This window comes from Anomaloglossus baeobatrachus, chromosome 11 (genome assembly GCF_048569485.1).
Source record: "Anomaloglossus baeobatrachus isolate aAnoBae1 chromosome 11, aAnoBae1.hap1, whole genome shotgun sequence".
Classification (NCBI taxonomy): Eukaryota; Metazoa; Chordata; class Amphibia; order Anura; family Aromobatidae; genus Anomaloglossus; species Anomaloglossus baeobatrachus.
Genome location: NC_134363.1, coordinates 18,258,121 through 18,330,209, shown reverse-complemented (window position 1 = coordinate 18,330,209; position 72,089 = coordinate 18,258,121). Strand labels below are relative to the sequence as shown.

General features: G+C 45.5%; 3 protein-coding genes across 3 annotated transcripts in view; all 3 read left to right on the top strand.

Moving 5' to 3' along the window:
* The window catches only part of LOC142255712 (uncharacterized), an 8,485-nt gene extending 7,702 nt beyond the window's left edge, over positions 1–783 (top strand). Inside the window, exon 5 of the mRNA XM_075327167.1 lies at positions 587–783. Within this exon, the coding sequence (XP_075183282.1) occupies positions 587–783 (197 nt within the window). The remainder of the gene's footprint in view (positions 1–586) is intronic.
* Positions 784–991: 208 nt separating this feature from the next.
* LOC142255711 (uncharacterized) lies at positions 992–7,907 on the top strand. The gene is made up of 5 exons (XM_075327166.1): positions 992–1,046; positions 2,411–2,527; positions 3,447–3,596; positions 5,327–5,470; positions 7,711–7,907. The coding sequence occupies exons 1-5, from the start codon at positions 992–994 to the stop codon at positions 7,905–7,907; spliced, it is 663 nt and encodes a 220-aa protein (XP_075183281.1).
* An 18,329-nt stretch (positions 7,908–26,236) lies between these two features.
* On the top strand, positions 26,237–59,787 carry LOC142255709 (uncharacterized). The gene is made up of 14 exons (XM_075327165.1): positions 26,237–26,377; positions 28,272–28,391; positions 28,963–29,109; positions 33,235–33,375; positions 37,047–37,157; positions 37,273–37,362; positions 39,536–39,679; positions 42,012–42,149; positions 44,789–44,982; positions 51,743–51,815; positions 51,961–52,080; positions 54,344–54,490; positions 55,100–55,240; positions 59,363–59,787. The coding sequence occupies exons 1-14, from the start codon at positions 26,317–26,319 to the stop codon at positions 59,554–59,556; spliced, it is 1,821 nt and encodes a 606-aa protein (XP_075183280.1). The 5' UTR covers positions 26,237–26,316; the 3' UTR covers positions 59,557–59,787.
* Positions 59,788–72,089: the final 12,302 nt, after the last annotated feature.

Sequence of the window (72,089 nt, the reverse complement as noted above, 5' to 3'; positions counted from 1 at the left end):
AAGTAACACTTTGTAGTTTTGAGCCAATTGGTGTTGGATGGGCATCATTTGTGAGCGCCTTCTACCACCCAAGCAGGAGGAATTGTGCATTATGATGAGCTACTGGGTTGCAAAGTGCCCAGGGGCCCAAGGGCATCTTCTATGTCCGCCCGTGATGGGCACTATGTATTTTTTTAACCCTTTGTCTGTTCGATGAGCACCATGTATTTGTTTAACCCTTGTTCATTTGGGTGTGAAGCACATATTTTTAACCCTTTCTCTGCTCATATGCACCATGTTTACGTTCAGTAGAATATGCAATACTACACAAAAAAACCCCACTTCTATATCTATACTAAAATTCAGTATATTGGATGTGGTACATGCTTAGTTTCCTTGTGTCTCTCTGACTATGCAGTTATTCAGAGGTGGATGTCGGTTCACATTATATTACATAGACTCTGGTGTCATTGATTAAGTATACATACATATACAAGAACCTGCTTTTATGATGGTCCAGGAGGGCATTGGAAGGGTTAACAATGCATTTTTGCATCTCTGGTGGTCTAGGTCCCGAAAAGTAAGATGGTTACTGTTTACTTTCTAGCTCATTCCGAAATCCCTCAATGCTTAAGAGTCAACGCTATCTCTCCTTGCGTGAACAGAAAATGGCCAATTCAAGCTAGAGGGTCAACCATACCGCCAACCTCAATTGTCAATCTTCAGGAGAACACTTCCCCCAGTTTGCAGGAAGCCAGGCGGCAGAGGAATGGTAGTGACAGCCGCCAGCTTCCAACTCCCTGAAATACCCCAATGCTAAAGAGTCAACACTATCTGTCCTTGTGTGAAAAGAAAGTGGGCAATTGAAGCCCGCGGCTCAGCCATACCACCATCAGAACTCTCAATCTACAGCAGAACACTTCCACCCAGCCTGCAGGAAGCCAGGAGACAGGAGAGTGGTAGTGATAGCCCTTTTAAAAGCCACCAGCTCCCAACTCTCTAAAATACCCCAATGCTGAAGAGTCAACGCTATCTCAACTTGTGGGAACAGAAAGTGGGCAGTTCAAGTTCGCAGCTCAGCCATACCGTCAACAACAACTCTCAATCTTTAGAAGAACACTTCCCCCAGCCTGCAGCAAGCCAGGCAGCAGGAAAGCGGTAGTGACAACCCTTTTAAAAGCCACCAGATCCCATCCCCCTGAAATCCCCCAATGCTAAAGAGTCAACGTTATCTCTCCTTGTGTGAACAGGAAATGGGCAGTTCAAGCTAGCGGGTCAACCATATCACCAACCACAATTCTCAATGTTCAGTAGCACACTTCCCTCAGTTTGCAGGAAGCCAGGCGGCAGGGGAGTGGTAGTGACAGCCGCCAGCTTCCAACCCCCTGAAATACCTCAATGCTAAAGAGTCAACACTATTTCTCATTGTGGGAACAGAAAGTGGGCAATTGAAGCCCGCAGCTCAGCCATACCGCCAACCACAACTCTCAATCTTCAAGAGCACACTTCCCACTGGAACGCAAAAAGCCAGGTGGCAGGGGAGTGGTAGTGACAGCCCTTTAAAGGCTGCCGGCTCCCAACCCTCCGAAAAGCCCAATGTTAAATAGTCAACGCTATTTCTACTTGCAGGAACAGAAAGAGAGCTGTTCAAGCCCCCAACTCAGCCATACTGCCAACCACAACTCTCAATCTTCAGGAGCACACTTCCCCCCAGCCTGCAGGAAGCCAGTAGGCAGGGGAGCAATAGTGTCAGCCCCTTTAAAAGCCGCCAGCTCCCAACCCCCTGAAATCCCCCTATGCTAAAGAGTCAACTATCTCTCCTTGCAGGCACAGAAATTGGGCAGTTCAAGCCCGCGGCTCAGCCATACTACCAACCACAACTCTCAATCTTCAGGAGCACACTTCCCCCCAGCCTGCAGGAAGCCAGGAGGCAGGGGAGCAATAGTGTCATGTCAGCCCCTTTAAAAGCCGCCAGCTCCCAACCCCCTGAAATCCCCCAATGCTAAAGAGTCAACGTTATCTTTCCTTGTGTGAACAGGAAATGGGCAGTTCAAGCTAGCGGGTCAACCATATCACCAACTACAATTCTCAATCTTCAGTAGCACACTTCCCTCAGTTTGCAGGAAGCCAGGTAGCAGGGGAGTGGTAGTGACAGCCGCCAGCTTCCAACCCCCTGAAATACCTCAATGCTAAAGAGTCAACTATCTCTCCTTGCGGACACAGAAATTGGGCAGTTCAAGCCCGCGGCTCAGCCATTCTACCAACCGCAACTCTCAATCCTCAGGAGCACACTTCCCCCCAGCCTGCAGGAAGCCAAGAGGCAGGGGAGGGGTAGTGACTGCCCCTTTAAAATAAAGCTTAGCTGCCCCTTTTCTGGTAGGTATAATAACAGAAAGTGCTCATTTTACATATTTACTCTTTTTCTTCTTAGGTTACTCCATGTCATGTATATCCTGTTTTAATGGGAATGTAACAAACTGCTCCGGAGGCAGCATTTCTTGTCCTGACAGTAACGAATGCTTATCTATGTTCCTTAAAATTACAATAAGTAAGTATGATTATAGTTGTTTAGTTCTTAATATTTATCAAACAATGCAATAAATTCTACTAATTTCTGAAAAAAAAAAAGAAAAACATGGTTAATTCTAATTTTATAATTGGTGATGATGAAATATTTCACTTTGTCCACTAGATGGCAGGAGAAGCAGTGCCAGGTAAACCGCGAGCGTCGCACGTTTCATCCACACACCACAGTCACTGGAGACCGTTCAGATCATACATTAATAACAGTATTACCTCAATAATTAAAAGGTCATAAAGATTCAAAATCCAATAAAAATTCAATAAATTGGATACAAAATAAAAAATCAGATAAAAATTTAAAAATAAGATACAAATTCAAAAAATTCCATCAAAATTCATAAAGGTAAAAGACCTAGATTATGGGGCACCAACAGCAGGAGATTTATATAAAAATCAATTGGATACATTTGTTCCTAAAATTCAAGTGTAACAACAAACAGCAACAATATACATAGAATGTTTCACCTGAAGAAGAGGCGAAACGCGTCATAGCGTTAGGGATAAGAAAGTCTTTGTGGGATTTAATTTTCCTGTGTGTATAGTGGCCGTGGGAGCATTTCTATGCATCTTGTTGCTACTTCTTGTTATGGCCCTTCCACTTGGTTATTAGTATCCATTCTTTTTCATATTAATAGTCTGCTGTTGGTGTCCCAAATTTTGTGTCAATAAAACATTGTTATTAATTTGAGGTCCCAACAGTTCTCAGTAGGATATACAGTAGTTCTGTAATTTGGATGTTACTGCATAGACTATACGTTGATGGTGTTGGCCATCTCACCTTTTCCAGATGACTGTAAGGTCCCGTAACCAAAAGGTAGAGGGTTTTGGATTTTTTCTGGAAATGTATTTTGGTAACTAATACATTTGAGCTTGCTGTATTTCAGATGGATCAACTTCAGGAAACTTCTTCAGGTCATGTGCACCCAAAAATCAGTGCAATATAACTGGAAGTAGTAGTTTTTCAGGAGGTACAATGGAGATGGCTGCCACCTGTTGCTCTGAAACGGATATGTGTACTCCTGCTGACCCACAATGTAAGTATGGATAAACAGATAGATAGATAGATAGATAGAGGGATAGATAGATCGATAGATAGAGGAATAGATACAAGTGCTGGCCAAAAGTATTGGCACCCCTGCAATTCTGTCAGATAATACTCAGTTTCTTCCTGAAAATGATTGCAATCACACATTCTTTGGTATTATCTTCATTTATTTTGCTTGCAATGAAAAAACACAAAAGAGAATGAAACAAAAATGAAATCATTGATCATTCCACGCAAAACTCCAAAAATGGGCCAGACAAAAGTATTGGCACCCTTAGCCTAATGCTTGGTTGCACAACCTTTAGCCAAAATAACTGCGCACAACCGCTTCCGGTAACCATCAATGCGTTTCTTACAATGCTCTGCAGGAATTTTAGACCATTCTTCTTTGGCAAACTGCTCCAGGTCCCTGAGATTTGAAAGGGGCCTTCTCCAAACTGCCATTGTGAGATCTCTCCACAGGTGTTCTATGGGGTTCAGGTCTGGACGCATTGCTGGCCACTTTAGTAGTCTCCAGTGCTTTCTCTCAAACCATTTTCTAGTGCTTTTTGAAGTGTGTTTTGGGTCATTGTCCTGCTGGAAGACCCATGACCTCTGAGGGAGACCCAGCTTTCTCACACTGGGCCCTACATTATGCTGCAAAATATGTTGGTAGTCTTCAGACTTCATAATGCCATGCACATGGTCAAGCAGCAAAGTAACCCCAAAACATCAGGGAACCTCCGCCATGTTTGACTGTAGGGACCGTGTTCTTTTCTTTGAAGGCCTCTTTTTTTTTTCCTGTAAACTCTATGTGGATGGCTTTTCCCAAAAAGCTCTACTTTTGTCTCATCAGACCAGAGAACATTCTTCCAAAACGTTTTAGGCTTTCTCAGGTAAGTTTTGGCAAACTCCAGCCTGGCTTTTTTATGTCTCGGGGTAAGAAGTGGGGTCTTCCTGGGTATCCTACCATACAGTCCCTTTCCATTCAGATGCCGACGGATAGTACGGGTTGACACTGTTGTACCCTCGGACTGCAGGGCAGCTTGAACTTGTTTGGATGTTAGTCGAGGTTCTTTATCCACCATCCGCACAATCTTGCGTTGAAATCTCTTGGCAATTTTTCTTTTCCTTCCACATCTAGGGAGGTTAGCCACAGTGCCATGGGCTTTACACTTCTTGATGACACTGCGCGCCGTAGACACAGGAACTTTCAGGTCTTTGGAGATGGACTTGTAGCCTTGAGATTGCTCATGCTTCCTCACAATGTGGATTCTCAAGTCCTCAGACAGTTCTTTGGTCTTCTTTCTTTTCTCCATGCTCAATGTGGTGCACACAAGGACACAGGACAGAGGCTGAGTCAACTTTAATCCATGTCACCTGCTGCAAGTGTGATTTAGTTATTGCCAACACCTGTTAGGTGCCACAGGTAAGTTACAGGGGCTATTATTACACAAATTAGAGAAGCATCACATGATTTTTCAAACAGTGCCAAAACTTTTGTCCACCCCCTTTTTTATGTTTGGTGTGGAATTATATCCAATTTGGCTTTATGACAATTTTTTATTTTTTTTCATTGAAGACAAATTAAGTGAAGATAATAATACCAAATAATTTGTGATTGCAATCATTTTCATTAAGAAACTGAGTATTATCTGACAGAACTGCAGGGGTGCCAATACTTTTGGCCAGCACTGTAGAATTAATGAAATGAAAATGTTTTCTTGCCTTTGTTTGTAGTGCCGTCCACAAATAGTACTCAGCCAAATGGAAGAGTGTGTACAATGTGCCAGTCTATAAACAGTGACGGATGTGACACAAAGAACACCATGTCGTGTGATGGAAATGAAAGCATGTGCATCCATTTCACTACAACTACCACGGGTAAGACGTATTGAGATTTCTTTAAGTTTCATATTGAGAGAAAATCCACTAACCAATAAAAGCAGTGCAAAAGTGAAGTCTGTAATGCTGCGTCCCTGCCTCTCTCCTCCCGCAGGGACGCGCTCTGACTCACCGCTGCGGCCGGCTCCCTCGCTGTTAGGTGTCTTTGCTTGCTCCTTCACATGCGTTTCTTTTCCTTCCCCCTCCTGGAGTTTGTGCACACATCACAGGAGCTCCGGGAGCACTGCTAGGGAGAGGCACTGGATATTAAAGGCAATTTCCCTCTAGGGAAGTTGCCTGTTCAACACCATAGATCCTGTTAGTCAGTTGGTTCTGTCTAGTCAGTTGTCAGGTCACCTGTCCCGTCTGGTACCATTCCATCCTGTTCCTGCCTGTTCTGTCTAGTTCAATTCTGTCCTGTATCTAATCCTGTCCTGCCTGTACCTGACTACCAGCCTTTTGGCAGCACCTAGTTTCAGTCCTGTTCTACCTGTACCTGGCTACCAGCCTGTCCTGCCTGTTGACACCTGGTTTCAGTCCTGTCCTGCCCGTACCTGGCTACCAGCTCATCCTGCCTGTTGGCACCTGGTCCCAGTCCCATTCCTGCTTGTACTTGGCTACCAACCCATCCTGCCTGTTGGCACCTGATTCCAGTCCTGTTCCTGCCCATATCTGGCTACCAGCCTGTCCTGCCTGTTGGCACCTGGTCGCAGTCCCATTCCTGCTTGTAGCTGGCTATCAGCCTGTCCCTCCTGTTGGTACCTGGTTTCAGTCCTGTTCTTGGCAATACCTTGCTACCAGTCTGTCCTGCCTGTTGACACCTGGTTCCAGTCCTGTCCTACCAGCCTGTCCTGCCTGTCTGCACCTGATTCCAGTCCTGTTCCTGCCCGTACCTGGCTACCCACCAAGTCTCGCATCACATCACCCCAGCACGGCCCCACACTCTCATGACAGGAGCGGATTGGCTGCATGTATTTTTTATGCAGCTGAGACACTCCTGTCCGAAGAGAATCAGGCCGTGCCGGGTGATGTGATGCAAGACTCGTGTGAGTCACATGAGAGACACTCACAAGTGTGACTCCGACCTAACCTCCAGATTACACCTGAAGGTGGAGATGCTAGAGTACCATGCCTTACTTTTCTCCTGACCAAAACTAATCTGTTCCCACCTCCTCCAGAGAAGTAAGAGCCAGGAATGAGATGGTAACACAGATAAAGACAGAAAGGGAAAAAATAAAACTCAGACACACTTCAAACTCACAAGAACAAACAGTAAGAGACTAAGAAGAAAAGCAAGAGCAGCAACAAAGGACAACAAGGGTTGACATCACAACCACTCAAAGCAATAAAGTACAACAATCACTAGTAAGTCTGGGTCACAACACCTCACCAGTCCAGTATAGATAAGCTTTAGCATGTATTAAAGGAAGGGTCCAGCCAGCATATATAGGAGAGGAGCAAATATGACTGGCTCCCCTACAACATGTGATCAAAGGAGACTAACAAGCTGACCAGCAGAGATTAACTTTTAACCTATGGTTCAGTGCCAGTGATATTTCTGCCTTGCAGTATGTATACTGGCTCCGGTGAGTGTCCTGCCTCCCTGCTACTGTATCCTGACTTGAACCCTCCCCTGTTCATCTCTCTGTCCCGGTCCCTGACTTCCCGCCCCTGTCTGTTGTTTGTATTTCCCTCTGCATGCCTCAACTCCCTGCTTCCGACTTGGTTCTATTTTCTGACTTGATTTTGATCCTCCCTTTTACAGTGACTTGACTTTCCCGGCTTGACCCTGATTGTTTGACTACTCTATTGCCCCCTTGTGGTTCCCCTGTTAACTGCCTGCTGAAGTTACTCTGCTGTACTTCAGCTGCCTTTTTGTTACAGTATGACTTTGTCTCTCCTTTACTACTCTGCTGCCATCTAGTGGGGAATACGTTGTACTACGTCTTACTAGCCCTTTGTACAGCTTGACACCCACATGTTCCATCAGTCATTTCCTCTTTCCTCTGTTTCGTACTAAGCATAAGTTAGGTAGTGGTTTTTAGTAGTTTGTTTGTTTGTTAGTAGTTTGGAATGAAGAGAAGCATAACTCTGCATGAGAGCTGTGTACAAAAAATTACAGAAAATGTAATCAAAGCTTTTTTTCAAAGTTGACATTATTTATAACCAAATAGTTATATCCTCAAGAGATGACCAAAGTGCATAAAATGAACTTTTCTATGATAATTATCTTTTCTTAGTATTTCAAACATCCGAGTTGGCGTTTCGAGGTTGTTCCACCAGAAGCATCTGTGACATCAACCAGCAGTTGTTCAAGACCAACCAGCTGATGACGGTGTATAACTACGTCTGTTCCGAGGCATCTTCCAACCTCCGTTTTGGCTCCATCATCCTTTTCGTTTTTTCATTTCTTTTTAACTACATTTTTTATTTTTGAAAACGGATCCCAAATTTTTGTTAACTTTTTGAAAAATGTTCATACTTTTTGACATAGTATTTTATATCATTCACATAAATCATTCCTTCAGTTCAAACTGATTTAATTGCGCACCATTTGTTAACTCTCTGCTTGCTGTCTTTAAATTGAAACGTTAAAAGGGTTTGTCTTTTCTTGTTAAATGCTATAAATTCCATAGTAAATGTTTGAAAAGAAAAAAATTAGCAATTTACTTTTTATTAATAATCCTCTCAGGTTTAAAGAATGGAGGAATTTATTATTCTATAGGGAATAGCTTGTTATTTGCAACCTCAGGGGTGGTCAGTTTTCTAAGCAGGGAGATGTGCTTACAGGCTATTTTCTAAAGAGCTTGCAAGTGCTGCTCTGAGAGCTCCAGATGGTTAGATCCGAATAGTCTGGTGCCCCCTACTCTCCTCAGATGCCAGTGAGGCAAAGCATCCACTGCTGGCAGCGCACACTTCATACCAGCGGTTCACTCTGTCATGTGCCAAAACTGTCAGTCCTTAGGAGCGCACCACCCACTAGTAAAGAAGAAAACAGGAGGCATGAATCATAAAAAATGTCAATATATGGGACTTATTAAAAAAAATAGAACTTTGATATATTGTAATGAAATACTCGATCAAGGCAGATTTTAAGCAGAAAGTTTTACTTTATTAACTTTTCATTTACTGGCTGCATCCAGAGATCTTAAAAGTGTGGGGGTTTTTTTACATTTTTTGTAATATGGACTCTTAATGTAATGGTGATAAAAAATATTTATATAGTATTTTCTGAAATGGCACATTGTGTTGTTACCTTATTTTTTTCCATTTTGTTATTTATTGTATCATAACAATAAAGAATTTTTGTTTGTAAATATAACACTTTTCAGATCGGTTCCTGAGCCCCCTCTGAACATGAAGACCCCTTCCCAGGACATGAATACAATACCCTTTTGCAGGAAAAGGTTAAAGTATTGTACATTGTAGCGCTAAAATAAACCCCCGAGTTTTCCACTTTACTGGTTCCTCAGGAGTTCAGCAATGTTATTATTATTATTGTTATTTATTATTATTATTATTATTATTATTATTATTATTATTATTATTATTATTTATTTATAAAGCACCATTGATTCCATGGGAAGGGTTTACAAACAGAATACATATATAAGTTGCAATAGACATATTGGGGAGGAGACAGTAGGTGGGGTGGTGGTGAGGCGGTAGCTCTGGTGGTGGTGAGGTGGCAGCTTCGACGATGGTGATGCGGTGGGGTCATTGGAGATTAATAGACAGTAGACAGACTGGTACAGAGGGAAGAGGACCCTGCCCTTGCGGGCTTACATTCTATAGGAGAAAAAACAAAAAGCCAGCACCAAATGTGCACTACAGCACTAAACATTCCAAACTGTACTTATTATAAAAAATGTTTTGAGATTTTTGGCAAAAAATTGCAATTTCTTGAGCTGCTTCGCCACGTCACGGCAAATCTCATTTGAAGCAGTCCTACACTAAAATATTTTTATAAAATGTGCCATACGGCCTCACATATGAATAGTAGAACTACTCTTAGCAGCACTCACCTGGTCTATTTCAATCCCGTACCCATGACTGAGTCATGGCTGTGGGCGGGACAGGTCCAAGCAAATGCTGCATGAAGTAAATAGCCTGTGGACAAAGCCTGATGACTTAATGTGAACAGTCACCAACCGCCAAAATCCAGACAGATGGAATACATCCAAAATTGGGGTGCATAGCAAGGTGGAGGTCAACCACCGACCAATTCAATGAAGAAAAAACAAAAAGCCAGCACCAAATGTGCACTACAGCACTAAACATTCCAAACTGTACTTATTATAAAAAATGTTTTGAGATACGGGATTGAAATAGACCAGGTGAGTGCTGCTAAGAGCAGTTCTACTATTCATATGTGAGGCCGTATGGCACATTTTATAAAAATATTTTAGTGTAGGACTGCTTCAAATGAGATTTGCCGTGACGTGGCGAAGCAGCTCAAGAAATTGCAATTTTTTGCCAAAAATCTCAAAATTTTTAAAATAAGTACAGTTTGGAATGTTTAGTGCCGCAGTGCACATTTGGTGCTGGCTTTTTGGTTTTTTTTTTTTACATTCTATAGGATAATGTGGAGGAGACAGTAGATGGAGTGGTGGTGAGGTGGTGATGAGGCGGCAGCTCCAGTGGTGGTGAGGTGAAAGCTCCGACGGTGGTGAGGCGGTTGGGTCTTTGAAGATTATAGATATTTCTGATCAGATTAGTATTCAAGTTCTGTTTGAAGCTTGCAAGTGTAGCAGATAGTCTGACATGTTGACGCAGAGAATTCCAGAAGACATGTGATGCTCAGGAGACGTTTTGAAGGCGGTTGAAAGAAAAGTGAATGAGTGAGGAGGAGAGAAGGAGATCTTGGGAGGACCAAAGGGGGCTGTTTTTTGGGAAATTCCCAGAGCTTCAGAAAACAATTAAATTCCAGGTTTCACAATATCTTTGCTTGTGGGACTCACACGTGAGGGATATTAGTAGCATATTTTCTATCCTGATTTTACCTTCACATAGATATGAAACACAACATATCTGACATGATTTTATTGGCCAATATTGATTTGTTGGGATACCAGCAATTGCCCAACAAAGGAAAATGGTGCTTTGTGTTTGCCACTTCACCAGGATTCTCTCTGATATTAACATGGCACTTGAAACCTTGGTTCATAGCTTTTTTACCTAGAAGAACAAAGAGGTGTCTTTCTTTGAACATTCTCCCTGAATACATCCCCCAGTTGTATACCCTAGCTTTGTTTTGGATATAAGAGACTATAACATTTTTCATGACACTTTATATCTCCAGATTAAAAAAAAAATGAATAAAAATAAATGAATACTTAACACAACCAAGATCAATTGATGAGTGTGAAACTCTGTCCTGGGGCCAATGTGGAACCAACAACAGACTGTGCAAAGTTACAACTCAACTTTATAAGAACAAACATATTTTGTAGACTTATGACAGATGCTGTAACCATCAAGCTTGTTGCCTCCATGAGATGACATTTGTTGAACCATCTCCTGTGTACGCTGCATTCCTTCCACCATCCTTTAGTGGGGAACCACCAAGAACAACAACTTTTATAAAAGGCTTCTACCAGATGAAGGAAACGTAAGGCTGCTTTACACCATACGTTATCACATACGATATCGTATGCGATCGTACCCGCCCCTATCGTATGTGCGGCATGTTCAATTTGTTGAACGTGTCGCACAAACGATTATTTCCCGTCCACACGGTACTTACCCTTCCATACGACCTCGATGTGGGCGGCAAACGTCCACTTCTTGGAGAGGGAGGGACGTTCGGCGTCACAGCGACGTCACGCGGCAGCCGGCCAACAGAAGTGGAGGGGCGGAGAAGAGCGGGACGTAAACATCCCGCCCACCTCCTTCCTTCCGCATTGCCGGCGGGAGCCGCGGGACACAGGTAAGATGTGTGCTACTCCGGGTACGATGAACAACCTGACGTTCAATTCGTCAGGAATGAACAACGTGCGTGCGATGAACGGTTTTTCATTCAATCGCAATTGCACGTCGCTGTCACATGCTACAACATACCTTACGATGCCGGATGTGCGTCACTCACGACGTGTGTTCATCGTTCCTGGGGTGTCACACACTGTGATGTGTGCTGCCTCGGGAACATTGAACAACCTTGACGTTCAATTTTTAGTAATTGAACGACGTGCGTGCAATCAACGTTTTGACGTTCAATCGCAATCGCACGGAGGTTTTACTTGCTACAATCTTACTTACGATGCTGGATGTGCGTCACTTACGACGTGACCCCGCCGAAGCATCATAAGATTTATTGTAGCGAGTAAAGCCCGCTTAAGCTTTTTACATTCTGTGACCTTTTTTGAGTCCATCATAGTATAAGATCATGACCTCAGCTCAGTGATACTTTACCTGGAAAAATCTTCCAAAAATTTCATGGACATGGAAATTAAGTGAAAAATTCTTGGAAAAAATTGCCCATTAGCTGAAATTGAAATTAACATTATTTTTTTTAATTATACATTTCATTACTGATAAATCTATCAAAGACTATATAAAATAATATAAATATAAAGGCAAAACTGAAAGGAAAACAAAAGAACAGAACATTTAATGTATAACTCCTCGTAAATAACGATAGAAGCAATAAAGTCTTTTACAGAAAAGATAGCAAAAGATAACAAAGGAATCCTCTCTACGATCGAGGGTGTAGATGGCAGAGGACAAGGCCATGACAGTTAAGGTACCGTCACACATAACGAGATCGCTAGCAAGATCGCAGCTGAGTCACAGTTTCTGTGACGCAGTAGCGATCCCGTTAGCGATCTCGTTATGTGTGACACCTACCAGCGATCAGGCCCCTGCTGTGAGATCTCTAGTCGTTGCTGAATGGTCCAGGTCATTTTCTTCAAAGGTGACGTCCTGCTGGGCAGGACGCATCGCTGTGTGTGACACTGTGTGACAGGGTCACAGTGACTGCTGAGATCGTTGTACAGGTTGCTACTGCGACCTGTATTGCTCCTGCATCGCTGGTAAGATCTGACTGTGTGACATCTCACCAGCGACCTCCCAGCGACTTACCTGCGATCCCTATCAGGTCGCATCGTTTTCGGGATCGCTGGTAAGTCGTTGTGTGTGACTGGGCCTTAAAGGCCCAGTCATACTAAACAACTTACCAGCGATCCCAACAACGATACAACCTTATAGGGATCACGGGAGGTTGCTAGGAGGTCGCTGGTGAGATGTCACACTAAGGGGTGCTTCACACATAGCGAGATCGCTACCGAAATCGCTGCTACGGCACGGTTTTGGTGACGCAACAGTGACCTCATTAGCGATCTCGCTGTGTGTGACACTGAGCAGCGATCTGGCCCCTGCTGCGAGATCGCTGCTCGTTACACACAGCCCTGGTTTGTTTTCTTCAAAGGCGCTCTCCCGCTGTGACACACAGATCGCTGTGTGTGACAGCGAGAGAGCGACGAAATGAAGCGAGCAGGGAGCAGGAGCCGGCATCTGGCAGCTGAGGTAAGCTGTAACCAGGGTAAGCATCGGGTAACCAAGGTGGTTACCCGATATTTACCTTAGTTACCAGCCTCCGCAGCTCTCACGCTGCCTGTGCTGCCGGCTCCGGCTCTCTGCACATGTAGCTGCAGTACACATCGGGTTAATTAACCCGATGTGTACTGTAGCTAGGAGATCAAGGAGCCAGCGCTAACCAGTGTGCGCGGCTCCCTGCTCTCTGCACATGTAGCTGCAGTACACATCGGGTTAATTAACCCGATGTGCACTGTAGCTAGGAGAGCAAGGAGCCAGCGCTAAGCATTGTGCGCGGCTCCCTGCTCTCGTGGTTATGATCGCTGCTTCGGCTGCTGTGTTTGACAGCTAAGCAGCGATCATAACAGCGACTTACAAGGTCGCTGCTACATCACAGAAAATGGTGACGTAACAGCGACCTCGTTGTCGCTGTCGCTTAGTGTGAACCAGCCCTAAGCGACGCTCCAGCGATCCCACCAGCAACCTGACCTGGCAGGGATCGCTGGAGCGTCGCTACACGTGGAAGCATGCTGCACTTGGTAACTAAGGTAAATATCGGGTAACCAACCTGATATTTACCTTCTTTACCAGCGTCCGCCGCTCTCACACTGCCAGTGCCGGCTCCCTGTTCCCTGCACACAGCCACAGTACACATCAGGTTAATTACTCAATTAATTAGTCAATTTATTGAATTCAAACAGGAAAACTTTTATAAATGCATATCTTCTTCGATAAGGAAACAATGTGTATTTTTCCTCCATATATATATATATATATATATATATATATATATATATATATATATATATATATATATATATATACATATATATATATATATATATATAAAAAAAATAATTTCTCTCGATCCTCGATGAAATAGGAATTTCCGCTTAATCTGAGAAGTATATAATTATATTATTTCTTCAGTCATTACGCATATATATGCCTGCTTTTTGGATGATGAATGTTTGCAAATTCATTTGTTGTTTTGCTGTTTCACCCTTTATTCACCTGTATGTCAGCTCAATTAGAACTTCTGCTGCCTCCTCCTTTCTCCCTTTCCCCTCCGCCCCCTCCCCTCCCCTTCCCCTCCCCCTCCACCTCCCCTTCCCCTCCCTCCTCTGGTGTTCATTCAGTCTATTTGAAGAGCTATGTAGCATAACTTGGGTTCACTTATGATTAAGGACTCCGCATGTTTTTAAAAATGAAGTCCAAAACGCGTTAAGCCCCCCCTTTTTTGTTATCATTATCTAGGTCTTCACATTGTTACTATTTTTAACCTTTTCAAATAAAGCCTTGATGTTTTTACCTAAATAAGAAAAATCCTGGATCCTCAATTTCCTTTTTCCTTGGCGTCTCTTCCTCTTATACCCGCCAGAGCGCCGTGTGTCAGAGGAGTGCAGCTTTTCTGCAGATCCGAGTAATGCAGCTGTGATCTTCAGAAATGAACAAACAATCAGACAGCTGATCCCTATAGTCCCCTAGGGAGACTAGTAAAATAAAAAAAATGTTAAAAAAAAGTGTTAAAAAAAATAAAAAAAATAAAAAACCTAAAAGTTCAAATCACCCCTATTCGCCCCATTGAAAATTAAAGGGTTAAAAAAATTAAAAAATATACACATATTTGGTATCACCGCATTCAGAAATGCCCGATCTATCAAACTATAAAATCAGTTAACCTGATCGGTAAATGGCGTAGTGGCAAAAAAATTCCAAATACTAAAATTAAATTTTTTTGGTCACCACAAATTGTGAGCAAAATACAATAACAGGCGATCAAAATATAGCATCTGCGCAAAAATGCTACCATTAAAAATGTCAGCTCAAGACGCAGAAAATAAGCCATCACTGAGCCATAGATCACGAAAAATGAGAACGCTACAGTTTTTGGAAATGGAGCAAAAAGGTGCCACTTTTTTGGACAAGCGTCTGAATTTTTTTTAACCCCTTAGATAACAGGAAACCTATACATGTCTGGTGTCTAGAAACTTGTACCGACCTGAAGCATCATATGGACACATCAGTTTTAACATATAATGAACAGGGTGAATAAAATACCCCAAAAACAATGGTACAATCATACTTTTTTTGCAATTTTTCCACACTTGGACTTTTTTCCCCATTTTCCAGTACATTATATGGTAAAATTTATGGTTTAATTTAAAAGTACAACTTGTCTCACAAAAACATAAGCCATTATATGGCAAGATTGAATGAAAAATAAAAAAGTTACGGCTCTCGGAATAAGGGGAGGAAAAACCAAAAACGGAAAATGGAAAATCGCCCGGGGGTGAAGGGCTAAGAATTTTTTTTACAAGTGTAATTCTAATTAAAATGCCAGTTACATAATATCACTGATTAACCACACTGAGTAAGGCATTGCTGCTGGCACCTGTCGAATCTTTATCTCTATAGCCGGCGTCACACGGGGCGATATGTCGGGCGGTCGCATGAGCGATCGCACCCGCCCCTATCGTTTGTGCGTCATGGGCAATTAATTGCCCGTGGCGCACAAAGTCATTTACCCCAGTCACACGCACTTACCTCCCGGACGACCTCACTGTGGGCGGCGAACATTCACTTCCTGAAGGGGGAGGGATGTTCGGATGACGTCACACAGGGGCCAGCCAATAGAAGCAGAGGGGCGGAGATGAGCGGGACGTAACATCCCACCCACCTCCTTCCTTCCTCATTGCGGGAGGACGCAGGTAAGCTGTGTTCTTCGCTCCCGGCGTGTCACACGTAGTGATGTGTGCTGCCTCAGGAATGACGAACAACCGTCGCGCAGAACCGTGCACGGGTGGATCACCCTCTAAATTCACCTCCTGCAGCCAGCAGTGATTCTTGCACATGTCAGATGATTTGAACATCAGACGTGTGCCTCGCAGGCATGAGTGGATTCATGATCCACCCGCGGGCCTAGTGGCGGGGTCACGGCAGCTGGGACGGGTGGCAAGGGAGGCAGTAGGGCGAGGGGGTTCAGACCGGGTCCCGCAGCCACGATGACCGACCCACTAGGGGTACCGGGGCGTGGGTCACTCACCCTCCCTTCCACAACTTCCTCCTCGCGTCTCCGCACGGTCGCTATGACCTCCGCCATGTCGGTCTCCCACTCCTCCAAGAGGAGCTGCATCTTGACCTGCAGCCGTTGTTGGAGCTGCGCGGTCCGGATCTCCACCCACGCCGCGGTGCCAGGCGCGGGGGCTACGGTGCTTCGGGACGGCATGTACCTCTCGCTGGCGGCCTCTCCCAGGAACAAGATAGCCGCAGAGTCCTGGCGTCCCTGCTTTTATAGCCGCGCTCACATGAAACCAGTTGCCATTTCGTCCCCCCTTAGTTTCTTTCCGGCCCCTCCTCTATCGGGGCGGGGTTTTGGCCTTCGCGCCTCCACTACTCGAGGAGACGCTGGAGCGGGAACTCTTCGCGCCCAAGATGGCGGCTTTTCAAAATTTCCGGCCGGACACCTCCGGCGGTCACACAAGGCGCACTTCCACCAGTCGGTAGAACGCTAGGATCCTGTTCGTGATGCCAAGTTGTCGCGGGCGGAGGAGGGGACGCTGCGCTCTCCCACTGCTCGGGTCTGGCTGCTGCTGCCGTTGCTCGGTGGCTCGAGCGATGGGCCAGATCCTGGGGACTCGAGCGGCGCTCCTCGCCCGTGAGTGAAAAGGGGTGGTTTGGTTTTGGGGATATTGTCCGTGATGCCACCCACGGTTGTGGTGATTTTTGGTGACACCAGCGCTGCTCTGGATGGGGATCCTGGGGACGGTGACAGGGAGCAGCTTTGATAGTTTATTCTCCCCTCCGTGGGTAGGGGGGTTGGCTGTCCCGGGGCCCGGTGATGGGGTAGGGATGGATGGCAGGCGGGTTGCGTGGCCTGATGAGGTGCCTGGTCGCAGGGGCAGCACTGTGCCGCACGGCACGGAGGTACTCACTCAGCCCAATGATGATGACACAGTTCACGGTAAAACAAGCGGCTGGATGGACGGGTCCCTCGGACGGCTGCGGTGTTGTTGTTCCCTGCAGGTTAGCGGTGACTGTCTTTTCCCGGCACCTACTCTGTCTGTACGGTTTCGATGGGTTCCCACCGGTAACCCGCTCCCCGACTTGGATATGGGCCGGAGGAGCCCCTTTTGCCCGCAGGCGCTGGCCCTGAGAAACGGTTGCCTTGGCGGTAGCGGTGTCTCTCTCACTGGGTTGGACTGTTGCCTTCTGTCGGGACTTGACTGTTTAGGAACCCGGAGGTCCCCTTCACTAACGGATTCGGCAACTTCACGGCGACTCCTAGCCTTGCCGGGGTCCGAAAAGGCCCCTGCCACTGGTGCTGGCTTCTCTTTGTGTACCGGTCCAGTACCGCCGGGCCACCACCCGTCCACGGTCCTTACGGTAGACTCCAATCGGCCACTCCTGCAGACGATCACCACCGTCTGCCAACCTTGCTGTCTCGCCCGGGCCACACACCCGGACGCTCTTCAGACTGTTTGTTTGCTCTCGTACCACTTCACTTCCTCACTCCTCCAACTCCTGAACTAATCTCACTCTTTTCCCTCCTCCAGGACTGTGAACTCCTCGGTGGGTGGAGACCAACCGCCTGGCTCCACCCCCTGGTGTGGACATCAGCCCCTGGAGGAAGGCAACAAGGGTTTTGTGTCTGACCTTGATGTGCCTGCAGGTAATGTGGGGTGTGTTGGTGTTGTTCTCTGTGGCTCCTGGCTTGTCCAGGGCGACACACTCCTCCAGCTGTTTCTCTTGTCTATCGTGTGTGCAGTGTTTGCTTCTCAATGCTGCAGGCACACGGTAGATCAGGACATTGGGGAGAAGACAGTGTGTACTCACCACTTGCGTCCTCTCCTGCAGGTGCACAGCACTGGCCGGTAATATGCAAAGATAGAAGCATTGACAATGCTTCTATCAGCTACCGACCAAATGATCTCCTGCCTTGCAGAGCTGCTGCATCTTAGGCTAAGTTCACACCACCGGTTTTGCAGAGCCGGCCAATCTGGCTCTAAAAACCTATGCAACGGATGCGGCGACAAAACCGCATCCTTTGCATACGTTTTTTACATGCGGCCCATCCGGTTTTTGCCGCTTGCGGCAAGCTACTGAGCATGCGCAGTGGAAAAAACCGCATGCGGCGTCCATAGGCATGCATTGCAAATCGCGCCGCATCGGCACAAAAAAAACATGCCAGGCTCCGTTCCATCCGGCCGCCGCATCGGCTAAATCTGCCACATGCGGCAAAAACCGGACCGAACGCAAGCCCATGCGGCACAATACGACACTAATGTAAGTCACATAGTGTCACATTTACACTATCTGAATACAAAAGGTACCACTTTATAACCTCTTTATTTTGGTCTCACATGGGGCACAATAATAACAGGGACCTTTCTAGAATGCAGCCCAGGAGCTGCAGAAGGGGAAGCTTTTAGCTTTTGGGTGAAATTTCTGCTGACAGGTTCCCTTTAACAAGAACTGTACCTGTGTTCTTCCATTTCCTTACTATGGTCCTCACAGTGGAAACTGACAGTTTAAATCTCTGAGACATCTTTTTGTACCTTCCCCTGAACAACTATGCTGAATAATCTTTGTTTTCAGATCATTTGAGAGTTGTTTTGAGGAGCCCATGATGCCACTCTTCATAGGAGATTCAAATAGGAGAACAACTTGCAAGTGGCCACCTTAAATACCTTTTCTCATGATTGGATACACCTGCCTATGAAGTGCAAAGCTCAATGAGGTTACAAAACCAATTTAGTGCTTTAGTAAGTCAGTAAAAAGTAGTTAGGAGTGTTCAAATCAAGAAATTGATAAGGGTGCCCATACTTTTGCACCGGTCAAATTTTGTTTAAATGCGGATTGCACATTTTCTGTTAGTACAATAAACCTCATTTCAATCCAGAAATATTACTTAGTCCATCAGTTATTAGATATATGAAACTGAAAATAGCAAAAACCCAAATTGTTATAAAGAAAAAAGGTTCACATTAATAGGGGTGCACAAACTTTTTCATATGACTGTAATTGCCCTTACACTGTACACATTGACTACTAATATCAATAAATTCTTACCCTTACTCATTACCACACTGCTATGTGTATTGTGAACCTTTCCCATAAATTGGAGGACTTTTAACCCAGAGAGAGACATTAGAGTAGGCAGGGGCCCAACAATAAGAGGTTGCTGCCTTTGATGTTGGCTGTTGGACTCACAAAAAACTGTTTTTCATAGCAGTATTGCGCATATATATTATATATATATTATATATATATATATATATATACACAGTACAGACCAAAAGTTTGGACACACCTCAGTTTTCTTCATTTTCAGGAGTCTTGTAGATTCAGATTGAAGGCATCAAAGCTATTGTGACGCCCTGGGCAAGCCAGGGGTCACAGGTCATCACACCACCACACCCTACATCCCAGTCAGGAACACCAAAGCTAACCAAAAATCCTTGTTGCCTTCCTCCAGAGGCTGATGTTCACACCAGGGGGTGGGCCAGGCGGTGGGCTCCGCCCACCGAGGAGTTCAAAGCTCTGGAGGTGGGAGAAACCAGGCAGAGAAAGCTCAGGGAAGAGCTTGAGTAAAGAGCTAGAGTAGCCCAGGCAGGGCTCAAGAGTAGTCAAGTCAGGGAGTTAAGGAAGTGAAAGTAGAAGGAAGTAAAGTGGTAAAGGAGGAAAGCAAGAGTGGTGACAGGAAAGAAAGAGAGTGGAAAGCCTGAAGTGTCCAGCTGTGTGCAGGATGGGTCAGCAAGGTCAGCAACGACAGTGACTGTCCAGAGGGGTGACTGTTCGGGAGTTCCTGGAAGGACCGCGGACGGGTAGTGACCCAGCGCTCTGGAGCAGCGTGCAAAGGACAGTCAGCACCAGGGCAGGGGCCTCTCGGACCCCGGCAAGGCTAGGAGTCGCCATAAGTTGCCGAATCCGTCAGTGAAGGGGACATCGATCCCCCAACAACCAAGTCCCGATTGAAGGCAACAGTCCAACCATTAAGGAGGAACACCGCCACCGCCAAGGCACCAGTTCCTCAGGGCCAGCGTCTGCGGGCAAAGTAGAGCTCCTCCGGTCCAGCTTGAAGCCGGGGAGCGGGTTACCGGTGGGAACCCATCGCTACCAACTTAGAAACATCAGGTGCAGGTCAGAGGGACATCACCGTTACCTACTGGGAGAGCAAGTGCAGCCGTCCGTGGGAACCGTCTTTCCAGCCGTGTGGTTTACCGTAAAACTGTGTCAACGTCTCAGGCTGAGTGAGTACCACAGTGCCGCAAGGCACAGCGCTGCCCCCGCGTCCCTGCGCCCACCAGGCCCTGCATCTCCCTCACCATCACCGGGTCCCAGGATCACCAACCCCTACCCACGGAGGGGCAACGCAACATCTCGCTGCTACACACCATCATCCCCGGGCCTATAGAGCAGCGGTGGTGAAATCACCACAACCGTGGGTGGCGTCATGGACAATAAGCAATTCCCACACCCAACAACCCCCCTTTCACTCACGGGCGAGGAGTGCCGCTCGAGAACCCCCGGGATCCGGCCCACAGCTCGAGCCACCACTGAGCAGCAGCCGCCGGACCCGAACAGAAGGGGTGAGCGTAGTGTGCTGACACCCTCCTCCCCGCCCGCGACAACTTGGCGTCACGAACAGGATCTTACCGCTCTGCCATTTGGTAGAGGTGCGCCTTGTTACCGCCGGAGGTATCCGGCTGAAAAATTTCAGAAGTCGCCATCTTTGGCGCGAAAAGTTCCCGCTCGAGCGTCTTCTCGAGTAGCAGTGGCGCGAAGGCCAAAACCCCGCCCCGAGAGAGGAGGGGCCGGAAAGAGCTAAGGGGGACGCGATGGCGGCTGGCCGCATGTGAGCGCGGCTGTGGAAGCAGGGACGCCAGGACCCTGCGGCCATTTATTGGTTCCTGGAAGAGGCCGCTGCTAAAGATGCTGAGTCCGACCAACAACACCGTGGTCCCCGCGCCCGTCATGGCGGCGTGGGTGGAATTCCGGACCGCCCAGCTAAGCAGCCGTCTGCAGGTCCGCATGCAGCTCCTCCTGGAGGAGTGGGAGGCCGACATGGTGGAAGTTGAGGCTGCTACGCGGAGATGTGAGGTGGAGGAAGATTTGGAGGAACGGGCAAGAGACCCACGTCCCTGTATTCCCGAGGGATTGGCCGCTGCGGCTGAGGGGCCCGGCCTACACCCGTTCACCCTGCTGCCTCTCCCGCTACCCGCGTTAGCTGCTGCTGTCCCGCCACTAGGCCCGCTACCACCACCACCGGTAGCGGTACCCTGCCAATCCGCCCCGGCGGACCGACCTGCAGCAGAAGCTCATGACCACACTGAACTGCTTCTATGGAAGAAGCCAAAGGCTGAGCCCGTCAGCAAAGATGCACCGGAGGCACGGCGGGGATGCAGCTGCCAGGAGGCAGAGGAGGCCATGTCACAGCGGGGTCCCTCATTACTGAAGGTGCCGGTCGTAGCCGACACGGAGGGACTCTGGCTGGGTCCGTCCCCCGCACACGCTGAAACAGAGCAAACAGAAAGTACTCCCGGCTGGGAGCGGCGGCAACAGCAGCTGCGCAGGGAGATCGATACCCGAGAGGGGTGTAGAGCGGATGTGCATGCCCGCATGAAAATGGAAGAAGATCGCCTGCAGCGAGCTACCATTGGGGTCCAGAGCGGTGCACCATGTGAAGGTGGCACTAGAGCCCCACGAGTGAGAATGGACTGTTGAGCTGAAAAAGGCAGCGGAGTGCCGCTGCACAGTCCCCGTTGGGACCACCACTGAGTTGTTTGTTTGTTTGAAAGTTTTGAAAAATGATGAAAATGATTACCGTGTACTTCATCTGATTGTCTGCTTGATTTGCAACCGGCCAGAGCCGGCACCGTTGTCCCCGTGGGGACCGTTTAAAAAGTTGCATGGAGGACTTTCCATGGACAAGCCCGTGAACTTGCAGGGCAACCACAAACATTAAGTGGCTTGTAAATAAGTTGTTTACCGTTACCGTTTTCCGCAATGCCGCCTCCGGAGAGGCAGGTTGGAGGGAGGGCCCTCAGCAGAGCAGGCTGGGGCCCAGCCACCACAGGAATCGGTGGCTACCCTCTGGAGGGAAAGGACAGATCCCGCTCGGGTAACTTGTGCTGGACTGTGGGTCAAGGGGTGCTGCCTGGGCTTTAGGGGCAGCATCAGGGCCAGGTTGCTTGGGTGGGAGAGAGCAGAAACCGTAACCGTAAACCGTTTGAAACGTTTAAGAAATGTGCCTCCCGTTATGGGAAGATTCATTGAAAATGTTTACATGTTATTGTTTTACCATGTTATATTTTGCAGAAAAATAAAACCGGTATTGGACGGGCAGCCCGCGGACGGTCTGCATTTTGCTAAGGGGGAATGTGACGCCCTGGGCAAGCCAGGGGTCACAGGTCATCACACCACCACACCCTACATCCCAGTCAGGAACACCAAAGCTAACCAAAAATCCTTGTTGCCTTCCTCCAGAGGCTGATGTTCACACCAGGGGGTGGGCCAGGCGGTGGGCTCCGCCCACCGAGGAGTTCACAGCTCTGGAGGTGGGAGAAACCAGGCAGAGAAAGCTCAGGGAAGAGCTTGAGTAAAGAGCTAGAGTAGCCCAGGCAGGGCTCAAGAGTAGTCAAGTCAGGGAGTTAAGGAAGTGAAAGTAGAAGGAAGTAAAGTGGTAAAGGAGGAAAGCAAGAGTGGTGACAGGAAAGAAAGAGAGTGGAAAGCCTGAAGTGTCCAGCTGTGTGCAGGACGGGTCAGCAAGGTCAGCAACGACGGTGACTGTCCAGAGGGGTGACTGTTCGGGAGTTCCTGGAAGGACCGCGGACGGGTAGTGACCCGGCGCTCTGGAGCAGCGTGCAAAGGACAGTCAGCACCAGGGCAGGGGCCTCTCGGACCCCGGCAAGGCTAGGAGTCGCTATAAGTTGCCGAATCCATCAGTGAAGGGGACGTCGATCCCCCAACAACCAAGTCCCGATTGAAGGCAACAGTCCAACCATTAAGGAGGAACACCGCCACCGCCAAGGCACCAGTTCCTCAGGGCCAGCGTCTGCGGGCAAAGTAGAGCTCCTCCGGTCCAGCTTGAAGCCGGGGAGCGGGTTACCGGTGGGAACCCATCGCTACCAACTTAGAAACATCAGGTGCAGGTCAGAGGGACATCACCGTTACCTACTGGGAGAGCAAGTGCAGCCGTCCGTGGGAACCGTCTTTCCAGCCGTGTGGTTTACCGTAAAACTGTGTCAACATCTCAGGCTGAGTGAGTACCACAGTGCCGCAAGGCACAGCGCTGCCACCGCGTCCCTGCGCCCACCAGGCCCTGCATCTCCCTCACCATCACCGGGTCCCAGGATCACCAACCCCTACCCACGGAGGGGCAACGCAACATCTCGCTGCTACACACCATCATCCCCGGGCCTATAGAGCAGCGGTGGTGAAATCACCACAACCGTGGGTGGCGTCACGGACAATAAGCAATTCCCACACCCAACAACCCCCCTTTCACTCATGGGCGTGGAGTGCCGCTCGAGAACCCCCTGAATCCGGCCCACAGCTTGAGCCACCACTGAGCAGCAGCCGCCGGACCCGAGCAGAAGGGGTGAGCGCAGTGTGCTGACACCCTCCTCCCCGCCCGCGACACTATGAAGTAACACATGTGGAATGAAATACTCAAAAAAGTGTGAAACAACTGAAAATATGTCTTATATTCTAGGTTCTTCAAAGTATCCACCTTTTGCTTTGATTACTACTTTGCACACTCTTGGCATTCTCTTGATGAACTTCAAGAGGTAGTCACCGAAAATGGTTTTCCAACAGTCTTGAAGGAGTTCCCAGAGATGCTTAGCACTTGTTGGCCCTTTTGCCTTCACTCTGCGGTCCAGCTCAATCCAAACCATCTCGATTGGGTTCAGGTCTGGTGACTGTGGAGGCCAGGTCATCTGGCGTAGCACCCCATCACTCTCCTTCTTAGTCAAATAGCCCTTACACAGCCTGGAGGTGTGTTTGGGGTCATTGTCCTGTTGAAAAATAAATGATGGTCCAACTAAACGCAAACCGGATGGAATAGCACGCCTCTGCAAGATGCTGTGGTAGCCATGCTGGTTCTGTATGCCTTCAATTTTTAATAAATCCCCAACAGTGTCACCAGCAAAGCCCCCCCACACCATCACACCTCCTCCTCCATGCTTCACGGTGGGAACCAGCCATGTAGAGTCCATCCGTTCACCTTTTCTACAAAGACACGCTGGTTGGATCCAAAGATCTCAAATTTGGCCTCATCAGACCAAAGCACAGATTTCCACCGGTCTAATGTCCATTCCTTGTGTTCTTTAGCCAAAACAAGTCTCTTCTTCTTGTTGCCTGTCCTTAGCAGTGGTTTCCTAGCAGATATTTTACCATGAAGGCTGCTGCACAAAGTCTCCGCTTAACAGTTGTTCTAGAGATGAGAAGATGTGTCCAAACTTTTGGTCTGTACTGTATATATATATATATTTTTAATAAGATTCCACCCAGTTCACACACTGTATAATTGGCTGTTTAACTCACTTTGCTGCGATACGAGCTATACTCAGGAATGCTGTCTCTTTTAGAAGTCCAGCAGTTTATTAAAACATATTGCATAAACTGCTCCTCAAACAAAACATGAGCCTCTTGCAGCTTTACATTCAAAATAAACAATCACGGAGAGCCGATGGTTGCTATGGTAGCACAGGGTCATGTGATGACTCCCGTAGCTTACATGACTCACTTGCTGTAACAGCCGTCAGAGCAGCTGTGATCAACAGAAATAGTTGAATAGTAGAATAAAAAAATAAAAAAAATAAAAAAAAGTTTTAAAAAATTAAAAAAATAAAAAACCTAAAAGTTCAAATCGCCCCATTGAAAATTAAAGGGTTAAAAAATATGCACAGATTTGGTATCGCCGCATTCATAAACTCCTGATCTATCAAAATATAAAATAATTTAGTCTAATTGGTAAATGGCGTAGCGGTAAAAAACTCCAAAAGCCAAAATTAAATTTTTTTTTTTGTCACCGCAAATTTTGCGCAAAATGCAATAACAGGCGATCAAAAGGTAGCATCTGCGCATAAATGGTGCCATTAAAAAACTCAGCTCAAGACGCAAAAAATAAGCCATCACTGAGCTATAGATTCTTAAAAATGAGAACGATACGGGTCGCAGAAAATGGCACAAAAATGGCGCCACTTTTTTTTGACAAACTTCTGAATTGTTTTTAACCCCTTATAAAATATAAAAATAAACCTATACATGTTTGGTGTCACTGAACTAATACCAACCTGAGGCATCGCACCCACTTCAGTTTTACCAAATAGTGACCACATGGAATAAAATATCCCCAAAACAATCGTGCAATGGCACTTTTTTTTTTTTGCAATTTTTCCGCATTTGTTTTTTTTTTGTTGTTTTCCAGTACACTATATGGTGAAACTTATAGTTCCATTTAAAAGTACAGCTCGTCCCACAAAAAACAAGCCCTCATATGGCAAGATTAATGGAAAAATTTAAAAGTTACGGCTCTCGGAAGAAGGGGAGCAAAAAAAAATGGAAAACAGAAAATCGCCCAAGGGTGAAGGGGAAGGGAATCTTTCAACAGGTTTTCGCCATAATGCAGAGGCAGATAACCTGATTCCAGTAGTATGTCACTTACTGGGCAGTTTTTTTAATAAAATCACAGTTCTCTGAATGCTGAGCTCTGTATAATCCCAAATACACCACTGATTGGCAGCTTTCTGTGTGCACTGTGCATAGGCAGAAAACCGCCAATGATGCCTGATAACAGGCTTACTGGTCCTCTAATGAAAATATTGTAAGTTTATCAAAACTACAGCAAGAAGCCCAGTAAGTGACACATCCCAGGAATAGGGGTCTCAATTTATGCTGTTCTCAGATTAGGTGGTCAATCTGATGACATATTCCTTTAAATGCCCTGGAGGTGTTTATATCTTCTCAGACCAATCCTTTACCGTAGAGCCGAATGACGGAGTGACCTAATAATAATACCGCTCTTTAGACCTGCAAACATATTGTCCTGATGACACAGCTGATGATGTGAGCTGAACTTTTTGACTCCCAAATACCATATTTCTGTGTAACATGTCCTGACACCTGAGAAATCGAGCACTCCTTCTACTGCGAAGGTATGCGAGAAAAGGATTGGCCTCGGTGTCCCACCTTCATCTACAAACAGCCTCTGGGGTGGATCTCCATCCAGTGTTCATGACTCGTAGAGAAAGTCTTCTGAAAAGACGACCGGGGAGTAATCCAAAGACAGAGGAACGTTTTGACGAATGCTAAAAGTGATGCTCCTAGTTGTGGTCCTATGTCTGATCTCCACTCTTCCACCCACCGGTACGTATGGCTCTTCTCTGGAGGATCTAGTCCTTCTCTTCTGAGTATTGGGATTAGATTAATGTAACATGATAAGGTTTATTATGAGCTGGAAAGATACAGATACTTTGTAAATACTCAAAGAACTTCACCGGGCAAAGCAAGAACAACAGGTAGGAACCTGCTCATGAGGGTCTTCAAGCTGCAAGGTAAGGGCAAAGTAGGTAGAAACTGCTCATTTGTTAGAGTGGTGGGCAAATGGTTATTGTTGCAGGCTTTTATTAAGAAGATGGATTTATATTTTGGGTGATTTGATGATTTCGAGCAAGAGGGAGCATTTCACTTCAGAGGGAACATTTATGTCTTCTTTTTGGCAAAGGGGTGGTACGTCAATGTGTGATACCTCACTTCTCCCTCTCACTTATCATTATTGTTTAATGACCTGCAGGTTGAAGTCGAGCCATTGCGATTTTAATGGATGAACCCCCTGTAGGAACATTGATCTTTTACAGCCTAGACAGGTCCACTAGGGTCTTCTCCAACAAGCTAGGTACACCAGGTTCTACTCTGCCTAGATAGGTCCACCAGGGTTTTCTCTGCCTAGATAGGTTCACCAGGGTCTGCTTTGCCTTGATAAGTTCACCAGGATCTCCCCACCTAGATAGTTCCACCAGGTTCTTCTCTGCCTAGATAGATCCACCAAGGTCTTCTTCGCCTAGATAGGTCCACCAGGGTCATCTCCATCAAGGTTGGTCAACCAGGGTCTTCTTTGCCTAGATAGGTGCACCATGGTCTTCTCTGCCTTGATATGTCCACCAGGGTCTTGTCCACCTAGATAGGTTCATTAGGGTATTCTCCACCAAGCTAGGTCCACCAGGGTCTTCTTTGCCTTGATAGGTTCACCAGGGTCTTCTCCACCTAGATAGGTCCACCATGTTCTTCTCTGCCTAGATATGTTCACCAGGGTCTTCTCCACCTAGATATGTCCACCAGGTTCTTTTTTGTCTAGATACGTCCACCAAGATCCTTTCGCCTAGATAGGTCCACCAGAGTCTTCTCCACCAAGCTAAGTCCACCAGGCTCTTCTCTGTCTAGATAACTGCACCAGGGTCTTCTCTGCCTTCATAGGTCCACTAGGGTCTTCTCCGCCTAGAAAAGTCCATTAGAGTCTTCTCCACCAAGCTAGGTCCACCAGAGAGTCTTCTCTGCCTAAATGGGTCCACCAGGGTCTTCTTTACCTTGATAGGTCCACCAGAGTCTTTTTTGCCTTGATAGCTCCACCAGGTTCTTCTCCACCTAGATAGGTCCATTAAGATCCTCACCTTGATAGGTCAACCATGATTTTCTCCACCAAGCTAAGTCCACCAGGCTCTTCTCTGCCTAGATAGGTGCACAAGGTTCTTCTCTGTCGTGATAGGTCAACCAGGGTCTTCTCCGCCTAGATAGGTCCATCAGAGACTTCTCCACCAAACTAGGTCCACCAGAGTCTTCTCTGCCTAGATAGGTCCACCAGGGTCTTCTCTGTCTAGATAGGCCCACCAGGGTCTTCTTCACCTAGTTCAACATTTGGCATCAATGGTTTGTCAAATATTCGAAGCTGGTGTCAAGTTAACTTTTGTTAGATCTTTAAATCACTTTTCTCCAGCTGAGTCCCCTCTTCTGCCCTATTCTTCATACTGGTAGTTGATATTCATATTTTTCAGTAGGGAGCAGGGAGACGGATGGTCTTGGTGGACAGTTCCTTGGTTTTAAAGATAAACTCCCAACGGGTGTCCATATGAGATGACAAGTCCCATTACTGTCACAACTAAATACTATCCGAAAAAGCGTTATATGGTCCAGTGACACCATGGGAACTGTTTTATGGTGCATGGAGACCATCTGATCATTGAATATGACTTTTTTCGTTTTACAGCCTATTCCCTGAACTGTACAGAATGCAGAACAACAAATTCCACCTCGTGCACCGGGGACAGTGTGTTGTGCAGTAACACATTTGTCTGCGCTTCCTCCTACACGGAGACTCTGAATAACGGTAAGCATTGGAGACAGCTTGTAGCATGAATTAAAGGGAATCTGTCAGCAGGTTGTAATCTGAGAGCAGCAGGATGTGTGTGTCACGTATAGACTGTGCTGTTGTTTCAATAAAATCAATGTTTTATCAACAGGAGATTATCACCGCAGGACTAGGTGTCTCGTGCCTGCTAGTCGAACTCCGCCCATAACACTGATTAATAGCTGGTAAAGAGTGATGTGGGTGGGGTTATACAGGGCTCAACATTCTGAGCACTACTAGATCTACAGATGAGAAAACTACAGCAAGTAGCCTAGTAAGTGACACATTGTTGAAATCAAGGTATCAGGCCCTATATGATACTGCTCTTAGATTACATAGTAAAAACCTGCTGACAGACAAAGTGAATAGTAAAAATATCAAATTCACAAGAATTTAATAATAATAATAATAATAATAATAATAATAATAATTAATTAATAATAATTTTGGCTGAAAATTGAGATTAAATTAATTTGCCTCAAACTGACTTGTTCATCATCTGTAAGTATAGTGACTCTTCATTTATTGATCTCCTGTATACTGTCCACAGATGGAACCAGATCTTCAGAGCTCATCCGGTCCTGCGCGCCGAGCAGTCAGTGCAATGTAACCGGGAGCGTGACTCTACCATCTGGACGGATGTGGATGTTCACATCATGCTGCGATTCTGACAACTGCACGTCCCCCATTGTCACAGGTGAGTTCCCGTCCTTTTTTTTTATTTTCTCTCTTTACTTTCTATGATGCCATACTCATCACATGGGGACAGAGATTCCCTTTTAACCCCTTCACAACCTTGGATGTACTGGTATGTCTTAGGTTTTTTCCCTGCCTTTGATGCAGGCTCACATGCCAAGCCCACATCTTTCCTGGCAGATGATGGCTGATATAATCAGCCCTCATGTCCCTCCTACAGCCGCGGGTGGATTGGAGATCTGCCCGAAGCAGCTCATCACATGGAGACAGAACATCCCTTTTAACCCCTTCACAACCTTGGATGTACTGGTATGTCTTAGGTTTTTTTCCCTGCCTTTGATGCAGGCTCACATGCCAAGCCCACATCTTTCCCGGCAGATGATGGCTGATTTAATCAGCCCTCATGTCCCTCTTAGAGCCGCGGGTGGATTGGAGATCTGCCCAAAGCAGTTAGCCAGTTAAATCCAGTTGTTAATCTCTGACAGCGGGATATAACAAGCCAGCCGGGAGCGCATTATTCCCCGCTCCCATTGGAGCTTCTGTGACGTCATCAAGGAGCACCAATACGTTTTTATGACAGCCAGGGGTCAGCTGATGACCCCTGTGTCTATCATTACGATCTGCCTGTGAATGCTGCGAGCCACCATCATAGTGGATCGTGATTTCTGATGTACAGAGCGGTTCTGATACAGACACTAATGCCAACACCGATGCTGATGCCGATGCTGAGGCTGATACTGATACCCACACTGAGGATGATGCCGATTCTAATGCTGAGGTTGATGCTGACTTTGATGATGTCAACGCCAATACTGACACTGATGCCAGCACTGATGATGAAACTGATTCTGACGCTGACACGGAGAACTATGTTGAGGCTGATGTTGACGCTTATGCTGAGGCTGACGCTAACACTGATGTACTGCTCTGTAAAGCACAAGCGATTGGACGATGGTAGCTTACTGATACTGATGCTAATGCTGAGGCTGATGCCGACGCTGATGCTAACACTGAGGCTGATGCCAATGCTGACGCTAATCCTAATGCTGAGGTTGAATCTGATTCTGATAATGATATCAACACTGACCCTGATGCCAATGCTGACACTGATACTGATGCCAATGCTGACACTGATACTGATGCCAATGCTGACACTGATACTGATGCTGATGCTGACACTGATGAAGATGTTGATGTTGAAGCTGATGCCGATGCTGATGTACTGCTCTGTAAAGCATGAGCAATTGGACTATGACAGCTTACTGAGGCTGATCCTAACGCTGAGGTTGATGCTGACTCTGATGATGATGTCAATGCTTACACTGATGCCAATGCTGATGATGAGGGTGATGCTGACACTGATGTTGATGCTGACTCTGATACTGATGTTGATGCTGACTCTGATACTGATGTTGATGCTGACTCTAATACACTGATGTTGATGCTGACTGATACTCTGATGTTGATGCTGACTCTGATACTGATGTTGATGCTGACACTGATACTGATGTTGATGCTGATTCTGATGTTGATGCTGACTCTAATACACTGATGTTGATGCTGACTGATACTCTGATGTTGATGCTGACTCTGATACTGATGTTGATGCTGACACTGATACTGATGTTGATGCTGATTCTGATGTTGATGCTGACTCTAATACACTGATGTTGATGCTGACTGATACTCTGATGTTGATGCTGACTCTGATACTGATGTTGATGCTGATTCTGATGTTGATGCAGACTCTGATACTGATGTTGATGCTGACTCTTATACTGATGTTGATGCTGATACTGATGTTGATGCTGACTCTGATACTGATGTTGATGCTGATTCTGATACTGATGTTGATGCTGACACTGATACTGATATTGATGCTGATTCTGATGTTGATGCTGACTCTGATACTGATGTTGATGCTGATTCTGATACTGATGTTGATGCTGACACTGATACTGATATTGATGCTGATTCTGATGTTGATGCTGACTCTGATACTGATGTTGATGCTGATTCTGATGTTGATGCAGACTCTGATACTGATGTTGATGCTGATACTGATGTTGATGCTGACTCTGATACTGATGTTGATGCTGATTCTGATACTGATGTTGATGCTGACACTGATACTGATATTGATGCTGATTCTGATGTTGATGCTGACTCTGATACTGATGTTGATGCTGATTCTGATGTTGATGCTGACTCTGATACTGATGTTGATGCTGACTCTGATACTGATGTTGATGCTGACACTGATACTGATGTTGATGCTGATTCTGATGTTGATGCTGACTCTTATACTGATGTTCATGCTGATACTGATGTTGATGCTGACTCTGATACTGATGTTGATGCTGACACTGATACTGATGTTGATGCTGATTCTGATGTTGATGCTGACTCTGATACTGATGTTGACGCTGATACTGATGTTGATGCTGACTCTGATACTGATGTTGACGCTGATACTGATACTGATGTTGATGCTGACTCTGATACTGATGTTCATGCTGACTCTGATACTGATGTTGATGCTGACTCTGATACTGATGTTGATGCTGACACTGATACTGATGTTGATGCTGATTCTGATGTTGATGCTGATTCTGATACTGATGTTGATGCTGACACTGATACTGATATTGATGCTGATTCTGATGTTGATGCTGACTCTGATACTGATGTTGACGCTGATACTGATGTTGATGCTGACTCTGATACTGATGTTGACGCTGATACTGATGTTGATGCTGATACTGATGTTGACTCTGATACTGATGTTGATGCTGACTCTGATACTGATGTTGACTCTGATACCGATGTTGACGCAGATACTGATGTTGACTCTGATACCGATGCTGACTCTGATACTGATGTTGATGCTGACTCTGATACTGATGTTGATGTTGATGCTGACTCTGATACTGATGCTGATGTTGACGCTGATACTGATGTTGATGCTGACTCTGATACTGATGTTGACTCTGATACTGATGTTGACTCTGATACTGATGTTGACTCTGATACTGATGTTGATGCTAACTCTGATGCTGATGTTGATGCTGACTCTGATACTCTGATGTTGATGCTGACACTAATACCGATGTTGATGGTGACTCTGATACTGATGTTGATGCTGACTCTGATACTGATGTTGATGTTGATGCTGACGCTGATGCTGATGTTGATGCTGACGCTGATGCTGATACACTGCTCTGTAAAGCACAAGTGACTGGACGATAGCAGCATACTGCTAAATATGATAAAATAAAAAGTTAAAAAAAATATAAATAAGAAAAACACTAAAAAAATCCTCACACAGTCCCAGATCCTAAAAAAATTTAAAAAATGTTGCAGTTGTTGGAAAAAGGTGCCAAAAGAAAAACTTTTATTTTTTTTTTTTAACAAACTCCAGATTTTTTTTAAATAAAAAGTCTATACTTGTTTTGTATTTATGTAGTGACCAAGGGAATCATACTGCTGGGACACGGTAAATTAAAAAAATCATTTATGGAATTTCACTTTTTTTTTGAAATTTCGCTACACTTGGAATTTTTTTTCCTCATTTTTCCAGTACAATATATGGTAAAAGATATGGTGTCATTCAAAAGTACAACTCATCCCACAAAAAACAAGCTCTCATATGGCTATGTTGTTAGAAATGTAAAATAAAATGTATGGCTCTTGAAAGAAGAGGAGGAAAAAACAATAATGAAAAAGCGGAAAATATCCGGGTAGTGAAGGGGTTAAAGCTTCAAATTAGAAAAAAAAATCATATTCTTTATTTATTACTTGTCATCAGATTATTATTGTTATTATTATTATTAGTTTTGGCAGAAACTTTACAAATGCGAGTTGTCAAAGTTTAATTTACTTCATGTATAAATTTATAACTTTCTGTAATCAAATATTAAAAAAAGTGATATAAAAATAAAAGAAAAAATTCCTCCAAACTTGTCTATAGAAAAATTATCCCACCACTGGAGGGAGCTGTGGAGCTGACTGCAGACAGTGTGCTGTGTATATCTCAAAAACACCCTGGTGGTGGCTGCATTGTCTATGCAATGGGTTTGGAACTAGGTATCAGCTACTGATCCTTTTATTTTCTCCCCCTTCCTAGCGCCATCATTCAGTTTAAACCCCAATGGGGTGATCTGTCCGAGCTGCCAGGCGTCAGACTCGGACTGGTGTTACAGTGGCAGTACCATCCCCTGCTCAGCGAACGAGAGCGTCTGTGTCCTGCACACCACAACAACAGACGGTAAATACATTTCAATTTATATAAATGTAAAATTTTGTAAAGAAAATGTTACAAATCTGCAGTAAAATAGTAAAATGATACATTAGCCCAGATTAAATAAGTTATATATAATTATATACGGGAGATGCACAGGTTATACCGACTGTACATATATAATTATATACAGGAGATGCACAGGTTATACCGGCTGTACATATATAATTATATACAGGAGATGCCCAGGTTATACCAGCTGTACATATATAATTATATACAGGAGATGCCCAGGTTATACCAGCTGTACATATATAATTATATACAGGAGATGCCCAGGTTATACCGGCTGTACATATATAATTACATACAGGAGATGCCCAGGTTATACCGGCTGTACATATATAATTATATACAGGAGATGCCCAGGTTATACCAGCTGTACATATATAATTATATACAGGAGATGCCCGGGTTATACCGGCTGTACATATATAATTATATACAGGTGATGCCAGGTTATACCAGCTGTACATATATAATTATATACAGGTGATGCCAGGTTATACCAGCTGTACATATATAATTATATACAGGAGATGCCCAGGTTATACCGGCTGTACATATATAATTATATACAGGAGATGCCTAGGTTATACCGGCTGTACATATATAATTATATACAGGAGATGCCCAAGTTATACCGGCTGTACATATATAATTATATACAGGAGATGCCCGGGTTATACCAGCTGTACATATATAATTATATACAGGAGATGCCCGGGTTATACCAGCTGTACATATATAATTATATACAGGAGATGCCCGGGTTATACCAGCTGTACATATATAATTATATACAGGAGATGCCCGGGTTATAGCAGCTGTACATATATAATTATATACAGGAGATGCCCAGGTTATACCAGCTGTACATAGATAATTATATACAGGAGATACCCAGGTTATACCAGCTGTGCATATATAATTATATACAGGAGATGCCCAGGTTATACCGGCTGTACATATATAATTATATACAGGAGATGCCCAGGTTATACCGGCTGTACATATATAATTATATACAGGAGATGCCCAGGTTATACCGGCTGTACATATATAATTATATACAGGAGATGCCCAGGTTATACCGGCTGTACATATATAATTATATACAGGAGATGCCCAGGTTATACCGGCTGTACATATATAATTATATACAGGAGATGCCCAGGTTATACCGGCTGTGCATATATAATTATATACAGGAGATGCCCAGGTTATACCGGCTGTACATATATAATTATATACAGGAGATGCCCAGGTTATACCGGCTGTACATATATAATTATATACAGGAGATGCCCAGGTTATACCAGCTGTACATATATAATTAGGAAATACCCAGGTTATACCAGCTGTACATATATAATACATATATAATTATATACAGGAGATGCCCGGGTTATACCAGCTGTACATATATAATTATATACAGGAGATACCCAGGTTATACCAGCTGTACATAGATAATTATATACAGGAGATACCCAGGTTATACCAGCTGTACATATATAATTATATACAGGAGATGCCCAGGTTATACCAGCTGTACATAGATAATTATATACAGGAGATACCCAGGTTATACCAGCTGTGCATATATAAATATATACAGGTGATGCCTAGGTTATACCGGCTGTACATATATAATTATATAAAGGAGATGCCCAGATTATACCAGCTGTACATATATAATTATATACGGGAGATGCACAGGTTATACCGACTGTACATATATAATTATATACAGGAGATGCCCAGGTTATACCGGCTGTACATATATAATTATATACAAGAGATGCCCAGGTTATACCGGCTGTACATATATAATTATATACAGGAGATGCCCAGGTTATACCGGCTGTACATATATAATTATATACAGAAGATGCCCAGGTTATACCAGCTGCACATATAAAATTATATATATATAGGAGTTGCCCAGGTTATACCAGCTGTGCATATATAATTATATACAGGAGATGCCCAGGTTATACCAGCTGTACATATATAATTATATACAGGAGATGCACAGGTTATACCGGCTGTACATATATAATTATATACAGGAGATGCCTAGGTTATACCGGCTGTACATATATAATTATATACAGGAGATGCCCAGGTTATACCAGCTGTACATAGATAATTATATACAGGAGATACCCAGGTTATACCAGCTGTGCATATATAATTATATACAGGAGATGCCTAGGTTATACCCGCTGTACATATATAATTATATACAGGAGATACCCAGGTTATACCAGCTGTACATAGATAATTATATACAGGAGATACCCAGGTTATACCAGCTGTACATAGATAATTATATACAGGAGATACCCAGGTTATACCAGCTGTACATAGATAATTATATACAGGAGATACCCAGGTTATACCAGCTGTGCATATATAATTATATGCAGGAGATGCCCAGGTTATACCAGCTGTACATATATAATTATATACAGGAGATGCCCAGGTTATACCAGCTGTACATATATAATTATATACAGGAGATGCCCAGGTTATACCGGCTGTACATATATAATTATGTACAGGAGATGCCCAGGTTATACCAGCTGTACATATATAATTATATACAGGAGATGCCCAGGTTATACCGGCTGTACATATATAATTATATACAGGAGATGTCCAGGTTATACCGGCTGTACATATATAATTATATACAGGAGATGCCCAGGTTATACCGGCTGTACATATATAATTCTATACAGGCGATGCCCAGGTTATACCGGCTGTGCATATATAATTATATACAGGCGATGCCCAGGTTATACCGGCTGTGCATATATAATTATATACAGGCGATGCCCAGGTTATACCGGCTGTGCATATATAATTATATACAGGCGATGCCCAGGTTATACCGGCTGTACATATATAATTATATACAGGATATACCCAGGTTATACCAGCTGTACATATATAATTATATACAGGAGATGCCCAGGCTATACCAGCTGTACATATATAATTATATAAAGGAGATACCCAGGTTATACCGGCTGTACATATATAATTATATTCAGGAGATGCCCAGGTTATACCGGCTGTACATATATAATTATATGCAGGAGATGCCCAGGTTATACCAGCTGTACATATATAATTATATACAGGAGATGCCCAGGCTATACCAGCTGTACATATATAATTATATAAAGGAGATACCCAGGTTATACCGGCTGTACATATATAATTATATACAGGAGATGCCCAGGTTATACCGGCTGTACATATATAATTATATACAGGAGATGCCCAGGTTATACCGGCTGTACATATATAATTATATACAGGAGATGCCCAGGTTATACCGGCTGTACATATATAATTATATACAGGAGATGTCCAGGTTATACCGGCTGTACATATATAATTATATACAGGAGATGTCCAGGTTATACCGGCTGTACATATATAATTATATACAGGAGATGTCCAGGTTATACCGGCTGTACATATATAATTATATACAGGAGATGCCCAGGTTATACCGGCTGTACATATATAATTACATACAGGAGATGCCCAGGTTATACCAGAATGGTAATATCTTTATATTCGTAGGGTATTTTAAGTTTTGCATTTTTTTTTGTAAGCAGGGAACAATTCTTCATTTCGAGGTTGCGCTTCAAGAAGTCTCTGTGGCAGTCAGACATACAATGTAAATGGAAGCAGCATCGGATATAAACTGACCTGCACTTGTGGAGGTAATGGTCCCTTTTCACTATGATGGATAGACATAGAATCAGTATCTGGGGAGTATTGCTACTGCTCATATTTTCATAATACTAGTTTTTATTATTATTATTATTATTATTACAGTAACTGCCGCATCCACAAATTGTTCAGACACCAATGTGACCTGCGCTGCCGGGACCGTATGCGCAACTGTACATGCTGTCACTACCATCGGTAAGCAAAGAGAATTTACCCAAATATTTCACTTTCTTTTGAGATATTAAGGAGAATCATTCAATGCTTTATTTCCAAGAGAAAAAGGGAATCAGTCAGTAGAAGACACAGAAAGTTTGTGCTGAGCTTTCTAACAAGTTATTTATCTCATCCCAGAGCTGGATTCATATTTAGACTGCTCAGTACTGCTGCATAATGCCTTACATGCCATTAAAGAGAAGAGATCCCCTCTCTGTGTGTGTGATGTGTATGGAAGCTTGTTTAAACCCACCAGTTCAGAGTAAATAGAAAATAAAGAAATTGTGTTCCACCTCCTGTACGGATATAAATAATGGCTTGTTCTGAAAAGTTACTTGAAAGTGTAGTTATCTTCTCACCCTTTTCCATAACTTTAATGAGAATCATTCAAGGCTTTATTTCCAAAGGAAAAAGTGGAACAGTCACAAGGAGACACAGAAAGATTGTTCTGAGCTTTCTAACAAGTCATTTATCTCATCCCAGAGCTGGATTCACATCTACACTGCTCAATACTCCTGCTTAATGTCTTCCATGCCAGTACAGAGAAGCAATTCCTCTCTGTGTGTGATGTGTATGGAAGCTTGTTTCAACCCACCAGCTCAGAGTAAAGGGAAAATAAAGAAATTGTGTTGCACCTCCCATACAGATACAAATAATGGCCTCTTCTGAAAAGTTACTTGAAAGTGTAGTTATCTTCTCATGCCTTTGCACAACTTTAATGAGAACCATTCAATGCATCATTTCCAGGAGGAAAAGGGAACCAGTCAGAACACATAAAAAGATTGTGCTGAGCTTTATAACAAGTCATTTATCTCATCCCAGAGCTGGATTCACATCTACACTGCTCAATACTCCTGCTTAATGTCATCCATCCCATTACAGAGAAGGGATCCCTTTCTGTGTGCGATGTGTATTTAAGCTTGTTTTAACCCACCAGCTCAGAGTAAATAGAAAGTAAAGAAATTGTGTTGCACCTCCCATACGGATACAAATATTGGCTTGTTCTGAAAAGTTACTTGAAAGTGTAGTTATCTTCTCACGCCTTTGCATAACTTTAATGAGAACCATTCAATGCATCATTTCCAAGAGAAAAAGGGAAACAGTCAGAAGAAGACATAGAAAGATCATACTGAGCTTTTTAGCAAGTCATTTATCTCATCCCAGAGCTGGATTCACATCTACACTGCTCAGTACTGCTGCATAATGTCTTCCATGCCATTACAGAGAATGAATCCCTCTCTGTGTGTGATGTGTATGGATTTTTTTTTTAACCCACCAGCTCAGAGTAGATGGAAAATAAAGAAATTGTATTCCACCTCCAGTACGGCCACAAATGATGGCTTGTTCTGAAAAGTTACTTGAAAATGTACTTATCTTCTCGTCCCTTTGCATAACTTTAATGAGAATTATTCACTGCTTAATTTCCAAGAGGAAAAACAGTCAAAAGAAGATACAGAAAGATCGTGCTGAGCTTTCTAACAAGTCATTTATCTCATCCCAGAGCTGGATTCACATGTACACTACTCAGTACTGCTGCATAATGTCTTCCATGCCATTACAGAGAAGGAATCCCTTTCTGTGTGTGATGTGTATGGAATTTTTTTTTAAACCACCAGCTCAGAGTAGATGGAAAATAAAGAAATTGTGTTCTACCTCCAGTACGGACACAAATGATAGCTTATTCTGAAAAGCTACTTGAAAACGTACTTATCTTCTCGCCCCTTAGCATAACTTTAATGAGAATTATTCGCTGCTTAATTTCCAAGAGGAAAAACAGTCAGAAGAAGACACAGAAAGATCGTGCTGAGCTTTCCAACAAGTCATTTATCTCCTCCCAGAGATGGATTCACATCTACAGTGCCCAGTACTCCTCCTGCATAATGTCTTCCCTGCCATTACAGAAATGGGATCCCTCTCTGTGTGTGATGTGTATGGAAGATTGTTTTAACCCTTCAGCTCAGAGTAAATAGAAATAAAGAAATTGTGTTCCACCTCCCGTATGGACATAAATAATGATATGTTCTGAAAAGTTAATTGAATGTACAGTTACCTTCTCCCTCCTCGGCATAACATTGTTCTCCCTAATAATAATACATATGGATATAATGCTCTATGGATACATTTTTAATTCTTCCTTTACTGCACGCTCATATAGGTGATGCAAGCTCGGAAAGATTTACCAAAACATGTTCACCCATAAACCAATGTGGAATATCTGGAATTGCAAGTATCCCTAATGGGAATATGAAGATAATGACCGCCTGTTCCATAGATAACTGCAATTTATCTTTTCCAGAATGTAAGTGGTCATTGAAATTGATTGTATCTGATCTATTAAAAACACAAGTAACAGCGTGTGCAGAAAGAAAAACAGCCACTAGGTGGCGATGCAAGATTATTTCTAAATTTTAATTTTTTTTGCTCACTATATTTGTATTTTTTTTTTCTTCCAAAATTTACAACTTTTTGGTTATGGACTTAGAAACATTTTTTTTTTAGGTCAGTGCAAGTACAGACAAACCAATCTTGTATTGTTTATTGATTTATTGACTTAACTTCTGAACTTCATTAAAAAAATAAATATTTAAATAAATAAATATTTTGTGTTACCAATTTTTTATTTTTTTTATACAAATTTGGGGAACACACTTTTTTTTTCGGGAGTGCGATGACTACAAAAAAATGTCAAATTTGATGTTGAATTTTTTTGGGATTTTCCTAAAGGTTTAATTCATTTTATATTTTGATTGGTTGTAATTTCGCTACACTGTGACACCAAATCTGCTTATTTTTTTAATTTTATTTTTTGGTAATAGAAAAAAGGCAGGTCATTTGTATTTCATTTCTTTTTGTTATATTATTAAAAACTTTCTTTTTTTACCTTTCACTCTGTTTTATCTCCCCGGCTACAATGATTTGATCATTACATTACTTTTGTATTGCTATTAGTGATGGGCAAACCCGATCTGGAAAAATGTAGGGTCCATAAATAGACCCCGAAAATGGACTTCTCAGATTCGGGTTCGGCCGCCTGGATAAAGGGGGGCTAGGGGGCTGCAAAGGGAAGCAAAATTATACTTAACAAGTTTCCACCTGGTACAATGTAAAAATAAATAAAAATTGGGGAAAAAAAATGGTGTGGGGTCCCCCGTATGTTGATACCCAGGACAGATAAAGCAGACAGCAGGAGGCTGGAAAATACAGGGGACCCCACTTTTTTTTTTTTTTTTTTTTAAATTATTTATTATTTTTTACACTCCACTTTGGGGACCCACATCCATCTAATGTGAGGGCAACCAATCACAGACATTGTCCCAGAGGTTGGGCAGGGGAAAAAGAGAATATTCATAAGAATTAATGAGCGGACCAAAAAGCAGTGTGATAGCTGCGTGGACACTAGGTAAGTATAATTGACCTGCTATTATCCACATGTTGCTTCCATTTGCAGCCCCTAGCCCTTACCATCACTAAAGTTTGGCTTCCCTTAGACCAGGGTTCCCCAACTCCAGTCCTCGAGGGCCGCCAACAGTGCATGTTTTCAGGATTTCCTTAGCATTGCATGGGTGTTGGATTCAGCACCTTTGCAGGTGATTAAATTATCACATGTGCAATACTAAGGAAATCCTGAAAACATGCACTGTTGGCGGCCCTTGAGGACTGGAACTGGGGATCCATGCCTTAGACTAAAGACCGCTTTACACGCTACAACATCGCTAAAGCGATCTCGTTGGGGTCACGGAATTTGACACGCACATCGGGCCGCTTTAGCGATGTCGATGTGTGTGACACCTTTGAGCGATTTTGAATCATCGCAAATATGTTCAAAATCACTCATCGGTGACATACCCCCCTCTTCCCAATTATCGTTGCTGATGCTTGGACGATGTAGTTCGTCGTTCCTGCGGCAGCACGCATCGCTACATTTGACACAGCAGGAACGAGGAACCTCACCTTACCTGCGGCCGCTGGCAATGTGGAAGGAAGGAGGTGGGCGGGATGTTACGTTTCGCTCATCTCCGCCCCTCCGCTTCTATTGGGTGGTCGCTTAGTGACGCCACTGTGACGCCGAAAGAACCACCCCTTTAGAAAGGAGGCGGTTCGCCGGTCACAGCGACGTCACTATGCAGGTAAGTACGTGTGACGGGTCCGCGCGATTTTGTGCGCCACGGGCAGCGATTTGCCCGTGTCGCACAATCGATGGGGGCGGGTACGCACGCTAGCGATATCAGTACCCATATCGCAGCGTGTAAAGCGGCCTTTATATGGAGTTTGTGGTCAGACCTCAAGTTCGGGTCAAGTCCAGTCCAAATCAGAGTTTTTCTTTAAGTCCATACAGACCTGGCGAAACCCAGACATCTGCGGTTTCACCCATCTCTAATTGCTACATTTTGTAAAAAAAATATCAGCGCTCGGTTTTCCAGGGAAGGGAAAAGATGGACACTAAAACAGGTGTCACAGTGGATCTCATCACTGAATTGCAACTGATAGAGATTGACAATGGCATTTAATTAGTTAACAGCAGTGACCGAAGCTAGCTCCAGTTGCTGCTGGTATAGGCAGATATAGACCTCAACTTATCTAGTGTATATGTGTTTGCAAAATGTTGATATTTTTTTCCTTTTTTCTTATAGTTCCAATGGAGAAAACTGACCTCAATGGTGTGACATGTCAGAAGTGCATATCAGCAGACACTGACTGCCACAGCTCCCAGACTATGCGATGTACCGGGGATCAACGAGCATGCCTTCTACAGACCACTGAGCTTACCGGTAAGTCACATAAAAGATCCATATATCAGAGATATCAATATGGTCTCTGGTCTCGCATAAAGTGTTATTCTAAGTAATCTGTATATTATTAACTTTTGACATAAATTACTTACCTGCAATACCTCTCCAGACCACATGGTGTGCTATTATATTAACTGTCTACATTCAAGGTGGACCACAAAGTACATTCATCCAATACATGGAAATATTATGCTGCCTGTTGGAACTACTGGATAAAATCAACTACTGTTAAAAAATATAGGGAGACGTCAACCATAAGAATTACCATTATCAAAAACATTTATTCAGAAAATAGCCAATTCGGCAATAGTACATGCAAAATAAAAATGACAAAAAGCCTCATCCCAGCCATGTACAATGTAATAGAACTGAGGATCAACTGGACAAAATATTCCTACAGCACCTCTCCTGGTAAATTTAGGAATTGCACAGCTTTTGTAATATAATGTAATTCAGACATTTACCATATACCATATTTTTCAGATTATAAGATAATATTTTCCTCCCATAAATTTGGGTGGAAAATGAGGGGAGTGTCTTACAATCTGAATGTAGCTTCTGGGGATGGTGGAGAGGAGTCACAGGAGGCAGGGGAGATGCGGCGGGATTGCTGTGGGCAGTGGGCTTGCTGTGGGTGGTGGGCTGTGCTGCAACTTACTACAGGTGGCGGGATGTGCTGGGGGCTGTGCTGAGGCTTACTGTGGGTGATTGGCTGTGCTGTGGGTTTGGCGCTGTGCTGTTGTGTTACAGCCGGTAAAACAGGGGCCGCTATGGGCTTCAAATAATGGTGCCTGGAGTTGGCGCATGCATAGATGCAGCTCGCGGATCAAGATCTAATCTGCGCATGTGCCATTCATTTATTCCCTGAAACTGTGTTAAGGAAAATGGCGCTCAGAGGTGGAGCGTGCGCAGTTGAGATCTCGGCTTGTCATTCAACGGAGAGCTCCATCTGCACATGCACCTCCTCCGGACACCTTTTGTTTGAAGCTGATATGGCCAACAGTTTTTGAATGCTCCTCCTGCCTCACAGCGCCCGCAGCGAGCATCCAAGACACCTGCTGCACCGCCGGCAGAATTGCACTACTCCACCACCGCCCCTGCTTTCTGTGACCCTACTCCACCACTGCTCCTGCCTCCTGTGACCCTACTCCACCATTGCTCCTGCTTCCTGTGACTCTCGTCCAGCACTGCTTCTGCCTCCTGTGACCCTACTCCACCACTGCTTCTGCCTCCTGTGATCCTACTCCACCACTGCTCCTGCCTCCTGTGACCCTACTCCACCACTGCTTCTGCCTCCTGTGACTCTACTCCACCACTGATCCTGCCTCCTGTAACCCTACTCCACTACTGCTCCTGCCTCCTATGACCCTGCTCCACCACTGCTTCTGCCTCCTGTGACCCTACTCCACCACTGCTCCTGCCTCCTGTGACCCTTCTCCACCACTGCTTCTGCCTCCTGTGATCCTACTCCACCACTGCTCCTGCCTCCTGTGACCCTACTCCACCACTGCTTCTTCCTCCTGTGATCCTACTCCACCACTGCTCCTGACTCCTGTAACCCTCTCCACCACTGCTTCTGCCTCTTGTGACCCTACTCTACCACTTGTTATGCTTCCTGTTAACCTACTCCACCACTGCTCCTGCCTCCTGCGACCCTACTCCACCACTGCTTCTGCCTCCTGTGATCCTACTCCACCACTGCTTCTGCCTCCTGTGATCCTACTCCACCACTGCTTCTGCCTCTTGTGACCTTCCTTCACCACTGCTCCTGCCTCCTGTGACCCTACTCCACCACTGCTCCTGCCTCCTGCGACCCTACTCCACCACTGCTTCTGCCTCCTGTGATCCTACTCCACCACTGCTTCTGCCTCCTGTGATCCTACTCCACCACTGCTTCTGCCTCTTGTGACCTTCCTTCACCACTGCTCCTGCCTCCTGTGACCCTACTCCACCACTGCTTCTGCCTCCTGTGATCCTACTCCACCACTGCTTCTGCCTCTTGTGACCTTCCTTCACCACTGCTCCTGCCTCCTGTGACCCTACTCCACCACTGCTTCTGCCTCCTGTGATCCTACTCCACCACTGCTTCTGCCTCTTGTGACCCTACTCCACCACTTGTTCTGTTTCCTGTTACCCTACTCCACCACTGCTCCTGCCTTCTGCGACCCTACTCCACCACTGCTTCTGCCTCCTGTGATCCTACTCCACCACTGCTTCTGCCTCTTGTGACCCTCCTTCACCACTGCTTCTGCCTCTTGTGACCCTACTCCACCACTTGTTCTGTTTCCTGTTACCCTACTCCACCACTGCTCCTGCCTTCTGCGACCCTACTCCACCACTGCTTCTGCCTCTTGTGACCCTCCTTCACCACTACTCCTGCCTCCTGTGACCCTACTCCACCAGTGATCTTGCCTCGTGTGACCCTAATTCATCACTGATCCTGCTTCCTGTGACCCCACCCCACCACCACTGCCACCCTCTTTATGTTAAGACAACACCAGATTATAACACTGACCCCATATTTTTTTCCTTTTTTTTTTCCCTAAATTTGGGCTGTGTCTTATAAACCAAAAAGTACGATATTTGTATGTATATAATGTATCTCTTTCCTCTCCCAGGAAAAACAAAAGCCTCCGTAGCCGTAAGAGGTTGCACCACAAGGAGCATCTGTGATCTCACCCGGCAGGATTACACCGTGGATGGAATAACATCAGCCACTAAATTCACCTGCACCAACGGGGCGGATCCTGTACAGAGAAACCTCGTCACCGCCGCCGTCATCTCCCTACTCTCTCTACAATATCTGATTCTAACCTATAAATAAATAAAGTAATTTTTATGTTCTAAGAACGTTAAGGACCCTCATTGCTGTGCGAAATGTAGACGTTGCAAAATAAATAATCGCAACATATCGGAACAGAAAAATGTTGTTTTGTGATATCAGCTCTGTTGGCTGAGGCCCCGCCCCTTCTGGTCAATCATTTGTATAATACTTATGCTAATTCTAATAGAGGGAGGGGATAATTTTGAATTCCCCCCAGATATTATCTGATCCTCAGCTGCTGTCACTCAAGAAGCTGTTGATTTTATAAACTTTACTTTCTTGGGTTTCAAACCTAAATATCCAAGCTGATCACTACAGGTATGTATAAAATCAGCCTGATAGTGGCAGTATAGCACTGTATGTATAGAATCAGCCTGATAGTGCCAGTATAGCACTGTATGTATAAAATCAGCCTGATAGTGCCAGTATAGCACTGTATGTATAGAATCAGCCTGATAGTGCCAGTATAGCACTGTATGTATAGAATCAGCCTGATAGTGCCAGTATAGCACTGTATGTATAGAATCAGCCTGATAGTGTCAGTCTAGCACTGTATGTATAGAATCAGCCTGATAGTGCCAGTATAGCACTGTATGTATAGACTCAGCTTGATAGTGCCAGTATAGCACTGTATGTATAGACTCAGCCTGATAGCGCCAGTATAGCACTGTATGTATAGAATTAGCCTAATAGTGCCAGTATAGCACTGTATGTATAGAATTAGCCTGATAGTGCCAGTATAGCACTGTATGCATAGAATCAGCCTGATAGTGCCAGTATAGCACTGTATGTATAGCATCAATCTGATAGTGCCAGTATAGCACTGTATGTATAGAATCAGCCTGATAGTGCCAGTATAGCACTGTATGTATAGAATTATTATTATTATTATTATTATTATTTATTATTATAGCGCCATTTATTCCATGGCGCTTTACAAGTGAAAGAGGGTATACGTACAACAATCATTAACAGTACAAGACAGACTGGTATAGGAGGAGAGAGGACCCTGCCCGCGAGGGCTCACAGTCTACAGGGAATGGGTGATGGTACAATAGGTGAGGACAGAGCTGGTTGCGCAGTGGTCTACTGGGCTGAGGGCTATTGTAGGTTGTAGGCTTGTTGGAAGAGGTGGGTCTTGAGGTTCCTCTTGAAGCTTTCCACGGTAGTGGAGAGTCTGATGTGCTGATAGCCTGACAGCCTGATAGCGCCAGTATAGCACTGTATGTATAGAATCAGCCTGATAGTGCCAGTATAGCACTGTATGTATAGAATCAGCCTGATAGTGCCAGTATAGCACTGTATGTATAGAATCAGCCTGATAGTGCCAGTATAGCACTGTATGTATAGAATCAGCCTGATAGTGCCAGTATAGCACTGTATGTATAAAATCAGCCTGATAGTGCCAGTATAGCACTGTATGTATAGGATCAGCCTGATAGTGCCAGTATAGCTCTGTATGTATAGACTCAGCCTGATAGTGCCAGTATAGCACTGTATGTATAGAATCAGTCTGATAGTGCCAGTATAGCACTGTATGTATAGAATCAGTCTGATAGTGTCAGTATAGCACTGTATGTATAGAATCAGCCTGATAGTGCCAGTATAGCACTGTATGCATAGAATCAGCCTGATAGTGCCAGTATAGCACTGTATGTATAGAATCAGCCTGATAGTGCCAGTATAGCACTGTATGTATAGAATCAGCCTGATAGCACCAGTATAGCACTGTATGTATAAAATCAGCCTGATAGTGCCAGTATAGCACTGTATGTATAGAATCAGCCTGATAGTGCCAGTATAGCACTGTATGTATAAAATCAGCCTTATAGTGCCAGTATAGCACTGTATGTATAAAATCAGCCTGATAGTGCCAGTATAGCACTGTATGTATAGAATCAGCCTGATAGCGCCAGTATAGCACTGTGTATATAGAATTAGCCTGATAGTGCCAGTATAGCACTGTATGTATAGAATCAGCCTGATAGTGCCAGTATAGCACTGTATGTATAGAATCAGCCTGATAGTGCCAGTATAGCACTGTATGTAGAGAATCAGCCTGATAGTGCCAGTATAGCACTGTATGTATAGAATCAGCCTGATAGTGCCAGTATAGCACTGTATGTATAAAATCAGCCTGATAGTGCCAGTATAGCACTGTATGTATAAAATCAGCCTGATAGTGCCAGTATAGCACTGTATGTATAGAATCAGCCTGATAGTGCCAGTATAGCACTGTATGTATAGAATCAGCCTGATAGTGCCAGTATAGCACTGTATGTATAAAATCAGCCTTAAAGTGCCAGTATAGCACTGTATGTATAGAATCAGCCTGATAGCGCCAGTATAGCACTGTATGTATAGAATCAGCCTGATAGTGCCAGTATAGCACTGTATGTATAGAATCAGCCTGATAGTGCCAGTATAGCGCTGTATGTATAGAATCAGCCTGATAGTGCCAGTATAGCACTGTATGTATAGAATCAGCCTGATAGTTCCAGTATAGCACTGGCTTTAATTTATATAGGAAAATCCTGGTGGTTGGTCCCCTTTAATCCATCACTATGGGGGGCTCAGTATAGGATAGGTTTGAAGTCACCTCTAGAAGGAGCTTAAGTTCTGATTAAACTGAACACAACAGTGAGGAGGCTCAGGTTATGGCAAAACTAAAGCCTCCACTAGGCAAAAACCCTAGTACATGCCCTTATTATCTCCCGCCTGGATTATTGCAACCTCCTGCTCTGTGGCCTCCCTTCTAACAGTCACGCGCACCTACAATCTATTCTAAACTATGCTGTCCGGTTAATCCACCTCTCCCCCTGCTACTCCCCGACCTCTCCTCTCTGCGAAATCCTTCACTGGCTTTCTATTGCTTAATAACTCCAGTTCAAAACATTAACCATGACCTACAAAGCCATCCACAACCTGTCTCCTCCCTACATTTGTGACCTAGTCTCCCGAAACTTACCTGCACGTAACCTTCGATCCTCACAAGATCTCCTTCTCTACTCCCCTCTCATCTCCTCTTCCCACCATCTCATCCAAGATTTCTCCTGTGCCTCCCCCATACTCTGGAACGCACTACCCCAGCAAGTCAGACTCTCCCCTACCTTGACAAGCTTCAAGACCCACCTCTTCCGACAAGCCTACAATCTGCTGTAATCCTCAGTCTGATATAGCACCGCACAACCAGCTCTACCATCACCTACTGTATCCTCACCTATCCCTTGTAGATTGTGAGCCCTCGCGGGCAGGGACCTCTATCGTCCTGTACCTTTCTGTGCCTTGTATTGTTTATGATTATTGTACTTGTCCCTATTATGTATACCCCTTTCACATATAAAGCGCCATGGAATAGATGGCGCTATATTAATAAATAATATTAGTAACAATATGATAACACAGAAGACACCAATAGGGGGAGCTCAATTATGATAGATCAGAAGCCACCACTAGGGGGAACTTAGCTTATGATAAAACTGAAGACACTACTAATAGGGGCTTAGGTTATAATAAAACTGAAGAGACCACCAGGGGAGCTTAGGTAATGAAAAACTGAAGCCATGAGGAAGAGGTGGTCAAGTTAAGAAAAAAGCTGAAGCCACCACTAGAGGGAGCTAAGATTATGATAAAACTGAAGCCACCACTAGGGGGAGCTAAGATTATGATAAAACTGAAGCCACCACTAGATGGAGCTAAGATTATGATAAAACTGAAGCCACCACTAGCTGGAGCTAAGATTATGATAAAACTGAAGCCACCACTAGAGGGAGCTAAGATTATGATAAAACTGAAGCCACCACTAGCTGGAGCTAAGATTATGATAAAACTGAAGCCACCACTAGGGGGAGCTAAGATTATGATAAAACTGAAGCCACCACTAGGGGGAGTTAAGGTTATGATAAAACTGAAGATACCACTAGGGGGAGCTCAGCATATGAGTAAACAAAAGCAAATATTAGAGGGAGCTCATTATATGATAACATTAAAGATGTCATAGTAGATAAAGATATCATAGTTTGTTGTTTTCCTTATTAGTTTTCCATTTTTTTTGCTTTTATCTTTACTGTATGTGCCCCTCAAAGCTGTATGTACCCTCCAGAGCTGTATAGACCCCCAGAGCTGTATAGACCCCCAGAGCTGTATGTGTCCCCCAGAGCTGTGTGGGCCCCCAAAGCTGTTTGAGTCCCCCAGAGTTGTATGTGCAGCCATCCAGAGCTGTATGTGCCCACTACAACATGTATGTCCCTCAGTAACACATATACTCCTCAGTTATATGATGTATATACTGTAGCCCCCATCCCCTCCTGTGATGTGCATACTGTAGCCCCAGCCTCTCCTGTGATGTATATTCTGTAGCCCCCAGCCTCTCCTGTGATGTGCATACTGTAGCCCCAGCCTCTCCTGTGATGTATATTATGCACCCCCAGCCTCTCCTGTGATGTATATTCTGTAGCCCCCAGCCTCTCCTGTGATGTGCATACTGTAGCCCCCAGCTTCTCCTGTGATGTATATTCTGTAGCCCCAGCCTCTCCTGTGATGTATATTCTGTAGCCCCAGCCTCTCCTGTTATGTATATTCTGTAGCCCCAGCCTCTCCTGTGATGTATATTATACACCCCAGCCTCTCCTGTGATGTATATTCTGTAGCCCCCAGCCCCGCATGTGATGTATATATAGCAGTGTCTGTGTGCACGGTGCATGGCTTGGCCATGTCTGTTATTGATGGTGATGAACATCATGCAATGTGGCTTGCACAGACACATGCCGTGAGGAACTGGACTGGAGACAAGCGGGTAGATGAGTGAGACTGCTGTCAGCTTCTCCATATTACATATATCTCTAACGTGGCTTTGCGCATGGATGATGTGTATCTATGTATGTCAGTGTGTATGGCTGTGTATAGAGTTATGCGAATAAACCTGTGTGGCTGCAGAACCAGGACAAGGATCACTACAGCAGGACATCGCTCGTAGCAACAAGGAACATGGCTGCTGTAGGAAGGGGTGAGTTATGCAAGTATTTACACAGTGACTGCACCAGCAGAATAGTGAGTGCAGCTCTGGAGTATAAGGGTATGTGCGCACGTTGCTTTTTACCTGCTTTTTACCTGCTTTTTTGCTGCTTTTTCTTCTGCGCTGTTTAATGCCAAAATGGATGTGTTCTTCTATTCAAGCAAAGTCTATGGGAATTTGGGTTTCTTGTTCACACTATGTTGTTCAAAATGCTGCCTTTTTGTGGCAGAACTTTGGTCAAAAACTCAGCTTTGCAGTGCAAAACCCAAATGGCAAAAACAATTGACATGTTGCTTCTTTGAAAAGCTGAGTTTTTGACCAAAGTTCTGCCACAAATAGGCAGCATTTTGAACAACATAGTGTGAACAAGAAACCCAAATTCCCATAGACTTTGCTTGAATAGAAGAACACATCCATTTTGGCATTAAACAGCGCAGAAGAAAAAGCAGCAAAAAAGCAGGTAAAAAGCAACGTGCGCACATACCCTAATACAGGAGGTAACTCAGGATCAGTAATGTAATGTATGTACACAGTGACTGCACCAGCAGAATAGGAAGTGCTGCTCTGGAGTATAATACAGGAGGTAACTCAGGATCAGTAATGTATGTACACAGTGACTGCACCAGCAGAATAGTGAGTGCAGCTCTGGGGTATAATACAGGAGGTAACTCAGGATCAGTAATGTATGTACACAGTGACTGCACCAGCAGAATAGTGAGTTCAGCTCTGGAGTATAATACAGGAGGTAACTCAGGATCAGTAATGTAATGTATGTACACAGGGACTGCACCAGCAGAATAGTGAGTGCAGCTCTGGAGTATAATACAGGAGGTAACTCAGGATCAGTAATGTAATGTATGTGCACAGTGACTGTACCAGCAGAATAGTGAGTGCAGCTCTAGAGTATAATACAGGAGGCAACTCAGGATCAGTAATGTAATGTATGTACACAGTGACTGCACCAGCAGAATAGTGAGCGCAGCTCTGGAGTATAACATCTGCCATTCCCACTGATCAGCTAATCTGACATTAATGACCTTTGGATATGTCATTAATATGCTGCGCCCAGACAACGTTGAAAAAAAATTAACCCTTTACAGCTATTTAACTCTTTATAATTGTTGTTTCTTTTAAAGGAGCAGAGAGTTCTATTAGAATTTACAAAATTGATTGATAGAAATAATTGGGGAGATAATGATGATTAGTGTTGGTCAATGACGATGCTTTGGATTATCCTGGGCGGCACGGTGGCTCAGTGGTTAGCACTGCAGCCTTGCAGCACGGGGGTCCTGGGTTCAAATCCCACCGAGGACACCATCTGCAAGGAGTTTGTATGTTCTCCCCGTGTTTGCATGGGTTTCCTCCGGGTACTCCGGTTTCCTCCCACACTCCAAAAACATACAGATGGGGACTCTAGATTGTGAGCCCCAATGGGGACAGTTATGTAAAGCGCTGTGGAATTAATAGCGCTCTATAAATGAATAAAATTATTACTATTAGTATCCTAAAAGAAACGTGGTTTATGAATTCAACGCGTTTCGGAGCCTCATCGCTTCTTTATTTGGAAACAGAAAATCACAATCATGGAATGATTTGGGGAAATATGAGTGATGATGTGTAAAAGTAATCAATTGGCAGATAGTAATGGAAAATGGGCGGATGTTTCCTACACATTGTGAGTTTGCGCCTCCCCTTTTACTATCCGGGATTTCCAGTGGCGTTTACCTGTGATAGCCGCCGTGGACTCTAGACATGAGAATGAAGCTTCCGAGAATTCTGCTTTTTCTTTCATATTTTACAACCACAGGTAAAAGTAGGACGTTTTACCGTTTCACTGCACTTCGAAACAATGTTTTGCATTATTTTTTTATATCACTTGGATGTTTTGTAAACATATTTTTCAAAATGTAACAAGTAGAATGTGTGAATATTCTCTTGTCTTTGGTTTTTAGGTTTAGCTTCTCTTTTATGTAAAAGTTGCTGGCATCAGAGTTACCTGCCGTGCAGTCAGCCGTACGTGTCCTGTCCTTCCGATTATGTCTGTGTCGCCGCGTACACTATCGTCAACTTAGGTATGTCTGAAACATATCGGGGAGATAGTTTATATTTATTTGTATTTTTTATCCTAGAAATCAGCAAATACATTTGGGGCAAACACATTTTGCATAAAAAAAAAGAAAAAAAAAATCTGATTTATGAGAATCTGATTTTTTTGCAAAATGCGTCAGGCCTCCTTGATGCACTAACGTTTTGGTGTACATGTGTGTGCAAGTGTCCTTGTTTGTGTGTGTCCATGTGTGTCTTCTATGTGTTCTAATACTTATATAGATACTCTGGAATCTGATAGTGTGGAATATAATGAAACTGAGACAAAGATAGGGTAAATACTTTGTATTGACAAATAATAAACACACAGAGAAGAAAAGGACAACAACAGTGGCAAATACAAATTATATGCAATTGCAACCAGCACAAATAAATTAATGTCCAGAAATACTAAATGTCCAGCACAAATGTTTGAAAGTCCAGAAATAATATGCTGGAGTGCGACCGGCACTAAAAAGTGAATGTCCACAAGTAATATGCAGTAGTACTCATTGCACTATTTGTATATGTCCAGGACCAGGAGTACGCACAGCAACAAATACGTGAATGTCCAGAAATAATATGCAGGAGTGCGACCGGCACTAAAATGTGAATGTCCACAAGTAATATGCAGTAGTGCTCACCACACTATATGTTTTTGTCCAGGAGTACACACAGCAACAAATACGTGAATGTGCAAAAATAATATGCAGGAGTGCGACCGGCACTAAAATGTGAATGTCCACAAGTAATATACAGTAGTGCTCACCACACTATACATATATGTCCAGGAGTATGCACAGCAACAAATACGTGAATCTGCAGAAAAAATATGAAGGAGTATGACCGGCACTAAAAGTGAATGTCCACAAGGAATATGTAGTAGTGCTCACCACACTATACATATATGTCCAGGAGTAAGCACAGCAAAAAATTATGTGAATGTCCATAATAGCAAGCAGAAGTGCACACAGCAAAGAAATGGTTATCAGTGTACCTCTCAGAGCTGACAAAGTCCAGCAAAAGTCCAGAACACAGCCCATACAGACTGAGTCCAGGATAAGGTACACTGATCACAGAGACTCAAAGTACTTACAGATCAAGGAAATCCAGTAGTCTAAAGCTCTTCTCCTAGAAGCCTTGAAGGGAGGGAACCACAGGTGGGAACAGGATTATGCACCAAAGACTGCAGGCAGCTGAGCAGTAATTAGACAGATCACAAAACATGTGGCAGCAGGAGGTCCAGTAACAAGTCAAACCCGAACCTTACGGTGACATCCGGAAAGCACATGAACAGCATGAGCTGGTATACTTACCTGTCTCTGGTGCTGGTGTCTCCGGCGCTGCTGTTTCTCCTGGGTATGTGCTGATTGAAACAAATATTCATGAGGCATAATGAGCCGGACTTGAAAGTAACAGAAGAGGCAGAGACAGCAGTGTCGGACACAGGTAAGTATAAAAAATATTATTTTTTTTAAGTGCCGTGTTTTCTCCAGTATGTGTCACATCAGTGCTGCAGGCAGAAGATGGACATGTCTCCATGTGGAGCAATCGGACACACGTGTGCTCCAGATGGACACGTGTGTCTGTGTCTTCAGTATATGAGAAAACGGATGGAATTCATACCAGAATAAAAATTATTCCCATATTAAAAAATGTTCCTGTGCTGAGATAATCTTATATATGTGTCCCTGCTGTGTACTGTGTAATGGCTGTGTCTGACCGTAAAGAGACATGGTCTGATCACACCACATCTCCTGGGCCAGGTTGAAAGGAAGTGAGTAGACAGTATGACAGCACGGGATCACAAATGATTCTTTCTGTGAAGTAAAACATTTCCCTGCCTGTATTATCACAGGAGCAAGTTTTACTGCCACATCTCCAGCCTTCTACGCTCATTATAAATCTAGTTAGTGACATGCGAGCTCAACCAGGAGCTCCTATATCACTGATTTAATATATGATGAGCTCAAGAGACTGAAAAAAAGTGCAGAAATTCATGTTCCTGTGTTAAAACAGGCGGGAAATGTTTTACCTCACAGAAAGTAGCAGCTCCAAGCCATTGTTATGTTGACTGTTATATCATTTATTCTTTCTTTCAGCTTTGCATAGTCAGGCACAGCAATTAAGTCTGGAGGCTGAGGCTCAAGCCTGGAGGCTGAGGACTAGATTGTTCCTTTAAAAAAGATGAGATGAACCCCTTTAATGATAAGTGGGTACTAATGATACTATCTTGTCTACTGCTCACAGGAGGCACTGTCATGCCACATTATTCGATTACCTGTGGAACAAAAGACCAATGCAATGCAACCGGCAGCTTGTCCTTCAACCATGGCACTGTGCGTACAGGAACTTCATGTTGCAGCACGGACAACTGTACCCCACCCCATCCTTCCCGTAAGCTTCCTACACATGATCTAGATTCTAGATATTCAGCTCTGCAATAATATAAATATTACTATAAACATTTCAACCAGTTGAAGCAGTCCGGTGCACAGGCACAGACTGACCGATGAGGGAATTCTTTGGTGGGCCACTGTGCAGTAGTGGGCCCCCCACATGAGCAAATTTTGGGATTTGAGATAGTGATCAAGTGTATCAAAATAGAAAAAGATCAGGGTTTGTGAACTACTTTTGCTCATCTCTGTTTAGATAGTTTTTTCTGGCTTCAGTCCCCTCCGACAAAGTGGGGGAAACCTAACAACATGTATGCAGTGAGCTCCTCCTAGTGGTGACTGCAGACGTACCAAAATTTTGGAAAAAAATGTCTATAAAAAAAATGTATCAAATTAGAAAAAGATCAAGGGTTTGTGAAATACTTTTTCTCATCACTGCTTGGATAGATTTTTCCAAAATTTTTAAAAAATAATCCAGGTTGTGAGCCGCAGGGAGTGATTTTGAGCTAAGGTACTCTAGAAATGTAAATGCAACGTGTGAATGATCCGGAATGAAAATGGAGAATAAACACAAAGCTCTCATTCTTTTTTTGTTGCTTTTTTTTCCTAGTGCCAAATCAAAGTACACAAAAGAATGGCCTGACGTGTAGAACGTGTGCAGCCGACAAATCCGACTATTGCTACACGTCGGAGACCCTTGAGTGCACCGGAGAGGAAACCAAGTGTGGCCGCATGGCGAGGACATTGTCTGGTGGGAAAATTCTTTCCTCTAAAATATTTATTGATGTATTTATTTAGTAATAATATTTCTAAACTGATTTACAAGGAACCTGTCTTGTCCGTTTAGCCCACAAACAGCACTTCAGGGGCTCTCAGAGCCAAATTTCAGTATTCCAAGTCTCTGCAGCTATGAACAGCGAAACATTTTTATATCCTCGCTCTTTAGGCAGGACTTGTCCGATGAGACATAGGAGTAGTGGAGATAAGTAAGGATGAGTGGGCACTAGTGCTCGTTACTTGAATTGGGCAAGTTGGACGCTCTGATGGCCACGTCTTGAGTAACGAGTATAATGGAGGTCAACTAATGTTGCGCATTCCGGCTCTCCACCCACATACAGCTGGCCGAAAGCAGAGCATTTCCCGGTGAGGGTGAACTGTTTTTACACATTGTATCCGGACATGTTAATTTTTCCCACAGTGAGAGCCATTCGGAGACTGGAAGTAGCTATAAATGGGGTGCCCAATCCCATTATTCACTGAAGGCAGTTGAGTCTGTACCGCCCCCGCGTCAGCGGCCGGGCCGCTCGGATCCGGAGCCACGGTGGCTCGAGCGGTCTCCAGACCCGAGAGGGGGGGGGGCGCGCGCACACTCGAAGTGAAAAGGGGGTATATACAGGGGATTTGGAAGTTCGTGACGCCACCCACGGTGCGTGGTAAGATGAAGTACCACCGCTGCTGTTGGGAGCGCCGGGTGGCGGTTGTATGGCAGCAAGGTGTTTAACCCCTCTGGGGCTTTGCCCCAGGGCCACGGTGATGGTGGTGAAGGGGTGCCGTTGGGAAGGAAAGGGTTTCTGCTTACTCACTCAGTCCAAGAATACTGACACAGACAGCTTGTAAACCAGAATTCCGAGCACCGCTGCAACAAGGAGGGAGCACGCTTGGATCCGTGCCCTTGGTGTTCCTTGTTAGCCTGTGACCTTTTCCGTGGCACTTTCTTCACTGTTTGGACCCTGTAGTGTGGAACTAGTCGGGTCCCACTCACCCGTATCGCTAAGGAGTGAGCTTGCTCTCAGGGTTCACGCTTGGGATTTTCTGGACTGTATTTGGGAAAGTCCTATCCCATCGGTGCGCTAGTACCCTGATTTTGGAGCGGGTGAGGGATGAATCTTGAAGTCTTCACCCCCGTCGGGTAAATTACCAGGACGCTTGAAGCTACCTTCCGGCCTAGGGTCCGCGTACCCAGTCATGCCCTGGCCTCTGCCCAGAGATGGCTCAAGGCCGCCGGCTGCCCTCCTCGGCAGATCCGTGCCCCTTGACACGATCCCCTGCGACCGGGTTTCCAGCTCCCACCAGGCCCAGACCAACGTCTGCCACCTTGTACTCTACAATTCAAAAAAGTCCGTGGAGCCTCTGTTAGGAGTCTCAACATTGAAACCAGCCAGATATCCCTCTGGGGTACTTTACAGGGAGCCCTACTCCTGACCTCCTCTCTCATCTCCTCCCACTTCTCGACTGTCTGACACTTCTCACCTCCCCTAACCAACCCCTCAAGTGTGTGGCCCTATTCCCTTCAGGCCCCCCAATGGTGTGTCTGGTGCATGTGGTGCAAAGTGTTCCTAGGGTTTTGACCGGCTCTGATCTTCGCAACACCAAAGAACAGGGATCAGTAACCAAGGAGGTTGCAGATACTGTGCAGAAGGACAGATTGCACAATAGCCTGTGACGACCTGATAGGCCAGGGAGTCACAAATCTTTGTGTCAAATCTTTCACAAACATGACATCCGAGCACCGTAATACTTGGCCGAGCACCAAGGGTACCCAAGCTCCCTGATGCTCGATTGAGTACCCAGCAGTGACGAGCACGCTCGCTCATCTCTAGAGATAACACAGAAGACAATCACTTCAAGGTGGTGAAATTACGTTACCCAAGATCGAAACTAGTCCAGGGAAAGAGATGACCCATCGAATTAGTCTTCGTATACATTAGGTGGAGATTTATGGCAATGTGCAATACTGAGAATGTGGTTGCAAAAATTTCTGCACCAAATCTGGATCTCCTGGCAGAAAGGTGTCATGCATTTTTTTACGTATTTTCGGTATGAAGTCAATGGGTGGAAGGGGTGAAAAACGCACAAAAAATACACCAAGAATTGACAAGCTGCAGATTATTTTCTGCACCAAATCTGCATCTCCTGGTAAAAAGACGTCATGCATTCTTGATGCTTTTTTGGTGTGTTTTTGCCTGGTATTTTTCATAATGAAGTCAATGGGTGGAATCGGTGAAAAAAAACAAGGAAAAATGCACCAAGAATTGACGCTGTAGATTTTTTTTTGCATCATATCTGCATCTCCTGGCAGAAAGAAGCCATGCATTTGTGATGCGTTTTTGATGTGTTCTTGGTGTGTTTTTGCCTTGTGTTTTTCATAATGAAGTCAATGTATGGAAGGGGTGAAAAATGCAGGGAAAAATACACCAAGAATTTACATGCAGCAGGTTATTTTCTGCACCAAATCTGCATCTCCTTGAAGAAAGAAGCCATGTATTCTTGATGAATTTTCAGTGTGTTTTTGGTGCAAATTTTCATAATGAAGTCAATGGGTTGAAGAGGTGAAAAATGCAGAGAAAAACACACCAAGAATTTACATTATGCAGTTTATTTTCTGCACCAAATCTGCATCTCCTGGCAGAAAGACGCCATGCAGTTTTCACGCATTTTAGGTGTGATTATGCCTTGTATTTTTTATATTTAAGTCAATGAGTGGAAGGGGTGAAAAATGCAGGGAAAAATACACCAAAGGTGGACATGTAGCAGATTATTTTTGGTCTGTTTTTGGAGCGTTTTTACCTTCTTGCCTTGATGGAGCAGCTCCGGAACTGAGCATTTCCAGCTGCCTGCTGCAGTTGCCGGCACCGAGAACAGTTGGTTGGCAGAGGTGCGGACTGTCGGATCCTGGCCGATCTGACATTGATTTCTTATCCTAAAGAGAAGGCCATCAATGTAAAAGTAGTGGACAACCTCTTTAAATCAGAAGGCATAACTTTCATTGGGCCATGCCTAGTCTGAGGGTCCAACACCAAAAGGTAAGTTCCTACATCACGTTCCACCCCCTTGGACTCTACGTTAGGTTAGGCTAGGTTCACATTTCCGTTGTTTTTCATCAGTCACAATCCGCCGCTCTGATAAACAACGCAATCCGTTTGGCGGATTCCGTTGTTTCCCATAGACTTATATGAGCGGCGGATTGTGACTGATGCTCATGCGTTGCATCCTCCGCCCGACTGATCAGTCGTGGAACGACTGACCGTCAGGTGGCAGGAACGCAGAGTGTAATGTTTTTTGAGCAGCAGAATCCTTGGGATTTCGCTGCGCATGCTCTCTCTCAACAGCCGAACAATCAGCTTATCGCCCTGCAGCCGCCTTCTGTGATCGATCAGCTGATCACCCGACAGCCGGCTTCTGTGAGTGATTAGCTGATCACCCGGCAGCCGGCTTCTGTGAGCGATCTGCTGATCACCCGGCAACCGCCTTCTGTGAACGATCAGCTGATCACCCGGCGGCCGGCTTTCTGTGAGCGATCAGCTGATCACCAGGCGGCCGGCTGCTGTGAGTGATCAGTTGATCACCCGGCGGCCGGCTGCTGTGAGCGATCAGCTGATCACCCGGCGGCCGACTGCTGTGAGCGATCAGCTGATCACCCGGCGGCCGACTGCTGTGAGCGATCAGCTGATCACCCGGCGGCCGACTGCTGTGAGCGATCAGCTGATCACCCGGCGGCCGGCTAATGAGAGCGATCAGCTGATTGCTCTCATTAGCCGGCTGCCGGGAGATCATCTGTTCGCTCTCAAAAGCCGGCCACCGGCTAATGTGATCGATCAGCTGATCGTTCTCTCTTTCACGTTCCGACAATGAATTTTAATTCTTGTCATCCGTTGTACAACGCATCAGTCACAAACGTCAAGCAACGCATGTGACTGATGCAAAACAACGGAAATGTGAACCTAGCCTAATAACACCATGCATCATATTTACCAAGATTATTCCTTTAAACATGTGAATATTATTAAACATATGAAGATCCATGTCATCTTTTTAGATGTCCTATTTTTTTAATGGCGGCAGTTTTTTTTTACCATACATTATTATTCTCCAGGTACGGTAAACTTGAAAGACACCCTCCGAGGCTGCAGCACCAAGAGCTTCTGTGACTTACTTGGTAACCAAAACACTTTCATCGACGGGTTGAACGTGGACTTGAAGATGTATTGCAGTAATGCGGCTAACGACCTCCATGTTGGCTATTTGGTTTCCATATTTACAGCCTTTCTGACCAAATTCATGTTTTGACGGAACCTTCCAAGCTTCAATTGAGATGATTGTGATAATATGTTATGAAGACGTTGTGGTATACAAGAAAAATCCTTCCAAGAGCCTAAAGGAGCCTGAAGGACACAGAATCGAATCATCTCAGCCGTATCTGGGGGAGTCCACAACAATTCTGTTATTTTATTTGGAAGCGTTGGAAAAATGAAACATTTTCTTTAGTGTTCAATGTCTAAGCTGAGTAATTTGCAATAGGAAAAGATCATTGGAAAAAGTCTCATCATCGATTGTCATATAACTGGTGTCAATTGATGACTTTTTGCAAGGTGCTAAACCCATGTCATTGCATGTGTTGCGGGCGGGGGCCGCTGCTACTCCACTTGGTCCGCTCGGATCCGGGTTCGCTGCTGCGTCTTGAGTGGTGACCGGACCCAGGCTCCCATGGCCATTCGTCCTCACAACCGTCGGGAAGGGGAATATTTACAGTGGGTTTGTTGTGTCGGTGATGCCACCTGTGGGTTTCGGTGATGGATGGTGACACCACCGCTGCCTGGTGATGGGGCGCCCAGGGCTGGTGTAGCGGGGCAGCAAGATGGGATCCCCTCCACGAGTAGGGGAGGTGTAGTTCCGGGGCCCGCGGTCGATACATGGGCGATACATGGGAGTAATGGCTGCTAGAGGTGGTGTGCCGGGTTTAACCGGGGGTCAATGGTATACTCACAGTTCAGGAATCTCACACAAGTCCAGTGGTAAACCAAGTTGCCAGTGACCGGCTGCCATTGGAGGGGGTATTCGGGTCCCACACCCGGGTTAGTGAACAGGTGTCCCTTTCTCCTGCACTCTGTGTTTGTCTCTTCTGTCAGGTGAGTTCGCATGGAATGGAGAAGTCCAGTCCCGGTACTGTGTGTGTTGGGAGCTGTGGCCCGTGAAATCTGACCCTTGGGATTTCTGTGGGTTCTGACGGACACCCTATCCCCCACGTTGGGCTTCTGTTTCGCTCTCTGGGCTTCTGGAGAACAAGGCCTGAAACCTCGTCCTCTGCTGGTTGATTAACAAGGGGCATGCAACCTTCCTCATCCTGGGGTCCAGGCACCCCGTCTGTGCACGGCCTCCGGACAGAATTCCCGTTGTCGGCACCGGCGGGCTACAACCATGCTCCGGTCTACTTAAGGTCTCCCACGACCGGATCTCCATCACCTGTGGCCCTGTCGGCCATCTAGCCAGGTAGTCCGGGGGCCCCTACCCCTGACTTCACTGCTGTCAATAGTCTGCACTTGACTACTGTCAAAACTGAACTCCAAACTTGTCTTGACTTGACTACTGTCAGAACTTGTCTGTCGTGTTCCCGCCCCTGACAACTCAGGACCCATAGGTGGGCGTTCTCATCTGCCTGATCCCGCCCACTGGTGTGTCCTTAATATCATGAGGGGGTGGCTAGGCTTTAATGGCTGTGTGTTGTACCTGGGTGTGGGGTTTTGGTGGTAACAAGGAGGGTGGACAACTTTTGTGACTACCTTGTTTTGCGAGGGCGTCACACATGCTCTTCCCAAATTATCCATACTGTGTAATAGACTATAATCTATATCATAGACCAGTGATGGCTAACCTATGACAGGCGTCATAGCCATATTTGCTGACACGCGCGGCAGGGGCAGGCGATCGCATCCTGATCTATAAGACAAGCCTCAGCTGCCGGTGATTTAACTAAAACTGCATGTGCAGCCCTTAAACCGTTCCAAAATGACCGTCCCGGGAGGCGGCGCATGCAGATCTAGTTAAATCATCAGCCGGCGGCTGCAGCTAGTCTTATAGATCGGTCCGCGGCCGCCGGTGATTTAACTATTGTGTATTGTACCTTTAATCATGGTCCTCTGTGAGGCGTGCTTACATTCTACGCAGTACATAATATGCCTCTCTCTAACCCTCTGGAGCAGAGCATGAAGACAGGCGCCATTGCAGACAGGCGCTAGGCCTCATTACATTGTGCCAGTGTGGATGAGATCAGTATATGATAACACAGAAGACACCAATAGGGGGAGCTCAAGTTATGATAGATCTGAAGTCACCACTATGGCGAGCTTAAATTATGATGAAAACGAAGCCACCACTAGGGGGAGCTCAGGTTATAATAAAACTGAAGAAACCACCAGGGGAGCCAAGGTTATGAAAAACTGAAGCCACCACTAGGGGGAGCTAAGCTTATGATAAAACTGAAGCCACCACTAGGGGGAGCTAAGCTTATAATAAAACTGAAGCCAACACTAGGGGGAGATGAGGTTATGATAAAACTATAGTCACCACTAAGGGGAGCCAAGCTTATGATAAAACTGAAGCCACCCCTAGGGGGAGCTCAGGTTATAATAAAACTGAAGAAACCACCAGGGGAGCCAAGGTTATGAAAAACTGAAGCTATGACGAGGGGTTGGTCATGTTAAGAAAAGGCTGAAGCCACCACTAGGGGAGCTAAGCTTATGATAAAACTGAAGCCACCACTAGGGGGAGCTAAGCTTATGATAAAACTGAAGCCACCACTAGGGAGAGCTAAGCTTATAATAAAACTGAAGCCACCACTAAGGGGACCTAAAGTTATGATAAAACTGTAGTCACCACTAGGGAGAGCTAAGATTATGATAAAACTGACGCCACCACTAAGGGGAGTTGAGGTTATGATAAAACTATAGTCACCACTAGGGGGAGCAAAGCTTATGATAAAACTGAAGCCACCACTAGGGGGAGCTAAGGTTATGATAAAACTGAAGCCACCACTAGGGAGAGCTGAGGTTATGATAAAACTGTGGTCACCACTAGGGGGAGCTGAAGTTATGATAAAAATGAAGCCACCACTAGGGGGAGCAAAGCTTATGATAAAACTGAAGCCACCACTAGGGGGAGCTAAGGTTATGATAAAACTGAAGTCACCACTAGGGGGAGCTGAGGTTATGATAAAACTGTAGTCACCACTAGGGGAGCTGAGGTTATGATAAAACTGAAGCCACCACTAGGGGGAGCTGAGGTTATGATAAAAATGAAGCCACCACTAGGGGAAGCTAAGCTTATGATAAAACTCAAGCCACCACTAGGGGGGAGCAATGGGTATGATAAAAATGAAGCCAGCACTAGGGGGAGCTAAGGTTATGATAAAACTGAAGCCACAACTGGGGGGAGCTGAGGTTATGATAAAAATGAAGCCACCATTAGGAGGAGCTAAGCTTATGATAAAACTGTAGTCACCATTAGGGGGAGCTGAGGTTATGATAACACTAAAGCCACCACTAGGGGGAGCTAAAGTTATGATAAAACTGAAGCCACCAGTAGGAGGAGCTAAGGGTATGATAAAACTGAAGCCACCACCAAGGGGAACTAAGCTTATGATAAAACTGTAGTCACCACTAGGAAGAGCTAAGGTTAAGTTAAAACTGAAGCCACCACTAGGGGGAGCTAAGGTTATGATAAAACTGTAGTCCGCACTAGGGGAAGCTATGGATATGATAAAACTATTTCTACCACTAGGGGGAGCTATGGATATGATAAAACTATTGCCACCACTAGGGGGAGCTATGAGTATGATAAAACTGTAGCCACCACTAGGGGGAGCTGAGGTTCTGATAAAACTGAAGCCACCACTAAGGAGAGCTAAGGTTATGATAAAACTGAAGCCACCACTAGAGGGAGCTAAGGTTATGAAAAAACTGTAGTCACCACTAGGGAGAGCTGAGGTTATGATAAAACTGTATTCACCACTAGGGGGAGCTATGGGTATGATAAAACTATTGCCACCACTAGGGGGAGCTATGAGTATGATAAAACTGTAGCCACCACTAGGGGAGCTAAGGTTATGATAAAACTGTAGTCCCCTCTAGGGGGAGCTATGGGTATGATAAAAATGAAGCCAGCACTAGGGGGAGCTAAGGATATGATAAAACTTAAACCACCACTAGGGTAAGCTAAGGTTATGATAAAACTGTAGCCACCACTAGGGGGAGCTATGAGTATGATAAAACTGAAACCACCAATAGGGGGAGCTAAGGTTATGATAAAACTGTAGTCCCCACTAGGGGAAGATATGGGTATGATAAAACTGTAGCCACCACTAGGGGGAGCTATGAGTATGATAAAACTGAAACCACCAATAGGGGTAGCCAAGGTTATGATAAAACTGTAGTCCCCACTAGGGGGAGATATGGGTATGATAAAACTGAAGCCAACACTATGGAGAGATCAGTATATGACAAAATTGAAGCTACCACTAAGGAGAGGATAGGATATAACTGAATCCACCACTACGGGAAACTTGGGTTATGGTAAAACTGAAGCCACCACTAGGGGGAGCTATGAGTATGATAAAACACAAGTAAATACTAGTGGGAGCTCATCATATGATAATATTGAAGACGGAGATCATGTTATGATACAAGTGTAGCCACCACCAGGAGGAGTTTAGTATATGAGAACACTGAAACCACCACTAGAGGGAGCTCAGATTATGATAAAACTGGAGCTGCTGCTAGAGGGAGCTCAATACATATAACCATAATCAGGAGACATTCACTTTTTTAGATGCTTGAGGGTTTGTTTTTGCATTATTGCATTAGATATAACTATTATGGATATATATGATATATATGATGCATTAATTATTATATCTACATTTGTCAGTGACAATAGAGCAATGATGAATGGAAAATAAGGAATTCTTATATCTGTATTTTCCTTTAAAATATTAACCTATATCTTAGAGCACAATGTATGTCTAGTGGACAGATGTGCTGATTATCACTATTTGCTCAATAACAGGCGACAGGCTAGGAATAACTTACATAGGAAAATACAGATAAGAAATCATGTGAAGAGAAGTATACAAAGAGCAAAAGTTTATAAAACGTGCACTTTTTGAGTATGATACAACAAGTGAGTGCTGCTAAGTGAGCGAGAGCTGCAATTTAAGTGCATGCTGCTGGTAAGTGCATAGTTCAACAAAATATTGGTTTAACACAATAGCATAGTTTGCTGCTTTCCTCAGGGGCACTTTGCACACTGCGACATCGCAGGTGCGATGTCGGTGGGGTCAAATTGAAAGTGACGCACATCCGGCATCGCATGCGACATCGCAGTGTGTAAAGCCTAGATGATACGATTAATGAGCGCAAAAGCGTCGTAATCGTATCATCGGTGCAGCGTCGGCGTAATTCATAATTACGCTGACGCGACGGTCCGATGTTGTTCCTCGCTCCTGCGGCAGCACACATCGCTGTGTGTGAAGCCGCAGGAGCGAGGAACATCTCCTACCGGCGTCACCGCGGCTTCCGTAGGATATGCGGAAGGAAGGAGGTGGGCAGGATGTTTACATCCTGCTCATCTCCGCCCCTCCGCTCCGATTGGCCGCCTGCCATGTGACGTCGCAGTGACGCCGCACGACCTGCCCCCTTAACAAGGAGGCGGGTCGCCGGCCACAGGGACGTCGCACGGCAGGTGAGTGTGTGTGTGAAGCTGGCGTAGCGATAATTTTCGCTACGCCAGCTATCACCACATATCGCTGCTGCGACGGGGGCGGGGACTATCGCACTCGGCATCGCAGCATCGGCCTGCGATGTCGCAGTGTGCAAAGTGCCCCTTAGGCCGGTTTCACATTTGCGTTGTGAGGCATCCGTCACAGTGCGTTGTATGACGCATGTGACAGATGCGTTGCAAATAGTGTGGTAATAAAAGTAACGGATTCCTTTAAAAGAAAATTTTGCGGTTTTTTTGTTTTTTTTTAATGTTTCGCCGGGAAAGGAGATTTGTGGTCGGGAGGAGAGAGAGAGAGGTGACCGCAAATCCCCTGAGTGACTGCAGTGAGCCGCGCGATCAGCTGTGCCGTCACTCAGGTGACCCGCCTCCACCCGAGGCTGTGTCCGCGGGTCACCTGAATCAGAGCACAGCTGATCGCGCGGCTCACTTCAGTTGCTGCGTGGAGCTGATAGAGAGCGGTCGTGTTCTACTCCCGCTCCTGTCAGCTTCAAGTAGCAGAGCTGAAAGCGTCGTGTGGATTACGCCGAACCTGAAGGGGTATTTGGGGATTAATAAAGTGGGGAAAGAGGGTGTTTTTTTTGTCTTTTATTCCAAATAAAGGACTTTTTCGGGTGTTTGTATTTACTTTCACTTACAGGTTAATCATGGAAGGTATCTCGGGGAGACGCCTGCCATGATTAACCTAGGACTTAGTGGCAGCTATAAACTGCCATTTAACTCCTTATTACTCCGATTGCCACCGCACCAGGACAATTCGGGATCAGCCAGGTAGAGTCCCGGGACTGTCGCATCTATTGTATGCAGCAATTCCGGGCGGCTGCTGGCTGATATTGTTAGGCTGGGGTGCTCCCCATAACGTGGCGCTCCCCATACTGAGAATACCAGCCTTCAGCCATGTGGCTTTATCTTGGCTGGTATCAAAATTGGGGGGGACCGCACATCGTTTTTTTAAATTATTTATTTGTTTATTTTACTGCACGATATAGACCCGCCCACTGGCGGCTGTGATTGGTTGCAGTGAGACAGCTGTCACTCAGCGTGGAGGCAGGTTTGACTGCAACCACCAATCATGGGCGCCGGTGGGCGGGAAAAGCAGGGAATACGAGATGGATTAATGAGCGGCCGGCATTTTCAAAAGAGGAAAGCCACCGGAGCTTTGTGACAGCCGTGCAGCGCCTCGCCCATGATCGGTGAGTATGAGAGAGGGGGGGAGAGAGACCAGGAGTGATTTTAAACAATTTAGATCATTCTGCTGTACATGCTGAGCATGCTCAGTAGAACGTGACAGGAACTGTCGCGGGCGGGGAGGATGCCGTCGCTGCTGCGCTCACGCTAACGCTCGGGTCCGGCGCTGCTGCTTGGTGGCTCGAGCGGTGGGCCGGATCCGGGGACTCGAGTGGTGCTCCTCGCCCGGGAGTCAAAATAGTGGTTGGTTTGGGGAATTTATTCCGTGACGCCACCCACGGGTCGTGGTGAAGATGGGCACCACCGCTGCTGGTGACGGGGATCCCGGGAGCGATGGTAGGGAGCAGCTGGGATGTTGTTTTCCCCCTCCGTAGGTAGGGGTCGGTGGTCCCGGGGCCCGATGATGATGTGACAGGGAGGCAGGGTTGGTGAGGTGCAGGGTCGCAGGGACAGCGCGGCGCGGTGCCGGTTTTCACAGGTGTACTCACTCAGCAAGAACGGTACAAAGTCCTCGGTAAACCAAACGGCTGGATGGATGGGTCCCGCAGCCGGCTGCAGTGTCTCTCCCCGGACAGGTGATGGCGGCTGTCTTTCCCTGCACCTTGATGTTCTCCTCTGACTACTATGCGTTCCCAACGGTAGTCCGCTCCCCGGTGTATGGGTACCGGAGGAGCCCGTTTGCCCGCAGGCGCTGGCCCTTGGGTCTCTAGTCTTAGGCGGTAGCTATATACCCTCACGGTGTGGGCGGTTGTCTTCAATCGGGACTTTTGCTGTTATGAAACCCCTGGGGTTCCAGTCACATTCGGATCTGACTATTGTCGGCGGCTCCAAGCCTGGTCGGGGTCCGATGGCCCTGCCTGTGTGTGCTGGCTTCACTTCGCTCCCCGGTCGGTACCGGCGGGCCGTCCGGGGTACCGGTGGGCCGTCGCCCGTTCCCGGTCTTACGGTTCCGCGTTGCTCCACCACTCCTGCAGATGGCCACCACCGTCTGCCAACCTTGCTGTCAGTGCCTGGGCCACAAACCCAGACACCCAAGTGCTTTCTCCTCACTCCTGGACATCAGTCACTGGAGGAAGACAACAAGGGTTTTTGTTTGGCTGTTGTCCCTGTCTGATGGGGGGTGGGGGTGTTTGTGTGTTATCTGTGACGACCTGGCTAGGCCAGAGCGCCACAGAACCGTCAGCGGATTTCGCCGCTTAGCGCATTGCAGCGGAATCTGCCACCATAGACACTTATCATACACCCTGGCGGATACTAACGGAATCCGTCAAGGTGTGATATTTTAACGACACAAAAAACGCTGCATGCAGCGTACCCTCCACCCAACGCTGCGTCAAAATAACGACTCAGCGTCGCCCAGAGGATGCAATGCAGACACTTGCGTTACAGTGAGTCGTCCATACAAGTATATGGAGATTAGCGCAGTGCGTTAACAGCCTGCGCTATTCTCCATAGCGGCGGATTGCACTGAACGCTGGTGTGAAACCGGTCTTACTTGCTTTCTATTGTTCTTTTGCTTTTATCTGTACTGTATCTGTACTCTTTTCTCCCTTTAGTAGGTGCACCATGGACAATGCTACCAGGAGTTCGTCTTGTGGGATGTACTCATGCCTTGAACAACTGTTTGAATATTCTGCACTCAATATCAGTGAGCTGCGTATTTGGAATGCCCAGGTAATGGATTTAAACATGCAGCTTGCAACACTCAAGAGAATTGCAAACCTGGAGAGGCATTTTAGAGCTCTCTGAACAGCTCTGACTGGGGCTAGTATTATGGTGATATGGAGGAGGGTGGAGGTGGAGGTCAGGACCCAGAGACAGGACCTGGTGCACCCGGGCAAGTGCCAGGGCCCTGAGCAGCTGGAGGAGCCCACTCATCGTTGGTAGGGGTGGTGATGTATTCTGCAACTGTGATGCCCTGGACTAGCCAGGTAGTCACATACATACCAACACACACACCCCCACCCTAGGCAGTTACACCAGCCAACCAAAAATCCTTGCTGCCTCCCTCCAGGGTCTGAGGTCCACACCAGGTGGGGCGGAGCCAGGCGGTTGGCCCCACCCACCGAGGAGTTCACAGACCTAGAGACGGGAAAAGTGTCAGTTTAGTTTTGGAGGTGAAAGTGAGCGGAGTAAACACTTCGGGTGTCTGGTCGGAGCCCAGGCACTGACAGCAAGGTTGGCAGATGGTGGTGGCCATCTGCAGGAGTTGGTGGAACTCTGCGAAGCCGTAAGGACCGGGGTCGGGCGTTGGCCCGCCGGTACCGAACCGGGGAGCGGAGTGAAGTTAAGCACATAGGCAGGGCCATCGGACCCTGACCAGGCTTGGAGCCGCCGCCAATAGTCAAATCCAAGTGTGACAGGAACCCCAGGGGTTCCCCAACAACCAAGTCCCGACAGAAGGCAACAGTCCACACCGTGAGGATATACAGCCACCGCCACAAGCTAGAGATCCAAGGGCCATCGCCTGCGGGCAAAACTGGCTCCTACGGCACCTATACGCCGGGAGCGGACTACCGGTGGGCAACCACAGGAGTCAGAACACTTCTAACAGGTGCAAGGAAAGACAGCCACCATCAGCCGTCCGGGGAGAGCACAACAACACTGCAGCCGGCTGCAGGACCCGTCCATCCGGCCGTTTTGGTTTACCTACAACTCTGTCAGTGATTGTCTGAGTGAGTACACCAGTGCCGTCCGGCACCGCGCCACGCAGTCCCTGCACCCCAGCCATCCGGCCTCCCCGTTACACCACCGGGCCCCGGGATCACCAAACCCCCCTACCCACGGAGGGGACAACATCTCAGCTGCACCCTACCATCTCTCCCGGGATCCCCGTTAACAGCAGCAGTGGTGCCATCATCACCACGTCCTATGGGTGGCATCATGAACTCTCTCCCTAACCATACCACCCCTTTTCACTCACGGGTGAGGAGTGCTGCTCGAGTCCGGTCCACCGCTCGAGCCACCGAGCAGCAGCCGCAGAAGCCCCGGACCCGAGCGTGGCGAGCGCGTCCCCTCCACCCGCGACACAACCACCAGATTGATTTTCCGGGGACCGCAGTGCTCAGGTTGGCAGTCGCACTTTCCTGGCTGCCGGCCCTTTAAGTGCACTGTTGCAAACAACGTTCACTGCTATACGCTGTGTGCAAGTGCATTGAAGTGGGCAGAGCTAGCATGCACTGTGCTACTTCTCCCATCCCATAGATGAATAAAAAGGAGCTGCAGCAACAGCCAGTGTCCCCAAGCATAGCGTATGTCCTCCTGAGCTGTATGCCCCCCCACCTGAGCTGTATGTTCCACCCCATGAACTGCATGAGCCCCCACCTGAGATGTATTTGGCCCCCAGAGCTGTATGGCCTCCTCCAGAACTGTATGGGTCCCCTCCACAGATGTATGTGCACCCCAAGTTGTATGTGCCCCCCTGAGATGTATGTGCCCCTCTAAGTGATATGTGCCCTCTGAACTATATGGCCACTTTCTGAGCTGTATATGCTCCCAGAGAAGCAGTATGGGCCCCCTTCTGAGCATTGTATGCCCCCAAATGCTTTATTTACCTCAAGAGCTGTATGAGACCCACTCCTGAGATGTATGAACCTCCTCCAGAGATGTATGTGCCCCCCATTACCTGTGTGTGCCCCCCGAGCTGTATGTGTTCCCCTAAGTTGTATGTGCCCTCTGAGCTATATATGCCCCCCAGATATATATATATGCCCCTCGTAGAGCTGTTTATGCCCTCCCATAGCTGTATGCCCCCCAAGAGCTGTTTGGCCTTTCAGAGCTGTATACCCCCAGAGTTGTATGGGCCCCTTTAGAGATGTGTGGGCTGCCAGAGCTATATGGCTTTCCCAGAGCTGTATGGGCCCTGCAGAGCTGTCTGTGCAGCTCCCGAGAACTGTATGTGCCCCCCCCTTTACATCTATGCAACCTAGTAAAATTTATGCCCCTCAGTAACATGTACAGAATGCCCCAAAATAACACGTATACCCCTCAGTTACATGTATGCCCGCCAGTAATGCCCCTCATTAACTTCTATGCCCCCAGTAATATATATGCTCCTCAATAACATGTATTTTCCTCAGTGATGTGTACGCCACTCAGTAATGTGTATGCCTCAGTCCCTCCTGTGATGTATATACTGTTGACTTATCCCCTGCTTTGTTGTATATCCTGCAGCCTCCAGCCTCCAGCCTCTCCTGTGATGTATATAGTGTAGCCCCAGCATCTCCTGTGATGTTCTGTAGCCCCCAGCCCCTCCTGTGATGTATATTCTGTAGCCCCCAGCCCCTCCTGTGATGTATATTCTGTAGCCCCCAGCCCCTCCTGTGATGTATGTTCTGTAGCCCCAGCCTCTCCTGTGATGTATGATCTGTAGCCCCCAGCCCCTCCTGTTATATATATTCTGTAGCCCCAGCCTCTCCTGTGATGTATGATCTGTAGCCCCCAGCCCCTCCTGTGATGTATATTCTGTAGCCCCAGTCCCTCCTGTGATATATATTCTGTAGCCCCCAGCCCCTCCTGTGATTTATATTCTGTAGCCCCCAGCCCCTCCTGTGATGTATATTCTGTAGCCCCATCCTCTTCTGTGATATATATTCTGTAGCCCCAGTCCCTCCTGTGATATATATTCTGTAGCCCCCAGCCCCTCCTGTGATGTATATTCTGCAGCCCCCAGCCCCTCCTGTGATGTACATTATGCACCCCCAGCCTCTCCTGTGATGTATATTCTGTAGCCCCAGCCTCTCCTGTGATGTATGATCTGTAGCCCCAGCCCATCCTGTGATGTATATTCTGTAGCCCCCAGCCCCTCCTGTGATGTATACTCTGCAGCCCCCAGCCCCTCCTGTGATTATATATATATATATATATATATATATATATATATATATATATATATATAATCTATATATATTCAGTGTTACTGTGCACTGTGCATGGCCATGTCTATTAGTGATGGTCATCACACAGCATACACTGCACAGCCACATGCCAGGAGGAGCTGGATGGAGACAAGCGGGGGAGGGGAGGAGGCTGCTGCCAGATTCCCCATATTAATAATATCTTTAATGTGTCTGTGTGCATGTATGATGTGTATCTGTGTATGTCACTGTATATAACTGTGTATAGATTAATGTAAATATGCCTATGTGGCTGATATTAGGGCTGCAAGAACAGGACTAGAATAATTACTGCAGAACGTCGCTCCTAGGAACAAGGATAATGGCTGCAGTAAGAAAGGGGGCTTTCAAACTGACTCCACCAGCAGAATAGTGAGTGCAGCTCTGGAGTATAATACAGGAGGTAACTCAGGATCAGTAATGTAATGTATGTACACACTGACTGCACCAGCAGAATAGAGAGTGCAGCTCTGGAGTATAATACAGGAGGTAACTCAGGATCAGTAATGTATGTACACAGTGACTGCACCAGCAGAATAGTGAGTACAGCTCTGGAGTATAATACAGGAGGTAACTCAGGATCAGTAATGTAATGTATGTACACAGTGACTGCACCAGCAGAATAGTGAATGCAGCTCTGGAGTATAATACAGGAGGTAACTCAGGATCAGTAATGTAATGTATGTACACAGTGACTGCACCAGCAGAATAGTGAGTGCAGCTCTGGAGTATAATACAGGAGGTAACTCAGGATCAGTAATGTAATGTATGAACACAGTGACTGCACCAGCAGAATAGTGAGTGCAGCTCTGAAATATAATACAGGAGGCAACTCAGGATCAGTAATATAATGTATGTACACAGTGACTGCACCAGCAGAAGAGTGAGTGCAGCTCTGGAGGATAATGCATGAGGTAACTCAGGATCAGTAATGTAATATAATGTATGTACACAGTGACTGCACCAGCA

Bases quoted from the DNA above. Each gene is read 5' to 3' on its own strand.
- LOC142255711 (XM_075327166.1), top strand. From the start codon at position 992: ATGCTGAAGAGTCAACGCTATCTCAACTTGTGGGAACAGAAAGTGGGC. The intron at 2,528-3,446 runs GTAAGTATGATT...GCTGTATTTCAG, and splicing joins GTTCCTTAAAATTACAATAA to ATGGATCAACTTCAGGAAAC. The intron at 5,471-7,710 runs GTAAGACGTATT...ATCTTTTCTTAG, and splicing joins TTTCACTACAACTACCACGG to TATTTCAAACATCCGAGTTG.
- LOC142255709 (XM_075327165.1), top strand. From the start codon at position 26,317: ATGCTAAAAGTGATGCTCCTAGTTGTGGTCCTATGTCTGATCTCCACT. The intron at 37,158-37,272 runs GTAATGGTCCCT...TTATTATTACAG, and splicing joins ACTGACCTGCACTTGTGGAG to TAACTGCCGCATCCACAAAT. The intron at 51,816-51,960 runs GTAAAAGTAGGA...TTTGGTTTTTAG, and splicing joins TTCATATTTTACAACCACAG to GTTTAGCTTCTCTTTTATGT.